General features: G+C 33.3%; 4 protein-coding genes across 12 annotated transcripts; 2 read left to right on the forward strand and 2 right to left on the reverse strand.

Annotated features, from left to right (window-relative positions):
• Positions 1-14694: 14694 nt before the first annotated feature.
• Positions 14695-23487, forward strand: LOC137826296 (agamous-like MADS-box protein MADS1). Of its 6 annotated transcripts, none has more exons than XM_068632212.2 (9): positions 14695-15002; positions 15287-15531; positions 17590-17671; positions 18556-18617; positions 18698-18797; positions 18974-19015; positions 19552-19593; positions 19688-19845; positions 23193-23487. In XM_068632212.2, exons 2-9 carry the CDS (start codon positions 15302-15304, stop codon positions 23194-23196), a joined length of 720 nt encoding a protein of 239 aa, XP_068488313.1. In that variant the 5' UTR covers positions 14695-15002; positions 15287-15301; the 3' UTR covers positions 23197-23487. The 6 variants fall into 6 exon arrangements, with proteins under 6 accessions (XP_068488313.1, XP_068488309.1, XP_068488315.1 ...); XM_068632208.2 differs by having other exon boundaries at positions 14864-15002; positions 23232-23487; XM_068632213.2 differs by having other exon boundaries at positions 14904-15225.
• An 11660-nt stretch (positions 23488-35147) lies between these two features.
• LOC137826352 (putative galacturonosyltransferase 15) lies at positions 35148-40292 on the reverse strand. Of its 3 annotated transcripts, none has more exons than XR_016515222.1 (6): positions 39811-40292; positions 39016-39059; positions 37923-38072; positions 36814-37395; positions 36259-36512; positions 35148-35623 (listed from the first exon to the last, which is right to left on the reverse strand). XR_016515222.1 is itself a non-coding variant. In XM_068632287.2 (6 exons), the coding sequence occupies exons 1-6, from the start codon at positions 40025-40027 to the stop codon at positions 35324-35326; spliced, it is 1542 nt and encodes a 513-aa protein (XP_068488388.2). In that variant the 5' UTR covers positions 40028-40292; the 3' UTR covers positions 35148-35323. The 3 variants fall into 3 exon arrangements, 2 of the variants coding, with proteins under 2 accessions (XP_068488388.2, XP_068488387.2); XM_068632287.2 differs by having other exon boundaries at positions 36259-36507; XM_068632286.2 differs by having other exon boundaries at positions 36259-36561.
• A 9215-nt stretch (positions 40293-49507) lies between these two features.
• Positions 49508-51157, forward strand: LOC137824003 (secretion-regulating guanine nucleotide exchange factor). 2 transcript variants are annotated; one of them, XM_068629413.2, is made up of 2 exons: positions 49508-49661; positions 49804-51014. In XM_068629413.2, exon 2 carries the CDS (start codon positions 49805-49807, stop codon positions 50858-50860), a length of 1056 nt encoding a protein of 351 aa, XP_068485514.2. In that variant the 5' UTR covers positions 49508-49661; position 49804; the 3' UTR covers positions 50861-51014. The 2 variants fall into 2 exon arrangements, with proteins under 2 accessions (XP_068485514.2, XP_068485511.2); XM_068629410.2 differs by having other exon boundaries at positions 49545-49665; positions 49804-51157.
• A 1785-nt stretch (positions 51158-52942) lies between these two features.
• LOC137824002 (uncharacterized) lies at positions 52943-55288 on the reverse strand. Its single transcript, XM_068629409.2, has 3 exons — positions 54634-55288; positions 53578-54439; positions 52943-53488 (listed from the first exon to the last, which is right to left on the reverse strand). Exons 1-3 carry the CDS (start codon positions 54812-54814, stop codon positions 53158-53160), a joined length of 1374 nt encoding a protein of 457 aa, XP_068485510.2. The 5' UTR covers positions 54815-55288; the 3' UTR covers positions 52943-53157.
• Between the last annotated feature and the right edge of the window lie 16801 nt (positions 55289-72089).

Raw genomic sequence — 72089 nt, forward strand, 5'->3', positions numbered from 1 at the left:
TTCTATCTTCATATTTAGGCATGCTTTTAGAAGGTCCTCCCACTTGAGGCTTACCAAGTCTGCTACTATTTTTCAAACTCTCCACTACTTTTGCTTTCTCCACTAGAGCAGGGAAATCTCTAATAGACATAGGAATCACCACTTCTTTAAGTTCTTGCTTCAACCCAAACTCAAATTTTCTACATCTCCAAGCCTCAGTCATGGTCTGGGTGTAGAATCTAGCTAGGTGTTTGAACTTAGTAGCATATTCAGAGACCGAAAGATTTCCTTGTTCCAACTGCATGAATTCAATTTCTTTTGCATATCTGACACTATCAGGAAAATACTCCTCCAGGAATCTTACTTTGAAGTTCTCCCAAGTGGTATCTTCTCCTTTGTCTTCCATCATTTGCTTCATGCCTATCCACTAAAACTCAGCTTCTTCAATAAGCATATAGATGGCATAAGATAACTTTCTCTCTTTAGGGCATTGAGTAGCTTCAAAGATTCTTTCTATGTCTCTCACTCACTGGTCTGCTCCATCTGGATTTACTTTGCCATTAAATTTGGGTGGATTTTGTCTCAGAAAATCCTCCAGACTAAAAGTATGGGGTTGTTGATAAAGATGAGATGCTTCAACTGCTAATCTTGTAGTTTCTAATTGATGAAGGGCGGCTTGATGTTGTTGTGCCATAGTAGCACTCTGTTGTTGCAAGGCTGTTGCCATCATCTCTATTGCCAGAGCTAAGTTGGACATATCTATTGGTGGAGGAGGAGTATGTGGTCTACGTGCCATCTACTAAGCACATAAATAATTGGGTTAGAAACTACTAAAATTTCCAACTACATCTTTAAGACAAATTAACTTCAAAGAAATAATCATACGAAACAGGTAAAAACCAATCAAAACTTATCTCTAAAATGTACTCTAGCTACTTAGAATTAAGATAGAAAATAATCTTGATCAAGTCATGAGTGTGCACCCTCACCACTCTATCAAGATTCTTTTCATTCTTAATACTTTCATCTTTATTCATAACAATTAACTTGACTCAAAAACAAACAAGATTTCAAGAAAACAACTTTGTCAAACATCTTATTAGAAACTTTTAACTAAGTTTTGAGGCTAGACTTAACAAAAATCTACACGCAGGAGAAACAGAATAAACCCACTACCCTCAGGTTATCCTAAGGATGAACCGCTCTGATACCATTAAATGTAACACCCAATAATTTACATATAACTATTACAATAAAAGTTCTACCAGTTTCTATACAAACTTGGAGTTTCTCAAAACATTCCTAATACATGATTAAGATTTATAGAAATACAAATATTTACATATCCACAACTCAAAATAAGACTCTGAAACCTCTAAGGCTCTCTTGCACCTGTATGGTCATCTGCTCGTGTACATAGTAAAGTCATCGCAGTTCAAACACAACAAGAAAAGTAAGGGTAAGCTAGTGAAAATAGAATTTTATAATATACACACTTAAATCCAAAGAGAAAACCAAATTACATGATCAATTTCTCAAATTATACACTTTTCTTCAAATCTCAACAATAAAACAATCACATGGATCTACACATCCAGAATATTCAACAAACAACATCTTCTGGAAGACCCGTATTAAGTAAGTCCTACCAGAGACTAACACCTGATCCAAAGATTACCAGCGAATCCAACATAAAGGATCAGGGTGAGTTCAATACAACCCAAGTCGTGCATCTCATATGTCACGGTGTGCATGAACTCCCTCATCAGCTTCTCACCACCTGATATCTTAGTCTATGTGACTTAGATCATCAGTGAAGCTCGGAGATCTCTGTTACCACATAGGCATCAATACTTAATACACAGCAAACATCAGTCCATACATTATCCCAAATGTATGAATTCAATTCCATACCATTCTGTCATACAATATCATTCAAAAAGTTATCCACAATATGCAAACGTCTATTTAACATAAAAAAATAACACTTTAATACTAAATCATCAAAACCTAATATTTCCACAAATTTAAATAATATAAACAAACAACCCAATATATATAACACATAACATCCCTACAAGAAAAATTGAATATTGGGACCACGTCCCTTCCGCATTCAGATCTTCTATCCTAAGGTGCTATTAAAAATTAAATTTAGCTTCCCATACCTCAATTGCTTGCTTTCCAAGCAACTTTTAGAATTTTATTCCCCACAGTTTGGATAAGCTTCAAGATTTACGGGCCTAATGCAAGTTATCCAAACAGAACAAAAAATCAGTATATAGTAGAATAAGTTGAGAGGATTAAACTTCTCAACTGACCCCACCAAGATTGATGATTAAATCCTAAGGAAAAACAGAGAACAAAGGATATTTAGAGTAAAAATGAACTTACTTTGTTTAAAAATCTGATTGGGTAGAAATGTTCCTTAACTCCTCAGCTACAGCGTGGTATGATCAGATTCTAAAATAGATGAAGTTTGGGAGAGAAAATTAGGAGAGAGGGAGAGAAGAGAATATGGAGAGAGAGAGAGAAAGAAGAGAAATCAAAGAAAAAGGGTATTGTGGTGGGAAGAATGTTTCTGTTGGTTTTTTAAAAAAAGGCACGCTGTTACATTGGCTCTTATGCGGGGCGGGACAGAGAATCTAGCCTGCATTCTTACGCAGGACAGGCCAAGTGTCGGGCGGGTCGAACCACTTTGCCATCCCTAGCGATGGTCTCCGATCGATTGATTCTTTCACCCAGATGAATGAGGGGGGGGGGGGGGGATCTGCAAAGGCACTCCGACGATCAAGTTAGTTCGAATACAATATGCATGTGAATTGAGAGTGAAAAATTACCTTTGATGTTGGATCTAGTTTGATATTTATACATTTTGGATGGGTCCCAACTGTCATGGGTTTGCTCATGGGTCTAAAAGAGGGTCCAATCATGTCTTAATCATGTTTTACGACTAAAATGGTGTAATTATTGTTAACAATGGATTTATGGGTTGTTCTCAGCCATTCAGTCATTTCGGCCTACTTGACAACACATTTACCCCAGGCTTAAGTGGAGCGATTGCCATGTTGGCCTACTCGACTAGTCGGTAGTACATTTGCCCCCAGGCTCAAGAGCGATTGCCATGTCGGCCTACTCGTCTAGTCGATAGTACATTTGTCCCCCAGGCTCGAGTGGACCAATTGCCATGTCGACCTACTCGTCTAGCCGATAGTACATTTGTTCCCCAGGCTCGAGTGGACCAATTGCCATGTCGGCCTACTCGGCTAGTCGGCAGTACACCTCTCGTTACTTCTTAAATGAAGTTATCCTCAAACTTGCCTTTCCAACCCTCAAAAGATCATACTTCCTTAAAATCTCTCCACCAAAATGAATTCGACCTATTATTCCTTTGATTCCTTAAATCCCTCCAACCTTCATACTTTGATTTCAACGCCTCTTTCCACAAATCCTTCTTGTCAGAGCCCAAACTCCATATCAACTTTCCTAATAAAGCAATATTGAACAGTCTATCTCTAACATTCTTAGCCTTCCCTCTTCATTCGGCTCACAAACCTTTTCCACGAAGCCCACACTATTTTCCTACCTTTTGAGCTCCAACCCCATAAGTAGTTCCTCTATAGCTTCACAATGTTTGTCGCCGCCATAGCTGACATTCTATATAATGACATATAAAACAGGGGAAGAGAGGATAACACTAATTTTATCAAACATAATCTTCCTGCCATGGAGATAAACTTACATTTCCATTTGTCTAGTCTGTTCCTCACTCTTTCCACCACCCCCTCCCAAAATTTGCTCTTTTTGTGACATCCCCCTACAAGCATACCCAGATACTTAAACAGAGTTTTCATCACCTCACAGTTCAAGATAGTCACGAAGCACTGTAGCGAATGAAAGTTGTTCTCCACCCCTCTAATGCTCCTCTTTTGAAAATTTACCTTCAAACATGATGCTAATTTGAAGCAATTTAGGATAACCTTAATAACAAACACATTTTGAATGTTTTCTTTGCAGAGAAATAAAGTATCATATGCGTACTGAAGCATGTTCACCTTTTTCAACTTATCTCCAATCTCCAAACTCTCTAACAACTCTTTCTCAATTGCCTTCCTTACTACCTCAGCTAAACCTTCAGCCATGATGAGGAATAAAAACGACGTTAAAGGATCTCCTTGTCTCAATCCCTACTTTGTTTTGAATTCCTGAGTCGGTTTCCCATTTACTAACACAGACACCGATGAAGATTCTAGACAAGCTCTAATCCATCCAATCCCTTTCCCGTAGAAACATAACCTTTCCTACATGTAATAAATAAACTCCCAAATAACTGAGTCATACGCTTTTTCATAATCAACCTTGAAGAAAATGTAACTACTTTTTCTCCTTTTCACTTCATTGGCCACGAGGACACTATCCATTAACCCACATGCCCTCCAAGAACACAGATTTCCTAACGTCAATAACTTTATGCAAAACATTCTTCAACCTCAAGGACATGATCTTAGACACAATTTTGTACAAAAAAACGACCAGAGAAATTGATCTAAATTCATTCAGATGTTGTGGATTGTCGACTTTAGGTACCAACGAAATAAAAAGAAGCGTTCACCCCCCTTGGACATCTTCCACTTTCCTCAAAATCTTGCACCGCCCTTAGGATATTTGTCTTAATCTCTTCCCAACAAAACTTTATAAACCAAAGTTGAAACCATCAGGTCCTAGACTTTACCACTTCACAACACCACACTACATCTTTAATTTCCTCTTTAGATATACTTCCTACCAACATGACATTGTCTTCATCTGTGATCCTGTTGAAAACTGCATCATCTATCCTGCACGTTGATAAACATCTTTGCTAAACTTGACTTTAAAAAAATCTCTAACATTTTCCTTCACCATACCCTGCTCTTCGTACAAGTGGCCATTATCCCTTAACCCACGAATACCATTTCTTGCTCTTCTCCAACTAATTACTGAATGAAAATATTTTGTATTCAAGTCCTCCTACTTCAACCATCTCTGATGAGCCTTCGGCTGCAATAAAGCTTCTTGACAATGATTGTTTCTTCTATGCTCTGCTAATAACAACTTCCTCTCCTCTCTCCCTTCCTCACCAAGCTCACTGTCATCATCCTTTGAATCTAGTTCTTGAATTTTCTTCTGAAGATCTTCCCCCAAGTGATAAATATTGTTGAACACCTCTCTATTCCAAACTTTTAAATCGAATTTCAACTTCTTCAGCTTTTCTTTAAATACTAAAATCCCACTGCCTTGCACCTCATAGCTTCCCCAGTTATTACAAACAAAGTCTTTAAAACTACTGTCATTTTGCTAGATATCCAGACTCCTTAACAGTTTCAAACCCCAATTCATGATAACATTTTTTAACACCAAAGCATAAGACACCGATCTGCCTAAGATGAATTGTTTGCTATTATGCCACTTTTCCAGCCGTTCCCGCAACACTAAGATCTGATGTATTTTGCTCTTGATTAACTCATTTGGTTTATACCACGTAAACTTTCTTAGCGTAATCGGATTATCAATCAAGTATGTGTTTTCAATAAAATCATTGAACCATCTCACCTCCCTACTATAATTTGCGTCATTACCCACGTTCCTCCTCTCACCTGACCTCCTAATAGAATTAAAATCCACAATCACACACCAAGCCTTAGAGATTTACGCCCTTCTCCTCTCTCAAACTTCCTCCCAAAGAGATCTCTTCTCCCTAAGAGACCCAGAGTTATACATATTAACAATAGTGATATGAAAGCCACTTCTATCATTCACTCCCCTTTAATAATGTTGTAGTTATCCCCATTACTTACATTGATAAGATGGAAGCAACTTCATCATGATCACCCCTCCAGCATTATTTTCAGCTCCATTCTTGACCCATTCAACATCGTTAGAACCCCACATTTTAAAAGTACTTTCCTTTCCCAACTCCTTACACTTTGTCTCATGTAAGCACACCAAAACCACATGTTCTTTCTTAATCCGATCTTCCAAGTATTTTCTTTTAATGTTTCCCCCCACTTCCCTTATGTTCATACTAATTAACTTCATCATTAAAAAAGTTGTTCTCCATCCTACTTGTGCTCACCCTCCTATTCGCAATATTGTCCCTAATGTCCATAGCTGGAAGACAGGCAACTATAACATCGTCTTCTCCCGCAAAAGTAAAACCAAGTTCCTTTCCAATGTTCCAAATTCTAATGGCTTCTAAGGGATCATTTTTCATCCAAAAAAGTCTATTACATTTTCTAACAACACTATCAAATATATAGTTGTTAAGATTATGTGAATCTAACCTTAACTCTCGCTGTTGAAATATAGATTTGTTGGATGAAAAGGCCCCGACATGCTTCTCCCTCCCACACCTCTTCTTAATATGTCGCCCTCTCCCATGTAATCGCTTTCTTCTCCGTAAGAAGAAGTTCTAACCACGCTCTAAAATCAACCTTTTGCTCACTCCCTTCTCTGAAAAATCCTCATCGCCATTGCACCTCAATGATTCCTTGTTTTCTGCTAAGGAGCCCGAGCGCACCTAGTTATGGCTGCACCTATGTGTTGGTTATAAGGTTTCATCTAACACACCAACGTCCTCGTGCGACACCAAATCGGTCTTGCCTTCTCCTCCATAAAGGCCAATTACCGAATGGTGCCACCTTTCCCACCGTCTCTCTACCTCCTCCCATCTCCCTAATTTGCTCTCCTCGCATGTAAAAGCACCGCTCATCCCCTCTCCCATGGAACAATAAAAGTACTTATGAAGACCGAAAGAAACCTACTTAAACTTTTAACTATGAAGATTTTAATTTTCTTAGAAAGTGTAAAAGTAAGAAGGATTAAGTTCCACAAATGTGAAAACAATCTTCCACATAAAAAGAATCCTTTTAATATTTTAATCTTGAAAAGTGAATGCCTCAAATGGTTTCTTTTGTCTTTACTTTTATGGATTCAATAATTCCACACTCTTGACATGCAATTTTTTTTACTTCACTTTCAAATTTTCACAAAGAGAAAGGGATTCAATTCATATGATCACTTGAATTCTTTGTTTGGAACTAAATCAACTACCACTTAAACAATTTCTATTTGCTTTTAGTTCTTCACAGTTAAAAGCAAAATAAGTAGAATGGATGTAAAGACTCCTAAAACACTAAGAACATAAGACTCAAGCAAAAGAGGTAAGGGAAGAAGAAAATTTGACACAAAATAATTCAAAAGAAGGATTTAAAGTGCTTAATGAATAAAAAGACGGAATTGAAATTGCTTGAAGATGAAAGCAATAATTGAAATGTGCTAAAAATTAAAGGAAAAAATCAACTCTAAAGCATGCTTTGAATACCACATGATGTGAGTTGATTTTAGATTGCACATTTTATGAGTTTCACTTTTGTTTAAGCTTTTTGAGATTAGCAATTATGGTGAGAAACTCAAAGATGATTCCCACTGGACACGAACTTAACCAAGTGGTTAAGTAAGTGTGAAAATTCACTTCTAGAAGGCAAAGAGAAAACAAAATTATATGATGTTAATGATGAATAGGTGCGAAATTAAAGAGCATATAAGGGAAAGAAAGAAGATCAAAACCGAATAGAAAAAGATGAACACAAGAACATAAAGGAATGGAAAAATAAAAAGATGAAAGGAAAGAAAAGCTTAGGATGATGAAGGTGTGGTCACGCCACCTAGAGGGGGAGGAGACTCCAAGATGAATGGTGAAGAGTCGCCACTTAAAGTGTAAAGCACTTAAGATAAGACCCAAATTCTAGGAGACTCAGCTCACTAAACCGATAGAGTTTCTTTACTTTCAAAATTCAATGTGTTTTACAAGAGGGGAGACATCCTATTTATAGATATGAGTGCCTTAGAGAGGAAGATAGGAAGGGTAGGAGTGTAAATGACTACAAGCTTCTAGAAACTAGGTCAAATGTGAGCACATGGGGGAGTCTTCTAGAATCTAGGTCAAAGGTGAGCATATGAGTGACTTTCTAGAAGCTAGGTTAAGGTGGCTTTGGCACAAGTCCAATTTACTAAGTACACTCTATTCTAGCTTATTATTTGAACCCTTAAAGTGAGCCAAATTTATTTACATAAACTTGTCTTGTGAAAAGACTAGAAAGAAGAACATATGATATTTTGGTTTATGTCTGGTTCTTCTTCTACTGAAACTCTCTTGAAATTTAGTGGGATCTAATCTTGTATTCTGAGATGAATGATCTAATTGTAAAATATTTGTTGTGTCCTTCGTCATCTGCTTATCGAAGTGATTTATATTATTTGACAATTTTAAAATTGAATTTAGAGATTTTAGAACATGATTATGGGAGCAACAACAATTTAAAAAAAATTGAAAAAAAATTTAGGATGCAGTAAGGATTTAGAGAACTGAAAAGCAACAAATATAAAATTGATTTTAAGGATTAAGTGTCTCTCTTTAACTTAGTTCTCTTTAACTTAGAAAAAATAACAATTTTCTACTTTATTTTTTCTAAGTTAATCTATATCAAGTGTCGGCTTACCCGTCATATTAATTGCTTCTCCAAAAGTGACACTACGATATTTTTTTATTTTTTTTTATACTAAGTTGATAAATGTGCAAAACGTTTTTTTAATTATTATTTATCTTACATTCGTTACACTCACCTAAACTCATATTTTTTAATCATACCATAAGTATTGTGTCCCTTCTTCTACGTTAAATAATAATTATTTTTCATTATAAATATGGTATGAATTTGAGGTGCATTCTCTGTCAATGTTAAATTCTATATTTTTTTCTTCTTATTCAAATAGGGTTTGTTGAGTCGACATGTGTTGATTTTCAAGCTCACACTATTATTTATAGTAATTAATGTATTTATAGTAATTAATGTTTAAAGATAATTGTTATTTTGTATTTGCTGAATTATTTTGAATTAAAAAAATAGATCATGAAATAAAACTATTGCAATAAAAAAAATTGTTTGTCACCTCAAATTTATAGTTCTATAAATTCATCAAATATAAAATGCATTATTTATAAATAATTTATAAATGCACAATTTATAGTAAGTGTATACAAGAAAACATGATATTAACTACCTAAGTTTATGTTGGTAAAGAGTGGACGTGAGTTGTGTCGGTTAAACCCACACAAATTCAACGCAAAAAAGATGTTGTGGGCCAACCGATGCATGAAGGATGCGAAAAGAAAGTGAAAAAAATAATAATTTTGCATCGGTTAGACCAACACATGGAACATAAATAATTTGAACTATGCGTCGGTCATACACTACAAGAAAATCATGAAATAGAAACCAATTTCTAGAAACCAAAATAATTAGTTGCAATAGTAACTAAATTAGAGACCATTTTAGAAACTAAAAAGAAATTTGGTTTCTAAATTAGTTTCTATTATTGTTAAATAGTTTCTAAATTGGTATCTAATTAGCAACCAAGGTTTTAGAGACCAAATTTAGAAACTAAATAATTGGTATCTAAAATCTTAGTTGCTAATTAGATACCAATTTAGAAACTATTTAACAATAATAGAAAATAATATAAACTAATTTAGAAACCAATCTTTTTTTTAGTTTCTAAAATGGTCTCTATTTTAGTTTCTATTGTAACTAATTATTTTGGTCTCTAAAAATTAGTTTCTATTTCATGATTTTCTTGTAGTGATAGTTGATGCTATATGTCCAAAAAAATTTATTTAATGTGTTGGTTAGGCCGACATATAGACATCACCTTTTGATTTTTTTTATTATGTGTATAGAATAAATTCTTTTAAATTTATTAAATTCATAATATTTTAATAAATATATTAGTTTTGAATAATTTATTTTAAAGTGAATTTTAAACTTTAATATAAGTAATTAAATTAAAGTTATTTAGTTGATTAAAGTATTTAATATTAAAAATATTTGAAAAAATTATTTGAAAAAGTTAAGAAATAATTGAAAAAAATAGAAAAATAATAATTGAGTAAAGAAAAAAATACTTATATAAAATATAAAATATGTATAAGTTTCGGGATATAAGTTTGATATGAAGTAATTAATGTAAAATTTAATGGATTTATTTAAAAATAAAGAAGCAATTAAGAAAAGAAAAAATTAGAGTAAAACCTTTGACAGGTAACTTTAAGAAAATATGAGTCTCATAATATTTGTAATGATAAAGGAACAATTTATTTTCAAATCGAGATTTCCCTGGATTTCCATTGTGGTTCAAAAGAGTTGACTTCTCATAAATGAAACATAATGTCATTTTAAAAATTTATCCACAAAGTATATAATACAAACATTAAAATTGAGTGTGAGTGAGTAATTAATTCTTAATTGTTAGATTACTACATAGATTTAGCTTCTTTTATTATTGTATGTCATTAACCTCTATTAAGCAACAATCTTGATTGCATGAATAATATGTTTTTGACAAGTAGTGATTTTACTATGCTTAGTTCTTAAATATGTCATTATAGGAAATTTAGACTACTTAGCTTTTTTTTTTTTTCAAATTTCAAGAAGAAATAAATCAGCATATGTTTTGATCTTAGTTAATTAATATTCAATCAATGAACACTTATAAACAATTTTATATATTTTTCCAAAGCATTTCTATATCATACTCTCAATCAAGCTGTCTTTCTAAAAAAATGTCTTTCTAAAAAAGAATAAATGAAGAAGAATCAATTTATCTCTCAACAATAACAAATTTAACATTAAATGTTCTTAAACATTGAATATTTTTCCAATACAATATTTAGTTTATTTTTTTGTTGTTGTGTGAATTAAATTATTTTGTTTAAATTTCTATTTTAATTTATTGAGATTTAATTAATTGTTCAAAATATTATGAAAATGGTGAATTAAATATCCATTAAATTTAGTTGATTTATTTATTTGGAAATAATTTATAAAAATATAAATTTATGTGTAATATTTATTAATTATATTTGTAATGAAATTTTAAGTTAAAAATTAAACCACAAAATTGTAGATTTGCGTTAGTTTAGCCGACGTAAATTTGGAGTCTTTTTTTATTTTGCGTCGGTCACGACCGATACAAAGTAGGTTCCCATTTTTGTGTCGGGCAAGACCGATGCAAAATCTTTAATATATAGCGAAATTTCGTTCTCCCGCATCACTTTCTCCCAAATTAAAAACTTAGACCTATTTTTTCTCTCTTCTCTCACTTCACTAACGAGCCCCAAGCCCCAGCCTCCGCCCCTCACTACCTCGGCCCCGATGAGTTCTGTCCTATTGCCTCCGTCGTTCCTCTGCCTCCGCCCCCACTGCATTTCTCGGCCCTTCCTGCACCTCACTCTCTTCGTCGCCATAGTGCCTCCGCCTCTGCTCTCACTGCCTTCGTCGTCGCAGTCCTGTCATTGGTCTTCTCTGCATTCTTCTCTTTGTTTATTTTTTATGAAATTTGTTGTTAAGTTTTTTTCTTCTTCATACCGCTGCACCCGTCGCACTTCCAGCTTCAGCTCCAACTTCCATTTTCTCTTCTACTTAATTTGCGAAAGATAATTTAAAAAATTTCAAAATTTGTTTTTGATGTTTTGATTCATTATTTTTTTTTTGTTTATGTTGATTATGGTTTTATCTGAATGGTGAATGATTTATTTTATGTTGCGTATGATTTTATATGAATGGTGAATGGTTTATTTTATCATGTTTATGTTGTTTGTGATTTTTTCTTAATGGTGAATGGTTTTGCTGAAGAAAAGAAATACAGGAGAAATGATTTTTTTTTTCTAGTTTCTAATTTGACCCACACAAGATTTTTTTTAACATAGTTTGCATCGAATAGGCTTACACAAAGTCCAATTTTAATTTTAATTTTATTTCTTTTGCATTGGCGGACCGATGATATTTCGTCGCTTTTTACTTTCAGCTTAACAGGTGATATTTGTGTCTGTTTTACATTGACTTGGTTTGTGCAATTTGTGTCGCTTTTGCTGACCGACACAAAATGGACTTTGCTTCCACACTTTTCTCATTAGCTTCATGGCTGACGCAAATCCAATATTTTTTGTCCGTTTTTCAGTTGTTTTTTTTTTCCGTATTTTATTATAAAAAAAATAATTTTTCTTATATCATATTTTGTGTGAAAACTTGGTTATGTCATAAAACTTTCCCTCAAATTAAATCCTATAAGCAGAAGTTGTAATTTATAACTTTCCATTAACACTGGTTAATAATTTTTAATATCATATCATTACTGCAAAATATTAAAAAAACCTGGTTGACTACTTTTTAGTATATAAGTTTTTCTTAATTATATATTTTTCACTTATAAAATTCGAACTTATATAGCTTACTTAAAAGTGTGTGTGTATATATAATATGGGGTGTTTCAGCTTACATACATCTTTCGTGTGAGAACATGATACATTATATAGTTCTGTGACGTAAAGCTTGTGCTCTAGATTTAGGTCCACATCTATATTACTACAAGGTTTAATCAATTACTTAGTTTATGTTAAGTTTGAAGTTTCAAAAGTTAAAATATTTCTATAATTAAATTATATACAAAAGTCATATTTATATTCTTATTCGAATAAGTTTGTTAAAAAGTTATTTTAAGATACTTAATTTCATTTAGTTATACAAAAATATTAATTTTTGCCATACAAATAAAAAAATGTATACACGAAGAAATAATAATAATAATAATAATAATAATAATAATAATAATATTGATATTCTAAAGATAAAGGTGATAATCATTTCAAACTGCATTCTTATATTTGAATTTAACAAAAACATAATAAAGAGGCTACTAAAGCGTAAAGATAAGCATGTTAAGAATTGACACTATTTCTATAAAACATTTATCAACTTTATTTTCCCTCAACATGCTTTTACTAATTTTAATTTTAAATTCAATAGTTTTTTTTAATTAATTCAACTCAACACTTGCTTATTTCGTAATTACAATTAATTCCTAATAAAATAAATACAAATTAATTCAACAAAAGTAGATGCAATGTTTAACAATATACGTGTCATAAGGATGTGAGGTCACACCGTTGTGGTCCAAATGTTTTAACACCTAATCTAATTCAAACCAAGGTCTAAAGAGGTAACTTAACAATTAACCAAGTCATTGAAAATATTAAAATTAGCAATGGACTTTTGTAATGGAAAAAATTGTAAAAACGTTGAAAAAAGTTCCATTTTATAATGAAATTTTTAATAGATGCTGTGATAACTATTTTCTACACCAAAGGATTCCGTTAAAAATAAACTGTAGAATTAATAAATAAACATTCTTAATTAATTTTGTAACTAGATAATATTTATAATTTTTTTTTCGTCATAAAATCCATCACAAAATTTAAAATATTTATTAATATAATAAAATGTGTAACTAAATGTATAAATATATTAGAATTTTTTTATATTTTATAATATTTTATGTGTAATTAATAATAATAAAATTTAGTTTGCGCCTAAATAAAAAAAATTCTTACAAAATTAGATGAAATTTTTTCAATAAATGGAGAAAAAACTCTTATCAGTTAAACAAGTTTTGACAAATTTTTGTTAAAAGATATAATTTCATTTATATCAACTGAAAAACACATACTTCAATTATTAAATAATATTATTATTTTTTTATTTAGTAATAATTGAAATATTTGATTCAGACTAAAAATAAATAAATTTAAATTACCTTATCTAAATAAAAATTTTAAAAAATAAATTAATTTGAATTGAGAGTAATTTGTGATATTTGAAATTATGATTTTTTTTCAGCCAGACTTAATTAATATAATATCATAAATTAAGAAAAAAAAAATCTCTTACTCAATATAGAAATGTTTTGAAATATAAATATTTTCAATTAATATGATCTAATTTAAATCGGAAACTATCTCCAAATGTAGTATTAATATAAATATATTTATTATACATTTTTTTATCAACAATAAAAAATCAATAAATAAAAATATTTAAGGGATAGTCCATTTTTTTATACATATTTATTATACATAAGCGTTATATAATATACTTATTCGATGTAAATATAGTACGAATTTTGGATTCATTCAGCTTGAATAATTTAAACGTGTGTTAGAAATACTGTATATATATATATAAATATATATGATTTTAGATAAATATTTATACATTTAGTTACACATTAATAATCTATTTCTTGATATAAAGTTAATTTTAAGTTCAGAAAGCTTTAAATAACTTATTAAAATATGTTTTGTTTGTCATTTTGGATTTGATTTTCATATATCTAATGTGATTGCAACATAGTTATTGCTGAAATTTTGCAACATGTTAGTTCATTTTGTTTTCTAAAATAAAGTTAAAAGTCACCATAACTTTTGAACCCAAAAAGATTATATAAGAGTGTTTCAACTGATAATGAATTCCTTAACTAAAATGAAAGATGTGAATACATAATGTTATTGAACCTAATTAGGAAAAAATGAATGTGAAAACATAAGGTGTCCTAAACTGAAACAATGCTAGGGTTGAAGGAGGAGAGAAAGAGAGTGGGTTGGAGGGAACAAACAAGTGTAGATTCTATGAGGATAAAATGCCAAAACTCAAAATCCAAGAACCAATAACCTGAAGCTAAAGGGTTCCAAGTTTTTGAGTGCAAACTTACGTTCACGTCCCTCTCATGGGCATTGAATGAAACCCCACCTTATAACAAAGTCACTTTCAAAAAGACACTTTCATTGTCCCTCTTCACCTTTTTCCCATACACACATGAAGAAATATGAACGGTTAATACATTGGTGAATCCCAGGCCAAGCCCTTCTCTTCTCAACCTTCCTTTTTTCTTTTATTCTCCAAACATCACACATAACACACTCACCAAATTATTATTTTCAGACTGTAAATGAGTTGGAGGGTCTATTTTCACTCCATAAATACCTGTTTCGTAGGCCAACCCACTTCCATATTTTGCATCCTTTTTCTCTTCACTCTTCCCTTGTACCATAACACCAAACCACTACAAATACTGTTCTTCTCTTTGCATAGGTACAACACCTACCTACCTTCCTATCTAGACGCACACCCCTTGTTTCTTTCCCTTCTGTCTTTGATTATTATATATCTTCATCTTAGGGACAACAAACCTTAATATTACATATAGTTTCTGTGATTACATGTTCAGTACAAATCGTCAAGCTTGATGACCATTTTTTTCGAAACTTCTTTGGCTATCCTGAATAATTTCATCCATCCTTGAAGTGACCCAAAAGTAAATATCTACTTTTGGTGTTTTGTTTTTTCTTTTGTAACTAAAAGTTTCTAGTGGGTAGGTTGCAGGCAGAGATATGGAGTTTCCGAACGAAGCAATATCAGAAGGGTGTTCTCAGAAGAAAAGTGGAAGAGGGAAAATAGAGATCAAGCGGATCGAGAACACCACCAATCGGCAAGTTACCTTCTGCAAACGTCGCAACGGGTTGCTCAAGAAGGCTTATGAATTGTCTGTTCTCTGTGATGCTGAAGTTGCTCTTGTTGTCTTCTCAAGCCGTGGACGCCTTTATGAGTATGCCAACAACAGGTTCATTTCTTTCCAACATTCAACGCACTCACTCTCATTTCATATCTTAACAATCTTTACACAACTATATTTTAAAACATCAACTCATATTTATGGGGTTCTTAAGGCCTTCTTCTTCTTATGCTTATTTTCTTTTCCTTTTCTGGTGTTACCTCTCTCTCTCTCTATATATATATATATGTGTATTATATAATATAAACAAACTTCTGTACTTAGAAGTTCAATTTTGAAGTTGTATATATGAGAAATTTATATTAAAGGAGATTAATTCCTTAGACAAGTGTCAATTTTCAGAAATTACTCTCGAAGTCTTCCCTGAGATATCTATCATTCTGTCTAGATCTTGTACTCGTTGCTCTTTCACACGTCTTCCCAGTTTAGAAGGGTGCAGATCTGTTTAAGCGATAGAAATATAGACATTAGAGTGAAACTATATAAAGTATCATATATATGTGTGTGTACGTGTGTATCAGATGAAGAGAAAGCTTTATTTAGGGTTACAAAGATTTGCAGGTGAGGGATCTTAGCTTCCTTGTGTATGTTCTCATTCAATCACCATGCTGTGATAAGCTTTACCGATCTCTCTCTCTCTCTCTCTCTCTCTCTCTCTCACTTTCATTCTTTATCTCTCTTAATTTCTCTCTCTACTTGTCAACCATCAAATCTTAAAAGGATCTACTGCACAAAGCTGTCACGCACTCAATGAACCCTTCTTGTTTCTTGCTTGACTCTTCCTTAATACTAGTACTACTTCCACTTATTTGTCAATATATGGTGATATAACACAAGCACCTCACCCAATTGGGAGCTAGGTTTTAGACTTTTCACTCTTTAGTCACACCTCAATCACTTCAATTCCTTTTTATATGAAAGAAGTTCAATTCTTAATTACAAGATTACATTACATGGTTGTGCAAAAACTGCAAATCCAGGTTATCTTCCAACTAAATAACCTTTTGGGAGGAGGGAAAGAGGCTTTTTAAAAAGAGATCACTTATATATATGATATATAATACATATCTGGTGTTATAGCATCTTTTTTTTTTCTTTAACATCTTTAATTATAATACAATTTTTGGTAAAACAGTTTCTCTTTATGGATACCTTTTTTTTATTTGAATACCATGAGTTTACAAGAAGAAATCAAATAAGATATTAGGGTCTCCATTGCAACACACATGAAGTGTTTTTTTCACAGGATTGGTGACGTTTTTCAATATCTTTAAAAGTCTGAATAAAGTTTTCATCATGAATTGTTTGTAGACAAAGTAAATGAATTTAAAGTAATAAGTATATCTAGAGTTTCGTGGATGTCAGAATTTGTTTCCCATTTTAGTAAATTTTGTCCTTTACATAAATGGAGGAAAGTATACTCTGGTTAGGGTTTCCCACCAATATGGTGATATTATCAATGTCCATAACTAGTCGTGGATCAGCAAGAGTATTGTCTACCGTTTTCCATCTTCATCTCCATTGATCTTTTATTTATAATTATCAAGCTTATTTAGAAAACTGTAAAATCTTTGAAAAAGAATTTTCTTTTTGATAAAAAAAAAAATCTGAAAGAGGTTCTACATCACAGTGATTAGAGACTATTCTGATTTCTTTACCCTAAGTAGCTAAAAGTAACGTTATGATAACAGATTCTAAGAATGGCTAAAGGCTAATCACTTCTCTCTTTCCCATATTTTGATTGCTTTCATCTTTTTGTGGAATAAAGATTCGCATTCATCACGTCAATTTTATACCCAACTCTTTCCATTATGAGTTTTGGACACTTCAATTAAAGGGAAAGGTAAACTTACACCCACTCATGCAACCGTCTCTTCCTGCATATACCGTATTATCTAACTATGGTTACACGAGTAACCAGTTTCTGTTTGAACTTTATTGGGATATTTTACGCAGTGTTTAATGGGATATCTTAAGATTACACCTTTTTAACTCAGACCTATGTCACCTAAAGTTAATGTCAAAGAAGACGAGTTCATGGTTTACCTGTAAAACACAGATTAACAAATCAAATTTTTGTGTTTCTATTTGTTGTATTGTTTGCAGTGTTAGAGGAACTATCGATAGGTACAAGAAAGCATCTGCTGCTTCCTCAAATGCAGAATCTGTGTCTGAAGCTAATACACAGGTAAATTTAATCAGTAAGTAAATCAAAGAAAAGTTAGAAAATGCTCTCTCTGTGGATATATATATATATATATATATATATATATATATATTTAATTAAAACTAAAACCAATTTAGAAACAAAATAGCTCAACTCAGTATTTTCTTGTTTCACAAAAAATTGTTTCAAAAAAAAAATCATGAAATAGAAAATAAGTTTAGAGACAAAAAAAATAATTAGTTGTTATAGTGACTAAATTAAAGATAATTTTAAAGACTAAATTTTTTTTTCGTTTCTAAATTAGTTTATATTATTGTTAAATAGTTTCTAAATTGGTATCCAATTAACTACCAAATTTAGAATCTAAATAATTGGTAGTTAAAATCTTGGTAGTTAACTAAATACCAATTTAGAAACTATTTAACAATAATATAAATTAATTTAGAAATCAAAAAAAATTTTAGTCTCTAAAATAGTCTCTAATTTAGTCACAATAGCAACTAATTATTTTTTATTTATAAAACTGATTTCTATTTCATGATTTTCTTGTTGTGTTTCCTATCATGCGTTCTTCTAGCAGCAAACATGATTTGAGTTTGAATTTGGGATTTTTTTGTTTGTAAATAATGTAGTCTTTGTTCCAAAAAAATCTGTTTGAGTTTGGTGAGTTAATTCCCATCATCTTGAATGATAAATTCACCGTGTTACGTTTTTCTTGATTTACCTTATCTCCATCGTGTTTTTCTCAACATATAATTTAATTATCACAAGAAGAAAATGATATTAACTACTAAGTGTTCTAGTTAAATTATGTAATTTTTTCCTATCACTAAATTGTTATATACTTATACTGTAATCTGTTCACAAAGGTTACCTAACTACACTACACTATTTATCAATATCAGTTTTATCAGCAAGAATCATCCAAGTTAAAAAGACAAATCAGAGACATTCAAAATCTAAACAGGTGAGTGGCTTTTCTTGAAGTATTTGGCAACATCTCTCTCATGAAAAGATCACCGGAATTTCTTGCTTAATTAATTCCAGGCACATCCTTGGTGAAGCTCTTAGTTCTCTAAGTCTAAAGGAATTAAAGAATCTTGAGAGTAGATTGGAGAAAGGTTTGAGCAGAGTTAGATCCAGAAAGGTACAATATGAAAATGAAGTATCTTATAATGAGTTAATTAGTCAAAAAACTATAGCAGCTGATAAAGATAATTTGAGTTAGTATCTTGAATAAAATTATTTTCCTTCAAGTTAGAATTCTCTGTATATATTCCTTTCAACTGACCTATACACACCAATGCAATCAACTTCTTTCAGCATGAGACATTGTTTGCGGATATCGAGTTCATGCAAAAGCGGGTACGTACTCATCATTCCTTCAATTCAACCTATTCATTTCTACTTTACTTGCTTATTACACATGCATAGTTTTTTCTTTTATCAACCAAAAATAAATAAATAGAATAGAGATATTTCAGAAAGTGTAACTAGAATAGTTTTTCTCTAAACTCCTTACTCAAAACATATAAAAACTGATAGTGGCAAAGAGCTCTTATAAAACTCCACCGCAAAAATACCACCTAGTAATTTCTTACATATTTCATGTATACTAGATGTTCAAGACACCAATTAAAATACGAACAACACCATCTCTTCAACTTAACCATTGTGAAAATTTCAATATCTATCGCATATGGAGAAAATGCATATATCATAAAGTTTCACAATATTGAACATGATTGTGTAATTCTTGTACTTATTCAAATAGGACCAAGAATATGAAACTAAAGCAGAATAAACCCATCAAATAATTAACTTCAAATGCAAACTCTTCCAAAATTATGCCTGATATTTCTATGATCGATCTTTTCTAAGATATGCATGAAAAAACGCAGGAAATGGAGCTGCAAAACCACAATAATTTTCTGCGAGCTAAGGTTTCTTCATTCTCCAAGACTGTCTCTCTATATATAATGTGTTTGTTCTAAATAGTTAACTGAGAATATATGGTTGGTGTGATGATTGGTGCAGATAGCTGAACACGAGAGAGAACAACAACAACATATGACAGGAAGTGTGTGCGAGTCCTTACCACCTTCACAATCATATGACAGGAATTTCTTCCCTGTAAATCTCATAGATTCCAGTCATCAATACTCACGTCAAGACCAGACTGCTCTTCAACTTGTGTAAGCACATTCATCTTCATCCATTCCACTATGTTTATTAATCACGAGTTAATTGGCTTTTAATGCCGTTTAGTTCACTGTGAGTGAGAGTACATATTAATTATGGGTAATATCTAACAAGTTCATCAAAATTTCGTTATGATAGATTTTAAATACCTCTGATACCATATTAAAAAAAACAATAAATAATTCTCTGTTTGTTATGTTTTTTCTATTAAATCAGAAAAGAGAGTCAAAATATATATAAATAGTACATCTCTTCTAGTTCTAACTTTTTTTTTATCAACAATAATGAATAAATAAATATGAAACATTTCATGGGTGAACCAATCCTTATACAACTTACCAAAAACAACCAGCTAATAGAAAACCAACTAAAGAATTCTAAAGCCTACCAAACTACTCTACCAAGATTCCTTGAAACCATACACGTACAAGCTAAAACCAAAACTAAATCGAGCGTAGGCAAACCAAAGGTTCAAGACACCAATCCTAATAAGAAAAACAAGCAGATGAGATTTTAGATGTGATCCAAAACCAAATTTTCAATTGAGTCAAAGAAAAAGCCTCTTAATGATTCATTACTCCACCTTTAAAGACAACCTTGTTCCTAACATGCCAGATTTCACTAACCATCGCAATCCAGACATTCCCGAAGACTAAATTGACATAATTAGGTGCATTACTCAAGTTAAACAGTAGAAAATGGGAATGAGGATTAAAAGAATCAACTGACTTCAACCCTAACCACGTGTAACAGAGACTCCACACTAACCAAGCGAAACGACAACCAAAAAATAGATGAAGAAAATTCTCCTCTTTCCCCGTACAAGCTGCAAATGATATCTTCAACCATAATCTCACGTCTGGCCAAATTTACTTTGGTTGCGATCTTGTTTTCCAACACCCTCCTAGCAACAAGATGAGCTGAAGGCAAAACTTTAATCCTCCAAAAAGCCTTAAAGAAATGTTGATGCTCCCCTTCAGAATCTCCTTTTAGGAAAGCATAAGCTGACTTAACCGAAAACTTGCGACATCTTTCCAGGTTGTATCAACTTTATCTGAATCAAGCACACATTCTTGCAGCACTTCCAAAAGTTGATCGACCTGGTTCTTTTCCCAGACAAAAAGACTCCTTCTCCAAACCAAATTTCACTTCCACCCATTGTTAACCCCCACAATTATCCAACAAAGCTTCTTTAGAAACACTAAGCGGAAAAGCCTTGGAAATTTTCTCTTTAAGGCTTCATTATCCACCCATTTGTCCTCCCAGAACTTAATAGATTGCCCATTTCCAACTTCCCAAACAAAATGGTCTTTAAAACTCCTGCCCAATCCTCCAACTTCTAAATTGCCTTCAAATCTCTTCACCAGAGGGAATCTTTGTTGTTTGACCCATCCTTCAAGTTTCATCAACCTCTATATTTAGACTCTAAACCTTTTTCCACAAACCACCATTTTAGGTCTAACTTAAGAGAGAGAATGTAAAGAATCAATAAGGACTAAAATCGTAAAAGTAAAAATAAAGGTTAAACACTTGTACAAAATAGAAACAACTAAGAATTAGAAGAGACAAAATTAATATTAACTTTATTTTAGAAGCATTATATCCATATCTTTTGATAGATCAAGATGGAATTTAACAAAACAAGCTACACTACTAGAAAATCATTAAATAGAAACTAGTTTTAGAGATAACAAAATAATTAGTTGCTATATTGACTAATTTAGAGACTAAAAAACGGTTGGTATATAAAATGGTTTCCATTATTAATAAAGTTTATAAAATAGTTTCTAAATTGGTAACTAAATTAGTTACCAAGACTTTAATTACTAGTATTTTAGATTCTAAATTAGTCTCTAGAATACTCATGAAGACTAATTTAGAATATAGAGTAATTAGTAGTTAAAATTTTGTTAGCAAATTTAGAAACTACTTTATAATCTTTTATTAATAATAGAAACTACTTTAGATATCGAACATTTTTGTAGTTTAAAAAATGATATCTAATTTAATCAATATAATAACTAATTATTTTGATCTTTAAAATCACTTTCTATTTAAAGATTTTTTTTGTGTAACTAGTCATTAGACATCAGTCTAAAATTAATAGTTAGTTATCATTAACTTTTTACGTGAAAACTAATTTTAATTAATAAAAAATAAAAATAAAAATTTTCATATCTTTTCATTGTTATGGTGCTTAAGAAGAAACTTATTCAAATATATCTTAATTTCCTAGTCTTTTTTTTCAGAGAGAATTTTATTTATTTTTTATTGATAAAAACATTATTTCTCTATTAGATTTTGTGTTTTATTTCATATGAATTAATTAGCGCCATATTAAAATTTGTATGAAGGTGTAAAAAACTTGAGTGTATATATATTGTTTGTCTAAAAATATTTGCCAGGTTTAAGTTAGGGATAAAGTGAACATTGTTGATTAAAAAATTATAGTTCAAATTATGATATCTTTAGGCATGACTACCTCTTATATACTTTTTAATTTGATTTCAATCCCCCAAAACTTCTTTTATAATATTTTTCTCCTAGTCCAACTGTATAAGGCAATTGTGACTTTGTCTTCAATTTTCAACCTAATGAACTTGTAAGTTATTCATTTATTTACCCCTTTTATCCTACTTTTCAATACTTTTTTTTGGTTATTTAAGCTTCCATCCCCCATCCCCCGAAATAAAAGAAATTTTCATATACAAAATAATGATATAGTATATATATTTTCTTACTAAATAAAAAAATAAAATTAAGAGTGCTTCAATTCTTATACAAGAGAAAACAAATCTTGTAAACAAAAACTGCATCCAAAAGTAGAATAAAACAAAAACAACTATGGATAATAATGGATGACTATCAATAAGCCTCCCATAAACAAACCAGAAAAAATCAAACTTGAACCTATTTAAAACTAAATGACAATGTAAATAACATCAAAATTGTGATCATCTCCTCCATCATTTTTTGTTGTTTTAAAACTAGTTTATGATATAAGATCTTTGCTCATTTTAAATTTATCCCTACTGAATTTTTATTTGATGTGAAATCTTTAACCCACTTATTTTACTCGATAAAAAAACATTTAAAACATAAAATTATTGATTTATACTTTCAATCTTCCACACACTTCTTTTACAATATAGAGTGAACATTTAAAACATGAAATTAGATATTGTGATGTTTCACAATTAACGAACTATTATAACTATTATATAGTTCATGATTTTGAAACTATTATATATAGTTTATGGTTTTGAAAGATGACTGTCTATGGCAACATTGAAGGAACATTTTGATATGTTTCTGACTTGATTTTCACCTTTGGATGCAGCTGATAACCCTATGTTTTGGTCCATCTGAATATGGTTAGGTTGCAAGTGGTGGTGTGGGATACGTATCCCTAAGTTTCCTGAAGAGTGCCCTTCCAATTTCCTCTGCTAAACTTCTTCCAATGGAAAGCATAAGAAATTAAAGCTAGAATCTGCATTTAGTATGTTATATATATGATATTGTTTCTCTATCTTCCAATATGTATAATTTCTATAATATTCACTCATACCATATTAATTTGTGTTGTATCTTTGGTTGGCTCTACTATATAGTATAAAATGCCTCTGTTTGGAGAAGTATAACTTAATGAAAATATTTGTGGAGTCCACATAACTCATCAAATATTACGTGAAATGTAAACAAAAAATAATAATTAATGATGTAAGCAAAAATTTTAGACTGTGGAAACTTGTTTCTTTTTCCAAAACTAATTTTCGTAAATTGTAGGAGAAGTAGGGATGTGAAGGAGTAAGGGAAGAGAAATATTACTTGTTTAATTTGTACAACTAAAAAAGAGAAAGAGAGATAAATTTGGATGTAATAAATAATGTGGTGTCAAAAATATACACACAAGATTGACCTTGTTGTGTATTAGATTTCTTTATTAGATTATTTATAAATATAAAAAGCAAAAATAGAAATAAGGAGTGAAGGGAGTGTAAATAGAATGGGCTGGGATGAAATTGAAACGTTGGTATCATGTATTGGGCCGTGTTTGTGCCCAATGTTTTAACAAACCCAAAACTCTTAAACGCAAAACACTAACTAAATAAAGGCAATTGCTCCCTGCACCATATCAATTTGGATGTGCACCCAACAAAGTTTTTAAAATCCCATTCTGCCCTTGTTTTCTTTGTTCTGAAAAAAGGTGCAGGGCTGAGGTGTAGAGGAGGTGTTGTTGGTGTGGTGGTGGAGGAATCATTTCACTCTTAATTTCGGCTCACCTTCTGCGAAGTGTCCCCTTCTCCGATGACTTCGTTTGTTGTCGCTGGGGTGCCTCAACGTTGCTTTCGCCGCGGTGTCTGTAAGGTTTCGCTGTTGGCTTAGCCACAAGAACAATAAAGATGCTTGGACTGCTCTTCGTTTAAGTCTGTAAGCTTCCGCGCTGCCTCAGTAACCAAAGAAGAATAAAGGGTGTTTGGCGGTTGCTTGAGATTGAGTACATATTTTACCAAAATCCTAATTTTTATTTCATTAAAGATATTTTTAATTTTTTTTCACTTATACATATTAGGTACAGTTGGAAATGATCTAGAAGTTTAGGGTCTATAAAATTCCAAGTGACATATCATCCATTCACAAAGTTGTATAATGGTTGTTGAAGAAAAAAACAATAAAGGTTGAGAAAATGTTGGGTTATTATAATATCAATTTTTATTTATTTTTAGTTAAAAATTTATATTATATTTAAAGTTTAATTATCTTCTGTGCATAGAAATATATTACTTTTTTTCTCTTTTAATCTACATTACTTTTTTTTCATTTTTCATTTTTCATTTTTTTGTTTTTCTTTTTTTAGTCCATGTTTGTTTTTGTTTTAATCCATTTTTTATGATAAAAAATATATTTCAACACCTTTAAAAAAATATCATTTTACAACTCGCTTAAATAATATAATAATATATATTAATATCTTAAGTTAAAAAAATAATAAAAAATTAATATATATATATATATATATATATATATATATATATTGAATGTGTTGGTTGTTTTGTATTAACAGATATAAAAATATTGTTTCACTATCATAATGTAAAATAATACTTTTTAATAATTTGGCATTGATGTGTCCCCCGTGTTATCATGCTATTAATTTTATGGATGTGATTCTAAACAATAATAAGAATAAGGAAAAAACGAAATTACAGGGGATAAAAACTTAACTAACTCTACTTTTGAGGCATAAGAAAGGTTTTGTCAATCACCTTTATTTATAACAAAATATTAATTGAATAAAAAGTGTAAATAAGCTACTTAACCACTAAAATAATATATTCAACTTAATAAAGTTGATCTTTAGTTTAATGGGCCTTGTATTGGATTTCGTTTACTATTTGTGACCTGTTTTGCTTTTTCTCTTTATTGCTTTATATATACACCTCCGCTTTTGCTTTCTGTAGCACAATAACTCACTTTACAAAATATACTCTCATTTGTGCATTTTGCCTTCTCTGATTATGATTGATTCTTTATCCTTTTCTCTATTCTGTCTCTTGCTTGAGATTAGGGTTTCTTTGTCTTCTTGCTTCTTGCTTCTCATTATCACCTGTTTTAGGCTTCCTCTCTTTGCACCGTCGATCGTATTAAAACTATTATGAACATGATCGACATAATTACCTCAAAAATATACAATAATCTCTTTACTAATTATAGAATAAGAGAGAGAGTATTGGAGAGAGAAGAGAGAGAAGGAAGAGAGAGAAAGATAAATCTGAGTATATTATTATGAGAGCAAGAGATGAGTATATATAACCCTGAGTTACGTAATTACAGAGTAAAAGGGTAATATCATAACTGATGTACTAACAGCCCCCCTTAAATTAATGGTTGTTTTTGTCTAACACCATTAATTTACGTGAGAAGGCAGTGAAGGTGGTGGCAGTTAAGGGTTTTGTGAAAATATCTGCTATTTGAAAAGTTGCAGGAACAAGGAGGAGCTGCAGTTGCCTTTGTTGAAGAGCATCTCTAACAAAGTAAAGATCTAGTTCGAAATGTTTAGTTTTGGAGTGCATGATAGGATTGGAAGCAAACAGAACTGCACCAAGGTTGTCCGTTCGAATGGTGGGAGTGGTAGGAGGAAGATGAATCTCTGTTAGTAAATTCTGAATCCATTTGAGTTCAGCAAGCGCTGCAGCAATGCTGCGATATTCTGCTTCTGTAGAACTCCGAGAAACAACCTTTTCTTTCTTTGACAGCCAAGCAATGGGGTTAGAACCAAAATAGATCACAAGTCCTGAAGTGGATTTCCGGTCATCCAGATCAGAACCCCAATCAGCGTCTGCAAAGGCATTGAGAGAGAGATGAGAGGAACGGCGAAGCTGAAGACCATGTGTAGAAGTGCCTGCCAGATAGCGTAAAATGCGTTTGACAGCCTTCCAGTGATGATGTTGAGGGTTATGCATGAATTGACAAACCCGATTGACACTATAAGCGAGCTCTGGACGAGTGATGAGCAGATATTGTAGAGACCCAACCACAAAGTGATACAAAGAAGGATCATCAAACGCGGTGGTAGCATCCTTGGTGAGACGAGAGGTAGACAACATTGGCGTTGGTTGCGGTTTCGAAGAACCCATATTAGCTTTGTTAAGCAGATCATGAATATATTTTGTTTGGGAAAGGTGTAAACCGCCATCCGATGTCCAATTAGCTTCAACTCCCAGAAAGTAATGAAGGCGACCTATGTTCTTTAAGCCAAAGTGTTTACTAAGTTTCGTGATGAGAGATTAAATAGCAGTTGTAGAATTCCCTGTGATGAGAATATCATCAACGTAGATGAGCACAAATAAGATAATATCATTTTTAAAGTGAATAAACAGAGAGGTATCACTTATGGTTGAACTGAAACCAAGAGAGCATAGAGTGGTACTTAGCTTGTGAAACCACGATCGCGGTGCCTGCTTTAGACCGTATATAGCTTTGTTGAGTTTACAAATTGTGTTGGAATTTCCAATGACAAAGCCTGGCGGTTGAACCACATAGACCGATTCTTCCAGATCCCCATATAAAAACGCATTATTTATATCAATTTGATTTACAAACCAGTTACGTTGTAAAGCTAAGGTAAGAATGAGACGAATAGTAACAGGTTTAATAACAAGGCTGAAGGTTTCAAAATAATCCAAACCTGGTTGTTGATGGAACCCTTTGGCAACAAGACGGGATTTGTACCTTTGGAAAGAGCCATCAACGTTGTATTTGATTTTAAAAATCCATTTGCATCCTATGGGTGTAACTCCAGGAGGAAGAGGCGTGAGAACCCATGTGTGATTGTGGTGTAAAGCAGTGAGTTCTTCTTGCATGGCAGAGAACCATTCAGCACGAAGAAGAGCATCCTTTGTGGACTTGGGTAAACCAGAAACAGTGGGTGCAACAAACGTGCGAGGTTTAAAAACACCAGCCTTAGCACGAGTAATCATACGATGGGTGTTTTGTGGTTCAGCGGTGCGAGGGAGAAGAACAGGGGATGAAGATGGGCTAATCGGTGGTGAAGGCACAGCAGAAGAGGTATCACCTTGATGGGGAGGAGGGTCGGAGGAGACGGTAGAACGATCAATACTTGTGGGCGGAGGCGTAGGCTGCGGAACAGCTGGGAACACCGCTAGGGTAGTTGTAGAAGAGGAATGGCTCATATGATTTGAAGAAACAGAAATGAATGGGTTAGGAGAAAGAGCATAGGGACAAACCTGTTCATCAAAGATAACATGACGAGAAATGTATATACGACCCGTGGGTGATAAGCAAATATAACCTCTGTGATTTGGTGCATACTCAAGGAACACATAAAGAAGAACGTAAATTCATTTTATGCTTATTATATGGCCTAAGCAGCGGATAACAGGCACATCCAAAAATTTTATATATAGAATAATCGGGTTTCTTATTAAACATAAGTTGATATGGACTTGAGTTGTGTAAGACAGAAGTAGGTAGCACATTTATAATAGAAACAACAGCAGTAAAAGCATATCCCCAAAAAGACATAGGTAAGGACGAACTAGCAAGCAAAGTTAAACCAATATCAACTATGTACCTGTGTTTGCGCTCTATAGATCCATTTTGTTGATGCGTATGAGAACAAGTTAAAGGATGTGTGATACCATGAGTGGAGAGAAAATTTTTAAAACACAAGAATTCCTTTGCATTATCTGTTTGAATGCTTAAGAGAGAAAATCCAGTTTGTTTTTCTGCAAATAATTTGAAAGATTGGAGAACAGAGAGAGCTTGTGCTTTGCTGTGTATTAAGTAAAACCATACATATTTAGTGTAAGCATCCACAAAGGCAATGTAATAACAAGCACCATTAGTAGCAGGGGTAGAAGAAGGACCCCAAATATCAATGAAAACAAGTTGAAGGGGTTTGGAATATACAGTTTGAGAAGTATGAAAGGGTTGTTGATGTGATTTTCCAATTACACATGCAGTACAAAATTCCCGAGTAGCAGTATATGGGATATTACAATGTTTCATGATTTGATGAATCACTTTAGGTTGAGCATGGCCAAAACGGGAATGCCAAATGTTGTAAGTAGAGGAAGAAACAGCAGAAACATAAGCAGAATAGGAAGTATTGTGAACAAGATTGGTGAAGACATAGAGACCATCCTTAAGCTTGCCTTGAAGGAGTATCTCGTTTGTTCCCTGACGTTTGACAAAGCACATGTCAGGGTAAAACTCAAAAAATACACAGTTGTCACGAGCAAACTGAGAAACACTTAAGAGATTCTTGGAAATAGAGGGAACATGCAGCAAGTTGGTTAAAGAGAATGTATTATGTGTAGATAAGTCAGTGTAAGTGGCAGTACCAATGGAATGGATGGGTAACTTTGAACCATTACCTATAGAGACTTTTTCAGAACCTGTGTAGGGTGTTTTAGTTGAGAGATTAGTGCTTTGAGCAGTGAGGTGATGAGAGAAGATGGGTCAAACCTGTGCCAACAGTGTAGAGCGGAATGCCCATATTTCCCGCAGATTTGATATTGCACTCTTATCGCGGAGGTAGTGGGAGGTGTCTTGTGATAGTTTTTGAAGGGTGGAAAACGTTGTTTGGAATAGAAGCGTTGTTTACTATTACCAGAAGTAGCATGAGACGGAAAATGCTTTTTACGAGAGGAATAAGATTGATGAATGTTGGCGGGAGCAGCGGAAACATTGGCCTGCAGAAGATGATCAACAGAGTGTTTGGCTTTCTCAATACGACTCTCTTGAGCCAGAAGAAGCACTTCTATATCATCCACCGTATAGGGATCAAGGCGAGATGTAACGGAAGTGACGAAAGGGTCGTATTCATCGGACAACCCATCAAGAATAGCTTCAATATGATCCTCTGTGGAGATTGGGCATCCAACTGCAGCAAGATTGTCAACGGTTTTCTTGATATCAAGGAGAAAGGTGGAAATAGACCTATCTTTCTTGGGGTTACGTAAATGTTGTTTGTGTTTCTTGATCTGTGCTCTGGTTTGAGAGGCATAGTGGGTTTGAAGTTTGCTCCATACCTGATGTGATGAATCCAAGCCCACCATTTGTGTGAGAATGCTAGCTGTCATGGAAGCCAATAACCATGCAAGAACAGACTGATCCTGACGCTCATATGTAAGATATTTGGGGTTGACAGACTTAGGAGAGGCATCATCAGCAACAATGAGGCGTGACGGCATGCAAGACCCATCCAAGAAAGGTAGAAGATCCATGCTACTTAAGGTTGCAGTGACTTGTTGCCGCCAAATCAAGAAATTATCAGCATCGAGTTTTATCGGAATAGGAGTGTGAAAAATATAGGGCACAACAGGCTCTGTTTTGGAAGAAAAATTTTCAGAAAGAGATGATGATGAAGTCATGATGCTCTGTATACCATATAGAATAAGAGAGAGAGAGAGTATTGGAGAGAGAAGAGAGAGAAGGAAGAGAGAGAAAGATAAATCTGAGTATATTATTATGAGAGCAAGAGATGGGTATATATAACCCTGAGTTACGTAAATACAGAGTAAAAGGGTAATATCATAACTGATGTACTAACACTAATCACTTGATTTAAATCAAAGGCACAAGCAGAAAGAGAAATATATACTTTATTAATTTCTCCAATTTTTCTTTTTAATCAACATTAATTTCTCCAATACATTAATTTCTACAATATATCACGCTAAATGATATTACAAAACTTTATAAACTTATCTTATGTAGTTTTACCTTTTATTTCTTATTTTTTATTTTAATTTTTTCATGCTTAACATTTGTTGTTAATCTTATTGTTGGGCTTCTTCTTGGGTCCTATTTTTCTTTGTGTAACCCTTTTACTCTTGGTCTTGTTCTTTTAGCCCATGCCTTCTTGTGTGTCTTTTCTTTTTCCTTTATATTACATTTCATGTACCTTTTTCATACAGCAATAATAATAATACAATATTTCTTTCTACTTTACTCTTCCATTTTTTCTGCACTTTGTCCCCGTGTTCTTCACGTTCGTTTTTCTCTTTTCTTACTCACCACTGCTTGCTTGTATTCTCTTGGTGCCGCTGCATTCTGAAATTTCTTTCTCTTAATTGTTTTCTTGCCCTAATTTCTTTATGTATTTTTCTTTAGATATGGCGGAAGGAGATTCGGAGCAACAAACACAGTTCGATCAACAAAGTCAATCGGTGAATAGTTTTCTTTACCTACATCCTAATGAAAATCCCGTTGTCCCCTTGGTGTCACTGGTGCTCGACTCTACAAAATATCATTCTTGGAGCAGATCAGTGGTGACAGTGCTGAGTGCAAAGAACAAAGTGGAGTTCATTCTTGGTTCACATCCCTGCCCAGCCAAGAACGATCCAACGTATTCGGCTTGACAAAGGTGTAACAACATGGTTGTTTCTTGGTTAGTGCATTTTGTCTCTACTCCTATTAGACAAAGTATAATATGGATGGATATGGCCATAGATGTCTGAATCGATTTAAAAACTAGATGTTCCTTGGGAGATCTTTTTAGAATTTCTGATTTGCATTCTGAAGTAGTCTATTTAAATCAAGGAGATTTGTCAATTACAAGATATTTTACTAAACTTAGAATCATTTGGGATGAGCTAGACAATTTCAGACCTAATCCTGTGTGTATCTGTCAAACAAAATGTACTTGTTTTGTTGCTTCAATTATTAGTCAAAGAAAATGTGAGGATCAAGCTATGCAATTCTTGTGTGGGTTAAATGAACAGTATCATAACATCAAGTCTCATGTCCTTTTAACGGAAACTATACCACCAATTCCCAAGATTTTTTCTTTGGTGACTCAGCAAGAACGTCAACTGGCTAACAACTTCTCTGTAATCAATATTAATAGTGTTAATTCCAATCAAAATAATGTTCCTGGTGTTTGTACCTTTTGTGGAAAAAATGGCCACACTAAGAATGTGTGTCGGTTTTCCTGGACAAGATAATAGGACTTATAAAAATAATAGAAAAACGTGTACTCACTGTGGTAAAAATGGTCATACGGTTGACACTTATTACAAAAAGCATGGATACCCTCCTGAGTACAAATTCTATAATGGTAAAACTGGTCAAATTAATAATGTTGTTACTATTGATGAAGTTGTTTCTGAGCATTCTCAAAAGAAACAGGAAAATAGAGATTTTCACCTCATTGGACCAAGTGAGATCCTTCACTGCTAATCTCACACACAAAGCAACAGACCAATCTCCCACACGTAACATTTATGCTTCCAATAGTATAAAGAAAACTGGAAATTATTGGATTTTAGATTCAGGAGCAACAGATCATGTTTGCACCTTTTTATTTGCTTTTAATACGTACAAAAGTATAACACCTGTTCAAATTAGTTTACCAAATGGCCAAAATGTTTTTGCTAAAAATTATGGCACTATTGTTTTTAATCTCAAATTCTACCTTACTGATGTCCTATATATTCCCCAATTTTCTTTTAATTTGATTTCCACCTCTAAATTGTGTTCTAATCTTAACTGCAATTTAATTTTTTCATCCATAAACTGTGTGATATAGGACACTCAAACCAAAGAGAGGATTGGTTTAGTTGATGCTAGAGTTGGGTTGTATGTTTTTGAACATTCTACTATTAGAAATACTGTTGCACCTCATATTGTTCCTGCTTTACATTGTACTGTTAAGGACATAAATTTGTGGCATCATAGAATGGGACATGTTTCAAATGAAAGATTGATGGTTTTGAGCACTAAATACCCTTATATTTTTGCTAAGAAGCTTGATGTTTGTGATACTTGTCATCTTGCTAAACAGAAAAGACTTCCTTTTACTTTAAGCAGTTCTTGTTCTTCAAAATCTTTTGAGTTGATTCACATGGATATTTGGGGTCCGTGTTTTGTTATTTCTATGCAAGGTTTCCATTATTTTTTAACTATTATGGATGATTTCTCTCGCTTTACATGGACCATTTTTTTGCACAATAAATCTAAAGTTCGTAATCATATAGTCAGTTTTGTTGCTTATATTGAAAACAACTTTAAAACTACTATTCAAACTATTAGAACTGATAATGGTGCTGAATTTGCTATGAAAGATTTTTTTTCTGCTAAAGGTATAGTTCATCAAACCACCTGTGTTGAAACCTGAACAAAATGGCATTGTTGAACGCAAACATCAACATCTTTTAAATGTGACTCGTGCCTTACTTTTTCAAGCCCATTTACCTCCCTTGTTTTGGAACTTTGTTGTACAACATGCAACTTTCTTAATTAACTGTACTCCTACTCCCCTTTTACAAAAATTTTCTCCTTATGAAAAACTAAATGGTAATCTTTGTGATCTTTCAAAAACGTGTTTTTGGATGTTTATGCTACTCTAACACTCTCACTTCACATAGAAAGAAATTAGATGCACGTTCTGTTCATGGTGTTTTCCTTGGTTTCCAGCATCACACCAAAGGTTATATTTTTCTCAATCTTAAAAATCACAAAATTGAGGTTTCAAGACATGTTATTTTTCATGAAACTAATTTTCCATATCAATTGACTACTGATGTTCAACAGAGTCCAAATATTTTGTGTCTTTACCTCTGCCTCCCAATTATGATTCAAAATGTGATCTCTCTTTTTCTACTATACGGTTGAAACTATTGCGACCACCAATGTTGAAAATGTTGTTGATACTCCCCCTCGGCATTCAACAAGATCAAGGAGACCTCCAGCTTATTTAGAAGATTTTCAAATTGATTTGCCAGTTGTACACAATGTAAGTTCTAATTATCCCCTTAGTAATTATGTTTCTTACCATGCTTTATCACGTAGTTTTAAGCATACGATTCTTTCTATTTCATCCCATATGGAGCCACGCAACTATAATGAAGCCTCCCAACAAACCTGCTGGCAGCTAGCAATGAAAGCTGAATTAGATGCTCTTGACACCAATAAAACATGGCAAATTACTTTCCTTCCACCTGGTAAGAAGACTATTGGTTGTAGATGGATTTATAAAATTAAATACAAATCATATAGAACTGTAGACCATTACAAGGCACGTTTGGTTGCCAAAGGTTACACTCAGTTGGAAGGTCTTGATTTCTTGGATACATTTGCACCAGTTGCAAAATTAACTACTCTTCGTCTCCTTCTTGCTCTTGCTGTTGCCTATAACTGGTCTCTTACACAATTGGATGTTAATAATGCATTCCTACATGGAGACTTGCATGAAGAGGTTTACATGCAACCTCCCCCTGGGCTTCTTCTTCCTAACAACAATGTTTGTAAACTTCAGCGGTCTCTTTATGGCCTTAAGCAAGCTGGAAGACAATGATATGAAAAGCTGTCAACTTTCTTAATTTCACAAAACTAAACTTTATCTTCAGCTGATCATTCTTTATTCTTAAAACGTCATGACACTAACATTACTATTATTCTTGTTTATGTGGATGATATTGTGCTTACTAGGAATGATCGTGCTAAGATTCTTAATATAACCAACATGCTGGACCAAACCTTTAAGATCAAGAATTTGGGCGATCTCACCTACTTTTTAGGCCTCGAGGTAGCCCGCAACAGTTCCGAAATTCATCTTAGTCAAAGAAAATACACTATCGATCTTCTTCATAAAACGAGTATACAAGATTGTGCACATATGCCTACACCTATGCCTACTTTACTCTTCCATTTTTTTCTGCACTTTGACCCCGTGTTCTTCATGTTTGTTTTTCTCTTTTCTTACTCACCACCGCTCGCTTGTATTCTCTTGTTGTCATTGCATTCTTCCTCATCACGTTTCGGAAATCATAATCGTATTATTTGTAATATTTTTAATGGTTTCTTTCTATATTATTCATTATAACGGGTTGTAGAATTCATATTGTGTAGAGGTTGATTAATTATTGTTTTGGATAAAGATGACAGTTTACTACGAAGAGCAATAATATATTGACACCTTGCTTCATTATACAATTTCTAATTGATGATATAAAAAAAAATATTTTTGTCATTTCATATAAAAATTGAAATTTTAGGCAAAGAAGAAAGGTTGTATACTGGAGCAACATTGTCAATGTATCATTTTAAGCCTAACTCAACCCTATAAAACTAACTCATTTGATTTGGTTTGCATCCACTTATATACAATGAAATATTCGCATCACTAGTCGATGTGGGATCTCCAACAATAAGATACTAAGATTACTCTCAATATTACTTAAGACAACAATTTTTAAATCAACTGGCCTCGTTATGTAATTATATAATGACAATTCAAACCGTGATCAAATTTGTTTGCAGCATCCCATAGACAATGGTTTAAAAATATACATCTGCTTTTAACCATCGCTAAAGTGACTTGGTGTACTGGTTAATAATCGGATTTAAAGATACTATATTTTATATTGATTGAATTTACATACAGAATGCATAAAAAAGAAGAAGTAATAATTACCTATGTAGAAAAGGTTTTGTTTTAATAATGTGTAAGGAACCCTTGATGTAAACTTAAACCAAGTAAAGAATCTTAAAATCCAAATTTAACAAGATACAAATGCTATCTAGTAAGACGATTAATATCATCATTTTCAAAAACAAAATAATTTACTAGACTATTACATTACATACTTATATGATCACCATTCTTAAATGCAGCTACTGCAATAGCTTCTGACAGGGTATTGTATATATAGTTTCATCTATGTGCTATATATATATATGTATGTGGATGATGATATATGAATGAATGCATGTTACAGAGACTGAAGCAAAACCTTCTTCTCTCTTATTCCATGCATAGGGTATAAATCATTAGAAATTTTCATCGTGAGACTTTTTTTCAGATTTTTTTCGAAGTTTTTTTTTTGTAAATTTTGTAAAATTACACAAAATATTTGTAAAAAAAAAAGTCCCACAACTATGAAAAGTTCTAATAATGATAATTTGTTCTATCTCAACATCAACTTTGGATCTGTAATTTCTTCACTCTATAATGCTACATTTCCTAATAAACTTATGGGAGAAATTTACATATCTATTCCATAAAGTTCGAACCTCAGGTAAACCAATTTCGAGCCACGGCTTTGCTGGGCCATTGAAATGAACAACTGCAGCACCTTCCACTCTCTCTAAGCTATTGCTGGTTTCTTCTTCTGATCGATGCTGATAACCCAAATCAGTGACGAGCCATAAAGAATCTATGGGCTGCACTTCACCCTCAAAAGCTATCAAAGCAGGTGCAAGAACTCCAGGATTCCAGAATGTCAACCCAGACTTCACGTTCTGTAATCAAATCAGAGAGATAACATGTGATCACAAAATTAACATAACTAAACAGCACCCTTCATCAATGAATATCCAGAGCACAATATTTCTTTCTCTCTCTCTCTCAATCATAAAATCTTAATATTCTTATTGCTTGATCTAATAAAAAACTTATCAACATTTCAAATAGCTCGATCTTGTTCATTAAGAATGAAGCACTCCTAAGAAGGAAAAATGTTAGGTTGAAAAACATTATTTGCTAGCTCCATTTTGATGCATGTTAAAACTCGACAAGACACGTTTTATATAAAGGAATACATGAACGCCTCATACAATAAACACTTCATTTTGTTTATTTTCATTTTTCTTCTTATCACTAGTCTCTTCTGTGATTTCTTTCTTTCTCTCATAATGTGTAATATCAATAATGATAGAACTCCATCAAAACGAAACAACTATTTCTCAATCAGTTATATTAATATTTTAATTATATTTTTTTTTAAAAATTAAACTATTAAACATATTACTATTAAAATAAAGTTGTCAAATAATTTTTTTTTATGGATTATGAAAGTATTATTCCAAGAATATGTACTTAAAACATTTTGCTTGTATGCACACAGTGGCTTTTGTCCACACAACATTTTACTTACAAGTTTCAACCAGTAATGATAATTCTTAGTAATATCTGATCTCCTCCAAGCTTCAAGGTCAAATATATTCACGCCAAACAGCCATGCACATTTATCACTATCAAAGTTGGATGATATGATAGGATGTGAAAAGTTCAACAAGTTCACGTATTTGTTTCCTGGGCAGCAGCTGTTCTCACACCATGACTTGAACACGGAACCACTGACTTTGCCATTAAGATCTAATTCCCACAAAAAAGATATGTCCTTCTGTACTACAATATCATCATCCACCAATACAACCTTGTTTAGATTTGGAAACAGCTGTGATGGTCCACAAAATTCACATTATAAAACAATCATGAATAATCAATGACTTTGTCTTGTTTTATCACTAAAATCACAGGAATGGTTTTAAATTAGTGATCTCGTAGCATTCCTTAATAATATATTGCAGATATTGTGGTGGAAGAGGCCACAAAAACGTTGAAAATCGCTTGCTGACACCATTTTCAAAATCCTTGATGTTAGGGCTAGCTAAAAAAAGTAAGAAAGAAGAGAAAACTAATTAGTTACCTGAGGGATATAGAGACGGAGATGATTCAACAAGGAAAGGCTGCTGGGCTTTAAAGCTTCTAAATATCTGTTATCCTCTTCATCATGCTCAAGCTCCTTCTCTTTGTAGTTGTTGTAGTAGTGCTTCCAAATTAAATCATTAGTTTCCAGCATCTCTATGACACCATCATTCACTTCTTTAGACCAATCACAGTGGTGTAACCCCCTGACCTCAACAACTGCTGAATTAATTGAGTTGATGGCAAACCAAGTGTGCATGGGAGTATAAGTTTTCTTGTCGGTAACAACGTGAAAGACTAATCTTCCAGGGTTGGCAGAATTTTCAACTGTGGAGGCTACAACAACTGAAGCTGCAAGGACGTTGTCTGTTAGGAGAACGATGTGGTGAAGGGTAGGGTCAACAAGGCGAGAGACATGTAGAGGAGAAGGTAGACGAGATCTGGCCATGGCATTTACCACGTATTCTTCGGCCAACTTCAGACAAAGACAATGCAAACCTTTGGGAACTCCGTGTGAAGCTATATGCCAATTAAGTGACTCCTTCTTTCTAGCTGATTGCACCTCACGTTCCATCTGTGATAGCTACATACATATCAACATAGTTAAGGACATTACTCTAAGTGTTTTCAGTTAAATTAGTAAGTTATTTGTATAGTTTTTCCTATTTCTAAAGCTTTCTATCAAGCATACTCATTAGAATATGATTCCGTTTCCCAAATATAATATGACCTAGCATAGCTCAAATGGATTTTTCCAATCATAGTAAACAACATTGTCCTCAACACAACAGCAGTACAGTAGAAGCTGCATGGAAGTTCACAATTGAAGGAAGAACCACATATAGAATAACAATTAAGAAATATGTAAGAGCTAAAGACAATTTCTAAACACTAATTTTTGTCTTAGTTTCCAGTTTACATACCTGATCCCTAAGGCTTAACACATATTAGATATATCGAAAATTTTCCAAAGAACTATCAACTTAATGTTTATATTATTTAAGTCCTTTGCAAACTAGCTTCTTGTGGATCAATAAATTATGGAATAGTGTATTGGAATGGTACGTAATTATCTTAAGAAGAACTAGCTAAAACAAAGTCGATATTTACCGTGGCTTTGGTCTTGAAAGCAAATGCCTTAAGGTCTTGTTTGGACGCCAACACTTTGATAAGCTCGTTAAATGACATTGTTCCTCCTTCATTTGCATTATTATCATCATTTGCCTCTATTAGTGCTCTGGTCAGCTCTTCTCTCAGTTTCTTCATGCATATATACACACACAGTATCATCGTAAAAATGGGAATGAAAGTCACGCTAACGTAAAATATGAGATTGATTTTCTCATTACTCATTATTTTTCTATACATCTTTCTTTTTACCATAATAGATTATAAACTTCACTTAATTAAAACACATTATAAATAAAATTATTCCTATTCTTTTTTTTTTTTGTAAAGCTCATAAACTCTTGGTTACTCAATTAAACATATTCTATAACTACATGGTTTAGAATTTATAAATCCCTATTGTCCCATCATTCCAAATAAAAGCTAAATTTCAGCACGTGCAATTTGAAAATAATCGGTTTACTTCCATGTTTAACAAAATTTCAATTTCAGCATAATTTTGAAATATTATCATCAAAATACATCTCTGAATCTTTTTCACCAATTTTATGAAATTTTATTGATATTTTGTATCAAACAATGGATTACACTTGTTGTCACACCTTTCTCTCTTCTAATATTTTATCTTGCCGTATTAATTTACTTTAGTCTCATCCCTTTGAACACCCGCATGCCTATGGCGGAGATTCTGAATTCTGTTATCTCTTTCACCTCCTCGCTTATAGTGTTTGTATTAAAATTCAATACTAACAATACTCTTCCTTTAATATAACTAGACTTCAAAATAACAAATATTTCACATAGTTAATTATATATGTATCTATATTAATAAAATAACATAGCAAAAGTAATTATTCCAATATTATTCAAATCATATTAGAAATTATCGATGATTGCACACAAAATATACTTTGTAAAAATAAACCATAAAATATTAATTTCAACATTATACAAATCACCTTAAAACGAATTAATGATAATAATAATAATTTATTAAAATAGGTTATTCAAACAATAAGTAAAAGCTGGTTATTAAGCTCAATCAGAAAGGAATAAAAATATAGATTGGCTCTACCAGATTGGCGTCAGCTCCGCCGAAAAATGTCGATCCCACGCAATCTGCAACAATTATAATGCTTCACTCATTAGCATCAACTTTTTCACTTTAATGGTTTTATCATTAATTATATAAGGATTCGATTTTATTTTTTGTTGAAAGATAGAAAAAAGAGGGAAAAGGGATGCTGAAAATTGTAAGCATCAACTTCACAAATCCGTTTTATATAAACTGATAAAAATAAATGCGTAATATGATACATTTACAAATTAGATTGTAATTTAAATCTTTAAACATCAAATGTTTTCAAAATATGTAATTCCTAAAATATCATCATTAAGAATCAAAATATCTTTTTCTTTAGTTTATCTTTTTAAATTGCAAATGTTGTTACAATAAGTCCAGTTAGTTGATCTTTTTTATCTAAATAAATTGAAACAAAAAATGTTAATGCATGTGTTTAAAAGCTGGAATTATAGAAATCATATTTAATGCATTAAAAATATGCCTTTTATCAAACAATTCAATTTTTAAAAAAGTTTGTAATTATTTAACAGAATTTTAAAAATGGTAAAAAAAAGAGCATTATGTTTGACGAAGAAGAAGAGAAAACAAAATAGTAAGTTTTTGTGTTTATGATTTTGAAAAATAAGTTGAAAGAAGAGGCCTGCTGGTACGTTGTTACAGATTGGGTGGTACTTTTATCAACACTCAAATTCATATGTACTTTACTTGTCCCACCCAACTAGGAAAACGGTTACCGTAAAAACAAAATAAATATAAATATATTTTAAAATTACAAGCGAAATTTACCTAAGGTGGAGCACGCCGCAGAAGATTCCACCACCAAAACTGCTACTCTCACAAAGCCAATCAGCAACACGATTCCTAGAGCCACCACCGTCCGGTTGGAAATCCGGCGACCGGTGACGGTGTCGGCAGGAGCAGTTGTCTTTGCGGATGATTTTGCGGCGGATTTGGATGCAGCAACAACTCTTTTTTTCTCCTTCGCAGATACATAGAACTTCATCTTCCGAAATCCATTCGCCTCTACCTAACTTTTTTCTCTTCCTTGAGTTCCTCCAACATCAAATCCGTACCAGATCTGAGCCACTTACACTCACAAGGAGATGCGCCTGTTGCATTCGCATGAGTCCACGGTTTCGATCGCTTTTTCTCTGAATTGAATCGAATCGAATCGAAATGAGGTTGAGTTTTTAGGACGACAAGAGAATAGTTATAGTTGCAGAGAGAGAAAGCTGGTGGAAAATGCGAAAACCAAAGTCGCGGGAAATGATTATATTGCAGAGACAAGTTGGTATTTGAGGGATTTGCAAACTCATTTTTCGCCACTGCTTTTCTCCATATTTACTCTTTTGACACTTTCACCGACACCTCTATCACGTGCTGTGGCCACCAATTCTTTTCTTTCACATCTTCCTAATACCACTATTTTCATTTTCCATATTTCTGAATTAATAAATATGATACAACATTTTTTTTATTATATTCTTCTTTTAATACTCCATGTTATTTTCAAACTTTTAAATGTAATGCGTAATTATAGTATGATGTCAAAAACACTATTCACTAACTTGAATTAAATTTAGCCATTTTAAATTGATTTGTAAGTATTCAATAAAAAAATCAATATTTTGATTTTGATTATAATTTATTCTTCTACAATCTTTATTAAAATTTCCAAATGATTTAGCAAGTTAAATGTTAATTAAAATAAACTTTTAACGGTATATTTTGGAAATCTAAGGTTTTAATGTACCACTTTAACTTGTTTGTTATTTTCGAAACTAATGTTGAGGTCGGTGATTCTATCTCAAAGCTCCACGTGTTGTTCAAATCTTTTCAATGCTGATTTCTGCTCCTCTGAACTATGTGAGCAAACTGTAATAACACGCATGATGTTCTCAGATAAAGGTAGAAAATCATCACAAGCAAAATTTTAATTTAAGGGCTAAATATTTTAATTTTATTTTAGAGTGAAATAAGTAATATTATTAGTTATTAATAAAAAGACTAATACGGTCAATATAATGTAGACATATAAATAAATTATGAAGGTTTTAAACTACTAAATTTATTGTTTTCATAACATAAACCTGTTTTAGAGAAACTAGCCAGATCTATATCCAGAAAATAATATATATATATATATATATATATTATTAATATTAAACAACTTTTCAAATTTCTGACATGTAAAGAAATATTTTGAATCTATCAATTAAATTTGCTAATTGATTGTGACGAGTTCTACAATGTGGCCTGGGTTTTTATCAATGTTCTAGTAATTAACAGTTGAGTTTTGGATGGAGATATAAGAAAGGTGTAGAAACATATCTGAACTGAATCAAGATTTTAAATACTAGTCGTTTAAGTCTTAATGGTTTTATTATGATTAAATTAGTAATAGTTAAGTAAAAAAAACTCAAAAGTAGAATACTATTTATAATTTGTAATGTTTAAAAATAAATTTACGACAAAATTCATAAATGATAGCTCAATATACATAATATTAAAAACTCAATATATAATTAAATCAAATATTTTATAATACTTAAATTTAATAACACATAATAACATTTATTAGCTGATATAATTAATATAATTATCTTTCATATCATAGGAATAGAATTATATGCATCATAATAAATCATTTTAAATCTTCGCAAAATGGATTTATAAGGTTATGATTCTTCCTACTTATATATTATAAATTGGTCTATTATGTAATTAATGTAGGATTTTCAGCTCACTTTCTTCGAATGCATCTACATGTTATGTGTGAAACTAAATATTCACTTGTTGATTTTGTATGTTTGAATTAGGTTGAATTTCATCTTACAAGTTTATCCTAACGAGATTTGATGTGACTATTAATCGCCTACTATCAGATATTTATCATACCACTTTGAATATCTAGACTCATAGGAATTGTAGACGTGGGGAGAATTGTTAAAGATTTTACATAGACTATTGTTCTTACAATTTTTAGAGACCGAATTTCCCCTATCGAATGACTCTTGCCTTCTCTTCAACTCCGACCGTTATTCTTGGATGTCCAAAAGGGTGGGGTACTTGCAAAGATACTTCGACGCTAAAGTTAAATGAGGTCAATTTAAGTGGTCTAGGTCAGAGCTCAAATATCATTACCTTTCACCATGAGGGTCATCTCTTATTTATACTATTCTATTAGGTCTGATCCTGTCAGAATGATTAAGGCAGACCCAATGAACACTTAAATACGCTTTATAACCCCTAATCGGGATTAACGCTCATAACCTGTAATTTGACGTGGATATTGCTTTTCGCCGAGAGGCCGCCATGTTGTTTGGGTAACCGGCCACTCGGACTTCCGATTTTCATTAGATATAAGTTTTGATGAACACTTTGAAGAATTCCAGTAGAACTTTATCGTCATGGCAAAGTCGTGCACTCTCCATTTGTCTCCAACTTGCTGAACAATGTTGATAGAAGATCAAGCGTATGACTCTTGCCAGTTTCAAGTAGAACACTAGTTTTAACTAGGTAGAAGCTTTGTTGATGAGGAACACTTTGAAGAATTTCAGTAAGGCTTTATCGCCATGACAAAGTCGTGCACTCTCCATTTGTCTCCAACTTGCTGAACAATGTTGATTGAAGACCAGACACCTGACTCTCACCATTTTATGGCAGAACATTTGTCTCTCAGGCTTAAGCTTATGCAGGGAAGCGAAAAGTCGTAACAATTGATATTCTCATCAATTCTTTTAACGGCTTGGTCGAGTGTTGGGCGTTGTGCCACGTTACTGAGCATTACGACTTGGTTGTAAGGCAGGGTGTCCTATCTATATTATCGACGATCTGACTACTTGGTCCTTGGTAGAACACGCGAAAGGACTAGGGAGATTCATCTTCTTTGTAGACCTGTCAGGCTTATCGAATGTCGCCTACATTCTTTTGTTTGAATTGTCGTTTGTGAATGGTGGCATCATTTACTCATGATTTCATGTGTGGTTGACGTGTCACGTCAGTTCATGAACAGTCAGTAGATCTGAGTCATTCCTCTTGATTAGATTGAACACCCCATATTTAAATGACGTTTGGCCTTCTCCCCCCCTCCCATTTTTAGCGCTATAAATAGCGAGGAGGTGGTCCCTCCATTTGCTTATTCTCCTCTCTCACTTCTCCCCCTCTCCGATTAACTTCAAAGCTAGAAACATAGGTAACCAATGTCTTCTTCCTTCTCTAACAGTTTTACACTTCTATCTCTTATTTGTTCTATTGTTTCATGTTCTCGAGTTCTTTATTCATGGCCAACGTCATAGTTATCGGGTCCACAGTCGGTTCTTCATTCTGCCTGTTGTTTCCATCATACTTCGGGTGGTTACCATGCGATTTTTCGATAGGTTTTTCTTTTAGCCACACGGTGGGCGCCAAAATGTTCTTACAACTTTTTCGAGACCGAATGTCCCCTATCGAATGGCTCATGTCTTCTCTTTAACTCCGAACGTTCTTCTTGGACGTCTGAGAGGGTAGGATACCTTTCTCCATGAGGATCCCCTTTTATTTATACTACTCTATTGGGCCTTATCATGTCAGAAAGATTAAGGGAGACCCAATGAACACTTAACTACACTTTATAATCCCTAATCGAGATTAACACTCTTAACTTGTAATTTGACGTGAATACTGCTTTTCGCCAAGAGGTCTCCAGGTCGTTTGGGTAACCGACCACTCGGACTTCCGGTTTCCACGACATAAGTTTTGATGAACACTTTGAAGAATTACAGTATGGCTTTATCGCCATGACAGAGTCGTGCGCTCTCCATTTGTCTCCAACTTACTGAACAATGATGATTGAAGACCAGACGTCTGACTCTCGCCAGTTTCTGGCAGAACACTGGTTAACTAGGTAGAAGCTTTGTTGATGAGGAACACTTTGGAAAATTCCAGTAGAGCTTTATCGCCATAACAAAGTCGTGCACTCTCCATCTGTCTCCAACTTACTGAGCAATATTGATTGAAGACCAGACGTCTGACTCTCGTTAGTTTCTGCCATAACAACTATAAACCAGACTAATTTATAGCATATAAATGAAAACAATTTCCATCTTAGAAACTGATTTTATAAGGTTAGGTTAAACTTAAATTTACCCTTATTAAATGTTTAATTTTAAGAGAATCATATAGATAAGTTTGTTTTGGTAAACACACGTACAAAACAATTTTAACCTATTTGTGCAGTTTTAGATAAACTGGTTGTGACAGTTTTTTTGTTTTAAAACAGGTTTTCGTTCGTAAATGAACTGGTTTGATAATCAGTTTCTAGTTGAACAGTATAATCAAACTATTTTGTTTAATTTATAATAATAATAATAATAATAATATTAATGTACCTGTATGGATATTGGGGACTGAGTAATGTTGGTCCACGTCGATACAAGGTGTCTGCTTCAGTCTTAGTTGTCCTGTCCTTCGAGTTTCCTTCTTCCTCGTGCGCCTCGGTCGGCCGGTGGGGGTACCTGCGATTGTGCTCCGACGCTCAAGTTAGTAATCTCTCTCAGTGAGAATCCTTGATAATCCGAAAAACATACCTTTCTCTCTTTCTTTCTCTTCTTTTGTATGTCCCCTTGGGCTTGGGCCCTCCGGGTCGTTAGTGGTTCGCGACCTGTTTTGTGGTCCTTGGATCGTGGGTCGTGTTAGATGGTTTCCTGGGATCTAGGGGGTGTTCCCGAAAATCCAGGGAGTGCTCACGTGTGTTTGTTGCTCGGTGGGAATTGTAACCGTTTGTCCCACGTGTAACCACATTCTTTGCTTAATTAGATAATTTACTTCGAACCACGTGGTCGTCCGGTGCCGACCGGTACAATTAATAATAATAATAATAATAATAATAATAATAATAATAATAATAATAATAATAATAATAATAATAATAATAATAAAAGGTGATTATTTCGTTTTGTTAAAACATTTTTAAAATTATCCTTTAATGTATTATAATCAAACCCACATTTCCAAACACCTTTTTCGTACACAAATAAATTAAATAAATTAAATTAAACAAGATACTTTATATAATTAGTGTTCCTCTATACTAACAAACTCAAACTCAGATCAATTAGTAGTCAAAATTTACTTAACCATATATTCAGAAATCAAACTGCATACTACCAATCAATAAAAGAACTAAATTATATAGTTTAGGAATTTTTCTACATAGTTAGAAAAAACACCTGTATTTATTCATTCTAATTATTATTTATAAACAGTAATAATGTGTGTACTGATACGATCGAGTGACTCAGTGAGTCGGCCAGGAACTCAACCACTCGACCACATTGAGAAGGTTACGCACCAATCCATGACGACGAGTCATGGATTGACCAAGTTAGTAGGGTTAATCCATAATTAAGAGTTGTTTAGGGCAACTCTAAACATGAACCAACCCCCTAATCCGGCCCACCAACGAAGACCCATTAAGGTAATATAAATAGCACAAATTCCAAGAACCAAGTACGTCATTATCTACAGTACTCTGACACTCGAGTGCCGACATCCTGACTGACTTGAGCGTTGGAGTGTCTTCTGCAGGTATCATCTCAGCCTGTGAGACCAGACGACCGAGAAGAGAAAGGCGAAACAGGAAGTTAGCGGTGACTGTGATCGACCGAAGGAAGTAAAAGAACAATCGTTCTTTAGACCTCAATACCCGTTCGAGAACCATGTGTAATTAAAATTATTAAATTTTTAATTCAATAAATATTGAAATTCAACATATAAGTAGTCTTGTCAAAATGGTCCTGATCCAATTGATCAACCTATGTGGCTTATGATTCAGGTTAGACTTCAAAAACAGTAACCTTAATAAAAAAAATATATATTTTAGCTGATATTCATATAGAATAAGGTTGGGTTTATTCAGAGACAAATGAATCTCCTTTTCTATTTATTTTAATTTAGTGTTTAGAGTTATGTATTGTTTTAACCAGGATAGTTAATTTTATAAAAATATTATGAATATATGAGAAATGTTAATATGAGAGATATTAGTATAATTGTTTCAAGTAATAATAAAACCAATATACATTATACTGTTATATAATGTATTTTATTGTTAAATATTAAATTTTAGACTTTTAATAATGATATATGATGATTTTTTTATAGAAAAATTAATCTGACAAAATATATTTCGATAATTGTTAAAATAAATATAAGGTGGAGTTAGAGAAAAAAAGTATATGTTAATTTAAATCATAGAATAAACTATACCATCAATTTTCGAGAGTGACAGCAGCTCGTGCGTGGTAACATATTATGGTTGGTGACCTGATAAACCCAACAAATACTCGCTATGATAGGCTTGGAAATGGCTCCGATACCATGTTACGAAATGAACTTTAAGCCTAACTCAACCTCATAAAACCGGCTCATGAGGTGGAGGTTTGTACCCACTTATATACAATGAAAGACTCTAATCTCTAGTCGATGTGAGATCTCCAACATTGTCATCATGTCTAAATTTTATTCACTCAGAGTCGGTTTTCATCACTTATCTGCATATATTTGAATGATTGACATGTAAATGTGAGGACGTACAAAAGGATTGCCTCTAGGCATAAACTGAAAAATCTCAATTTTTGATGGAAGTGGATTGACAGAACAACTCTCAGAACTTTTGTAAGTTACATGTAAACATATAAACTTCGAGGAAAGAAACAATGTAATTGTTATGTACATAATAGAAATAGATTAATATAACTTTTTTATATGGATAAAAGTTTTTTATATGGATTGGAGTAACCCAATACTTTTATTTATATATTTTTTTATTGTTGATTAAAAACAAAACTGTACCATCAAATGTTTTTACATAATCTAAAGAATGAAACTAAACTAATAAATTAAGGTGTAGGAAGGAAGATATGACACCATTATGCAACTAGAGTAATGTCTATGATTATATGGGAGCATGTAATAACATGTATAGAAGAATTTCATTTGTGGGATTGGGTAAGACTTGTAAGGGTAGTTAATTATACGACTTGAAGCACCCTTTACATACTTTACTTTAATTTAAATTTATTTTTTATTGATAAAAAAAATGAATGGAACCGCTTATTTTTACCACACCTTATGTAATTATCATAATATTGACATGAGTTATTAATAATTTGTATGTGAAATCTCAAGAACTTGTTGTTCAACGTTAACTTAGAAAAAAATAGTGAGTGTAGGTTAGATCTTAGATCTTAGTTGCTAAACTGGGGTTTTATCCCAACAAAAAAAAATGATTACTAATAATGCTGTGTTCAGCTAATTGTTGAAAAAACGTATAGTTCTAAAACATATGGTAAATGATAGTGATTGTATACCTAAATATTCTGATAGTGCTGCAAAATCAAACCAACTAAAAGTGCATTTGGTATTATATGAAAAGAAGAGGAAGAAAAGAAGAAGAAGAAATTACATGACTGAATTCGTGTAAAAAATAGAGAAGAAAAGTTATTATTTAAGTAGTTAAGTAAAAACAAGAGACACTGATATGTTAAGTAGTTGAAGCAGTTACAGTTACAGTTAGTGACATGATAGGCTAAGCATAGATGCAATATCTTTGTCAAATTGCTTATATCATACTTCAATTGGCTGCTTGATTAAGCACCTTTTAAGTATCTTATTAATTAATTAATTTAAATAATTTAATGGCTTCATATCCTAGTAAATACACATTAAAAATGTTAGTTTCATTTAATTGTAGCTTAATTTGTATATTTATTATTTAAATTACAACCTTATTGTTTGTTTACATATTTCAAATAATATAATAGAAAACTGTAATATTTGAAAGAATATATTTTCATTTAAATTATAATAAATTAATTTTAATATTTTATATATGATATAAACCAAAAAAATGTAAAGATTGTGATGAATCAACCCATGTGGTCTTGTTGAAATGGGAAACTAGTTAAAGAACAAAGTAGTATATATAATTATAATTGTAAGGAACAATAGAAAATCACATGATTAAGCATATTGAAAACAAAAATTGAGTTTGCTTTATAGTTTTTGAAAAAAAGAAAGATATGAAAAGGAGGAACGTGATGGAGAAGAAAAAGTCAAAAGCCAAAATTTGTGGAGCAAAACATGCACATGATTCAGCTTTTTTTTTCTCTTCGGTCACTTACCGGTGGGCCCACTGCTGTTTCTTCTCTAGGCTTCTTCTTTCTGCACCCATACCTTTTTCTTCGTACACCCCACAATTTTCTAAATCTTGAAACTGACCTTGACTTTTTATTTGAAAAAGAACATCGTAGTTACCTGAAATCAGGATTTGGGAGTATACTACGGATTCATCAATCCAAAACTGAATCATTTTTTTTTCTGGATGAGGGGGTGTTTCGGAAGCAAATTTTGCATAAATTATTAATTTCCAGATTGCTGAATCTGAAAACCTAATTCTGTTACGGATTGGAAGATCCGAAATGCTATTTTTTGAATTATAGATTTCTAAATCTAGAATGTATATTTTAAATTACGGATCGGTGGATCCGAAATTTTTACCGGAAGTGCCAATCTGAAATTTTTTCAGATTCCATAATCCAGACAGTTCAAGTGCATTTTAGGGTTTTTAAAAAATAATAGGGCCAATTTGGTCTTGACATAACATTTTGAAGGTGCATGAAGAAAAATGTAGGGGTGCAGGAAGAAGCTTCCCCTTCTCAATTCCACTAGCCCAATACAAATCTGAAAGGTGCAAGCTGGGCCCAAGATGCCAAGTTAAGCCCAATAACTATTTCATATTAGCATATTCTAATAAATTTTGTGTATAAAATCGTAGTTTCACAGGTAGGTATATTGGTAATAAATACATGTTTTACTTGTTGGAATGCAAGTTTCCTTAGTTTAGAAGAATTTCTTTTACATTGATAATAACACGACTAAAAAACTGTACAAATTACAGTACTATATATGCATTTATAAAAAAATTATAAATTCTACCTTGTAAATAAAGAAATTTCAACTATATTTGAAGTGAAAAGTTATGTTTTACTGTTCTCATTTTAAATAATAAAAACAGCATTAGATAGTTTCTATTTTTTTCAGCTCACTGAAAAAATATTTGCAATTTTTGTATAAAAGCAAACATTTTAAATATTTAAGTTCTGTATTATAATTTAAAATATTATTAAAAATAAAATAAAAAATAATAATCTGTGTTCTTGTGTATTGTTATAGATGAGAATAACTGCAAAGGCATCACTGTTCCTTTATAAACTGAAACTACAAAAAAAATCAGTTCATTTTTAGGAACAGTAACAGTTTTTTAACTTTCCTAGTCACCTTTAGATCTTGTGGACAACTCCGATCTTGCCACGTTTCTCTCACGTTAATTTTTGTTTTTTTTATTCACTCTGTCACTTCACAGATGTGGATCCACTGTTGTTAGAAGATAAGTGCAGGGTATATGCAGTTAAATCTCTTACCGTCAATTTTTTATTTAATTTTTCTATATATATATTGTATTTAATTTTAACGACTCTGAGTGCAAAAAATTTACTGACACAACATTTCAACGATTCACCTAATGAATTCTCGTTGCGCCTGGAGATTCAAAACTTGCAGCGTATAGATTTTGGAGTTTCGCTTCATGATTCCATGTGAGTATGTTTTCAACACCGTAGTCTGATTTTGAATTATGCAATTGATTTTGAATCGACCCTTCACGGTTTTTCAAGCTTCTCTCAATTAATTTTTGTAAAATTTTGATCTTTCCACCCTTTCTGCCAACCCTTCTTGCAGCATGTTGAAGCGTGGATACAAACCAAAGCCATGGAGTGGCGCTCACAATTGCCGGGTCTCTGTTTTTCTCATGTTTCTTACATTGATGGTAGTGTTAGTGATTTTCTTTGTAGTATTTCATAATGATAGTGATGGTGCTAATCCCAGTTTAGCTTATGAACGTCCTAAACAAAAATGGAATAGCTTTGACTTGTTAGTGCATTTGCTTCCCACAAAAGAATTCCGGAATGGAACTGATTTGATATGGCAAGTGCCAGAATCACCTAAAGGTGTTCTCTTTCTGGCTCATGGATGCAATGGCAGGGCCGTCAACTTTTGGGATAAGTCCCCTGAATGCCCTGATTGCATTGGTTTACCTGAAGAAAGATTGCTTGTACTCCATGGTCTTGCCCAAGGTTTTGCTGTTATTACTATTTCAAGTGCTCAGAGATGTTGGACTTTTGGTAAAGAGGTGTTGGTTGTTAAAGACATTATAGAATGGTGGATTGGTAGAAGGAAGCTTGAGAAGCTTCCTCTTGTGGCTTTGGGTGCTTCTTCTGGAGGGTATTTTGTGTCGGTGCTTGCCACCGCTATGAAGTTTAGTAGTACCGTGCTCATGATTGCGGAGGGGTTGTTTGAGCAAATTGATCTTAATGGGGACTACCCACCTACCCTTTTTGTTCACATGCCCAAAGATCTTTACAGGCAGCAGAAAATAGATGAGTATGTAGAGGTTCTAAAGGATAAAGGGATTGATGTTGGTGTTGTTGAATGTATGGAATTCCCGTTGTCACCCAATACTTTAGCTGATAGAATTCCAGGGCTTGATCTGGCTCTTTCTATAAAGCTATTCGAGTTATTTCAGGAAAAGGGCTTTATTAATCAAAATGGTTATATGAAGAAAGATGGGCGAAAAATCAAATGGAAGAAGGCTCTTGAGGAGAAGAAAACTCTTCTGCTGGATAATAATCTAGTCTCTCATATCCAAGAGGAGCTAAACCTTGCATTTGCTTACCATGAGATGACTAGCTTGCACTCTGACCAAATTTTTAAATGGTTTGAATCTCACATGAGCTGATCAAAACTTTCCTGCATTGAAATCACTTGTACTTAACGGACCTATCCTTCTTCTCATTTTTTCTGAAATTCAATCAGAGATCCATTGACTTCATGTAAAAACTGCTACAGTGTTTTCTTATCAGATACCAAGTCTCAAGGGCTGAAATTTCTAAGTTGGGTGTGACTGTGAGAATTTATCATGTAAAAGGTATGACTCTGAACCTTTGCACCAATACCCTTTGTGCTTTAGCAAGCTGTATGCTAAATGTTATCCTAGATTTGGTTAAAATTGAAATATTTCTACCATTTGGCTTGAGATTTGAAGCACTAATCCTGGGTTAATCTTTGAAATTTGAATACTCTAGTGGGGTTGCGTTTTAAATTACTCTATTTTAATGTGGCTGTCAAATTATGAGCTTGACCCTGCAAGCTTGACTACTAGACTAATTTGTCCTGTGATCTAAACCCAAGTTCACATCTATACCTGGAGAAAAATGTGGAAATATTTGTACGATAAATTTTAATGTGAAAGGCTAACATAATGTTTAATAAGAAAGGAAATTAATTTAATTGAAACAAATTTTGCACGAGGGCTTATAATTTTTTCGAATGATGAGTAGTTGAAAGAAGAAAAACTATACGAGATGGTAAAGGATGGCATTATTTGGAATTTGGATGTTTAGAAAGGACACCCAAAAGGAATGGAATCAGGGAGAATCCTTTCACTCCTCTCTATTCCCTCCCTTTTTACCCTCCAAGTTGACAAGGAGGGGGAGAGGATGGAACAAGTTATAAAATTATCTTTCGCTATATAAATTCTAAGGTATAAGATTTTTGAAATAAGGGAGCATGGGGACAATACACATGTCATTCTGGTAATTCTTTTCACTTCCTCAGGAACTCTAAATTGAAACTTTTTATTTTGTCATGATCTAGTGCTGTTGTTGTCCCTGCAAGGGGAGGTTCTATTCTAAGCACAGGAATACTCTTGAAAACGGCAGTTATGTCAAATTTGTAGTTATATGCGTTCTTATCATCCTTGTTGTTTGTCATCTTACGCATTCAACAGCTTTTGGGACTTCAAAGTTACATGCACATTGGTATTTTTAAAGTTGAAAGTTTTTGAGTTCAATCGGATAAACTAATATAAATGTTTTTTGAAACACACAAAATCCAAATTTTTCTTCGACTCTTTTTTTGCTCCCCGTCCCCTAAAATTTATCTAATTAGTATAATTAATTTAGATAGAATTTTGAATTAAAGAAACTCAGAAAAGGATTCATGATTTTTTTATATTCCTTACCATCAACACAAGTAAATATATATAAAAGCAATTTTCCATTCTAGTTACGAAGTACTCTAAAGTAGTGGAGGTCTTTTAAGATCTCAGTTATTATCTTTATCAATATTTGGTAAGTTGCAGATGCTATTTTGGGTTTTGCTTGTTTGTTTGTGTTTTAAAAATATAATGAATCTTTTTACATTACACTGGGAAGACTACCCTCCTTTTATAGTCTTTACCTACCAATGTAATTGTTGTGGACCATTTCCACAGCCTTGTACACTTCCCATTGAGGTACTTAAAAGGCATTAATTAGAGCCCACATGGCGCCTTAATCCTTCCTCTGCCACTATAACTCATCATTCCCAATTCACATAGGGGCACCATTGCTAGCATCTTGGACCATCTGTTGTCTTTGTTTTTATGTTTATTGGCAACAAAACCGTTCCCTTGCACTTCACTAGGAAACAATTCTAGACAAATTCATACTTTATACTGTGGACCTTGCTCAAGTTTGTAAGACTCCCCAAATCGTTCTTAAAACTTGAATGCAATTCATGCTGCATGAAGAATCAACATTTCTAGTCTAGGCCTAGTTCTAGATTAAACTTTATGAATAATCAATTTCTTTTTTATAGATTATGCATGTTCCTATTGCTGGACCTTCATTGATGAGAAGGTGATGCACCCCTTTAGTGGTGAAAGTTCTGTGCAGTACCTAAAACAATCCTCAGTTTTTATTTGATGAATCATGTCGCAGTTCTGATTTTGTCTTCCGTTTTAGCCGAGTTGATGAGATTGTTATATAATGAAAATAACTTAATAAGAACTTAACATTTTATCATATATAATGAAAAGAAGTAACAATATATTAATTTTATTACAAAATAAGAAACCTTATAGGCTAACATGAACTTGAAAAGTAAAACGATATCCATCTTACACATGATAAGAACCTAAATAACACACTCTTAGAAGTCTTGGATATTATATTCTTAACAAAATAAAGTGACACACAAGCCAAATTAACTGTATCATGCTCGAGGCTTCATTCGCCCCTCATTGGCCATCCTGAAGAGGTTGGCTTGTGCAGCTGCATCCTTATTTGAGCGAAGAGATGCTACAAAACTGTCTCTGACTTGCTGGGTTGTATAAGGGAACCTATTGTTCACCAAGGAGTTGAGAAAGGAAGCTGTCCCTTCTCTGTAGAGTGCTCCTAGTCCATCAGTTCTAGTGTTGGAAAGTGCTTGTGGCAAGCTGAGACTGGCACCAAAACTTGGCACGTTAGAGACACCAAATACATGGCCTAAGGTTCCCCACCAGCCTAGCAATCCCCAGATGATTCCTGGGTGAGTACTCCAGTAGCTGCAATTTAAAGGACAATCCATTGGTTACTTAACAGTGTCTGTATCTCATATGATAGTTTACAGTGCAGTGTAATGAAGGAAACTTACTTGCATGTACCAGTGAAAGGAGTTGGGGAAGGAAGGTAAGGGGGTGTGGAGGGGATAGTGGGGGTGCCTGGGTCAATTGGGGTTGAAGGTGGGCTCACAGTGATTGGGGGGCTACCACCTCCGTAAGTTGGTGGTGAGTTGTAGTACCCACCATCTCCTGAGGGAGGATTTGATGGTGTTGAAGGGGTTGACGGGGTCGTTGGGATTGAGGGTGTTGGAGTAGAGGGCTCTTGTGGTGGAGTTCCACAATTGCTACCATCAGGTGGCGATGGGGTTGGATTGTAACTTCCACCACCCTCAGGTGGTGATGGAGTTGGATCATAGCTTCCACCACCTGGGGGAGTTGATGGGGTTGGATTGTAACTTCCACCACCCTCAGGTGGTGATGGAGTTGGATCATAGGTAGGTGGTGATGGAGTTGGATCATAGCTTCCACCACCTGGGGGAGTTGATGGGGTTGGGTCATAGCTTCCACCACCAGGGGGAGTTGATGGAGTTGGATTGTAACTTCCACCACTAGGGGGAGTTGATGGGGTTGGATTGTAACTTCCACCACCATCTGAGGGTGGTGATGGAGTGGGGTCATAGCTTCCACCACCACCTGGGGGAGTTGATGGGGTTGGATTGTAACTTCCACCACCACTTGAGGGTGGTGATGGAGTTGGATCATAGCTTCCACCACCTGGGGGAGTGCATGGGGTTGGATTGGAACTTCCTCCACCTCCATGTGACGGGGATCCGTGATGTGATGGGGATCCGTGATGTGATGGGGATCCATGATGTGATGGACTTCCATGATGAGAATGATGTGTGCTTCCTTGACCACTTCCTCCAGAACCATGAGATGGAGAGCAGTATGAACCTTAAGAAGTAAAAGCAACGTATACTATTATATTAGAAAGTTAAATGTCAAATAATGAGCTTTTGATCATTCATACTTCAAATTTGAATGTAAATGGCCTACTGTAGCTATCAAGTTGAAGAGCCCATTAACAATATCTTTATATATTTTACACAAATAATGAAACAAAAAGTATTGTTCGGTTAGAGAATTACACAGAGAATTTGATAAATCTGTGGGAGGACCTCCTGTATGTGGACGTGGAGAGTTGTTGTTCTTCTGGTCCTCAATGGGGGTAGTGGAACACGTCACAGGGATGACAAGGTTCTGGGAAAGCACTCCAACTAGCAATGTGAAGATAGTGATGGAAGCAGGACTGTGTCTTTTCCTCTCCATTATCACTGACTGCTTAGAACACTCTAAGAAAGAAGAGAAGGGAAGGTGTGAGTTTGGAGAGGGGAGTGGAGTGGGAATGATATATAAAATGGTTCACAGAGTGGAGTAAATATTAGCAGGTGGAGGAGTATGAGGGTTAGTTGATGTTTTGCAGGTGCATTTACTCCATATTTACTACTACTTCATGCAATAATGCCTGAATTTTCTAAAATAGCTTTAAACGCTGGACGTGAATTCAGTTCAACACGTACCCGTATGATGTGCCCTATCTCTTAACGACAGCGTTGTTTCTTGTCGATCATGAGCTTGAGCTGGATTCTACTGAGATTACTCATTAGCTTGGTGTGTGTGTGTGTATTTGGCATATAATGGTACAAATTACATCCATGATGTGCTTACTCCAAAGGAGTTTATATTCTGAAAGCTTAGTAAGTGCACATCTTTCTTTATCTTTCAATAAATCAAACTCTTGATAGAGAAATGTACAGCAACCCATGCATTTATTGGGGCCGATGGAGACATGCTCCAGGAATGATTTTTCAATATTATGCTCATGAAAGATTTTAGGTATTTACAAAACCATGCTTGGTGTAACTTACCAATTTCCCTCGCTTTCTTTTCTTCCTTCTTCTTTATGTCTTATTTCTTGGATTTTACCTCTCTAATAGATGTATAAAGTAAGAACACAAAGATACATTTATTGTTGGTTTTTACTAAGTTAATCCAACTCAACGGTGAATATTTGATACATTTTTTCCAAAACTTTTCCTTTGAGGAGTAGTTTGTTGGATGCATAATTGACTCAAGCACTCGCGGTGATCACTGTTCACTATTCTGTGCTCCATGTCAACCACATAAATTGTAATGAATATCAGTACACTGATATTTATTAAAATTTATGTTTTTATCATTTTGCACACCCACAAAAAAATTCCCATTGAACTAAGGCAATTCAAGAATTAAAAGGGATATGTGTTAAACTACAAGTGTGAGTCATTTCGGAGTAAATGAGAATGGCAGAGAGTAGGTGAGTTTACTAAAATATGTGGGGAGAGTAGTGAATAGGAGTGCCTTTTTTCCTTCTTTTTTGCCGGTAAGATTACAAGCTGTCCTCACATTTTCATGAAAGTATTATTAATCAAGCATCCTTGATTTCCACATCACATATTTGTTTATGAATACTCTGTTTACTAATGGAGTCGTATCTTATGATATTGTGACACAGTTGTGATTCTAAAACATTCCATTTTCTTGGTATTTTGTTGGAGTGGAAATACGTGTATACAACTATTGTGTATTGCAGCTACTTAAACTAACAATGACAATGTTATGCAAGGTTTGTTTGTATCGTATGTTGAAAGTGTATATATTTGTAAACATGCAGGTACTTGCTACTTGCAGACAGGTAAAGAAAGTTTTAATACTTTCTCTAATAGAGATAACAGGAAAAGAGTTGACTCAAATGGTTGTTGATAACACAAAACATAAATGTGTAGCATATAGATCCTATGTAGTTTAAGATACAAAAGACAAAGCTGTTGTTTAGTGTGAGGAAGTAAAATGGTTATCGAAGTTGAAACTGGAAAGTCTGTCATCAATAGGGTTGTTAAGTTTTCATGGACTGTCACTGTTTTGGGAAAGCTGGTTTGCTACCTTTTTCAGATCATTCATTACCCCATGGAAGAACTAGGCATGTCTTTTAATGGTGAAAACCTTTTTTTTTTTTACTTTTAAATTATTTTTTCTACCTTCTTTTATTAATTTAATCCTTGATTATTTTTATGCAATTCATCTTCCTCTGATTGCAACTTGAAAAAATAGAATAAGTATAAAATTATTCTACCTAGCCATTTTTACGGGTTAGAAAAACGATGCATTCAAGTCCAACTCACATTATAATCCCTAGACGATGTTGCAAGCTTTTTTTTTTCAGTGTTCATGTCTTGAAAATCATAAAATTTAGATTTTGGACTCTGGAAAGAGTACCCTTTTGTTGTTTGAATTAAATATTCATGAAACATAAACCTTTTTATATAAATTTAGTATAGTAGGGTTGTAAATAGTTTGGTTTTTCCAAAGATTCAATCTAACCACTTCACCATAAATGATTTAGTTGAAAGTGAACTTGGTATTACAAAAATGATTTATTTTCATTTGTTCTTCTCAAATTACTCAATATTTTATGATTTATCTTAGTTTAGTTTATTGGCTTTGTGCATAATTTAATTAAAAAAAAAAAGAATCATAGCATTTTACAAAATGCTTTTTGCTTGAACCAAACTTATTTTGCACAAATGATGCCATTTTGTTCTCTCAAACGATTCAATTTATTATAGTTCAATTTCATTTTAAAATAATTTGATTTTTCTCTCTCACCCTCTGTAGGAGAGAATGCTTCTGTTTCGTTTTATAACAATGAGGGAATGATCTTATTTTTACTAAAGGATATGTAAGTTTGAACTTGAAAGAGACAACTTTAAAATTTTATTCATTCTTATTTTGCCAGGTTTTATGAAGTTTTGGAAAAACCCCTACGATCACCTCTACACCATTTTGCATAATTTTAATTAACATATACCTTTTAAATAAATTATGTATTAAGTTGCTAATTATATTTTAATTCAAAAAATATGAAAAATAATAATATTTCAATTAAATATAAAATTTTAATTTTGTTATGATTAATATTATGTAAATGGTTTATATGAAAATAGTTCATTTATATATCTATATGCCTATGAAAACACAAATATAAAAGAATTATATATAGGCGAATATAGTAATATTCATATTCAATCAAAATAATTATGTCAAAATCAAGATGAATTTGGAATATAAATTCAATTCTTTGTAATGTTTATGAGATATCACGATCTTCAATGGTCTGGACGAATTGACACATTATATAGTTGCCTAGAATGTTATTTTTTTTCCTTAGGCTAAAGTTCATTTCCTAAGAGATTGTAAGTAAAACTACTATTTCTCTTCTTTTTTTTTCATCTTATTAACCATCTAGTGATCACATTGTTTTTTCTTGTATTCTTATTTCGTTGTTGTGTAATTGTATTATATATGATTTGTGAAAAGATAATATTGGTGATATGTGTTAGGAAGAGGTGGTTTGAGGGCATTGAATGCAACAGTTTAAGGTGTCTGAGTGCATCACATGCTAAGAAAGTCCTCCTCCTCGACATAAACGCTGTTGCTTTCTTCTAAGTCCACAGTCTCAATCCATTGGCAATATGTTTCGGTGGTTATCATAAAGATATTGTCATAGAATCCACTAGTTTGAATGGGAGCCACCACAAGGAAGGTTCCATCACTAAGCCATTTTTTATTTTGCCTTTGCTTCTACTTTAACTACTCTCTAGTTAAATCACAATAGAGGTAATTCTTTCAAAATGTTGAGATTGATTATTGTGTTTCTATTCATTTATATATTATATATTATGAATTGTGTTTACCTTAGTCGATAGGAATCTTTAAACATCTTCCTCATGCGAAGTTGATAATTTGTGTGGAATTAAATATTTATGAATGGTCCAATAGTAATCTAATAATTCAACACAAATTTTTATTAGGATAAACTCTAAATAACATTACAAGAAAATCATTAAATAAAAACAAATTTTAGAGACAAAATATAATTAGTTGTTATATTGACCAAATTAGATACCATTTTAGAGACTAAAAGAATTATTGGTTTTTAAATTAGTTTCTATTATTGATAAATAGTTTCTAAATTGGTATCTAATTAGCTACCAAGGTTTTAACTACCAATTATTTAGATTCTAAATTTGGTAGCAAAAGACTTGGTAGCTAATTAAATACCAATTTAGAAACTATTTATCAATAATAGAAACTAATTTAGAAACCAATAATTTTTTAATCTCTAAAATGGTTTCTAATTTGGTCACTATAACAACTAATTATTTTTTTGTTTTTGAAATTGATTTCTATTTAATGATTTTCTTGTAGTGTAAGTCTAGTACTATATTAAAAATAGACTTTAAGTCTAATTCAATTTTACAAAACTAACTTGTAAAATAAGGTTCACTAGTGCAAAAAAGGTGAAAAATGACGGTTATTTTAACATTAACAAAATGACTCTTTAACCGATGTGTTTTAACACGTAGTCTATTATCTACATACATAGAAGACAACTATTTGACTGCCATGTTAATGGCATATATAAATGACGGTTCTTACGATAACCTTCATTTTTTACCTTCCCTGCACTTGCAAATACAATAAAACAACGGGTATTACCATAATCGTCATTTTATGCCCTCTTCGAGAGGTATAAACAACGGTTATAGTCTTAGCCGTTGTTTATTATGTGATTTTTTAGTTCATTCTGTTTAATGCGTTTTTTCATCTAAATTAACATGTTCAATTAAAACACAGTCAACCAGATACATAAATTCAGAGAATCAAACTATATATATTGATAAAAATATATTACAAACACTAATACATATTCTTATCTATCTATTTAATTTCTATACTATTGATTAGTTATCCTAGAGTTATAGAAATTAAGGAAATATGTGGCCCAAACATGTCTCACATAATCCATGGCAGGCAAAGGTAGTGGGTTCTCATCCATAAAGAACTGTATTACAAAATAAGGTTCACATTAATCAGTGTTAAGATACATATATGTTAAAGAATTATAAAGAATAATTTAAATATTATTATCTGCTCCAATTTGTTTTAATACCTACTCTTAGAATGATAACCATCCATTGCATAACGTAATAGCCACACTCGTAACCTCTCGGATGTATATTACATTATAATTCAATAGAAATTAAAAGTTAATATTGATAAACAACGAGAAGGGGAAGACAAAAATTACAAACCTTTAGGCTCAACCATGTCAGCTTTTGATAATTTGCACTGAGTCGACCTTTGAGTATGTTATATCCACTCCATGAACCGATTAATACAAAAAACTACGTTAGTAGACGTTTAAGTAACATATGTAATTAAGTTTATAGTGTAATTACACATCAATTATATTCTTCATATGTGTGGATAACTTCTTATGTGGGGAACAAAACCACACAGGAGTCTTATCAACCATGGATAAGACAAGTAATTGCCAATGACCCCTATATCATCCATGAAAAGAGTTAGTAAATATTTAAAACATGAAATAGTTATAATTAACAACTTATAATTGAACTTACTCATTAATATAAAGGCAAAGATAAATTTGTTTTCCCTCTGTACTCAGAGTGTTAGTGATGTATGACTGGGTTTCAAATTTCTTTGCTCCAATTGGATTAATATAATAGGGATCCAAGAATTCATAGACAACTTGATTCCCGTCAATAATAGAAACTCTAGACAAATACCCACAAGTTATTAGTTAAAGTATAATCAATAATAATTTAACATAAAGTAAATTGAAATATAGGTAAAGATACTTACATCATAAAAAAATGAATTATATTTATATTGAGCTCTTGGTTTCCAGTTGCAAATTCTAACAAATTTGACATGTATATGTACAATGGCATGTTAGTGTTTCTTCCAAAAAAAGTATCATCCCACGGAATCTCCCATAGAGTCTTGACCAATCTCTTTAGCAGCTACTGTTAAGAAAGTTATAGGATTGTAAATGGGAACCTGATCATGCTTCTTTTTTGGACTTGGTTTCCAATGAGGTTTCTACAAAATAAAGAACATTTGTATTAAATTAGATGTAATACATAAATATAAATTAATATAATGAAATGAAATTATTACTGGAGGTTCTGATATAATTCGAACAAGGTGTCTGGGTCAGGCTATGAATGTCTGAAATGTCTCGACCACAATGGTTACCTCATTGTAGGTAGTGGAACACAAGCATCAACTACTTGTATTTTTTCCACCGTTACCTTCACCACATCAAGAAAGAAAGAAACGTTATGTAAGGTAGTGACCTCTTGATAGACTTTTCCAATGGCCACCACCTTGCCCTTTATCAGTAACTCACACCGGTTTATCTGGTCAATGACATCCCCCCTAACATTGTAGGAGTTGCACAACTCCCCTTTGTGCTCTTGGGAGCAGGACTAACAAACGGCTCAACACAAAACTGTTGCGATATGTTAGAATATATGGCCTTAAACGAGAGGGGAGGTGAATTGTTTAAAGGGGGTTTTCGAAAACTTTTTAAGCTAGAACAAAATCCTTTGTATGAAACTCAATCAGAAATTCAGTTAGCCAAGATATAAAGCACAAAACAGCAAAGCACCAGAAAAACAATCGGTTGTTTCTTCGAAACAATTGTTGTTTATACCAGCAAAGCAATAACAACTGAATTTAAATGAGTTTAAGGGAAGAAAGAGATACACAAATAGTTTATACTGGTTCACTCTTAAACCAAGAGCTACATCCAGTCCCTAGAATCCATTGGGCAATCCACTAACCAATCAAATACAGATTACACACAAAACCACCAAAGAAGTGACCTTGAACCCTTCAAGAAACACTCTTCCTTTGGCACAACACACACCAAGAATGTTGATCTTGACAACCTCAAGAGCACACAACACTCCTTGGCTTACAACACCAGAAATTACAAAGTATTCAGAACGAATTACACTTGTTTACAAAACAAACTGAAATCAATACAGATGTAATCCTATTCCACTCTCTCTTGAGAAAACCAAAGTGTAAAAATGAATGTTCAAAACTTGAAAGCAATCTCTCACAACTGAAAAACTCAAATATGTTTTTCTTGTTTGTTATAAAACATAAACAAACTATTTATAGCTTTCAAAGATTGGTCAAAGCATTTAATACAGAAGCGTATTCAGTTGAAAATCATTTAAAGCACACTCAACTAACAAAAAAGAATTTTGTTAGGATTTTCAAACAAACAATCGATTGAAAGCACGAAACAATCGATTGTTTTGGTTTCACAGCAAGTCAACCAACCAAAACAGTTTTCAGCGTTTTCAAAAACACCTAAGAGTAAAACAATCGGTTGTTTCTGTTAGAATATATGGCCTTAAACGAGAGGGGGGTGAGTTGTTTAAGAAAGATTTTTGTAAACTTTTAGCCTTAGAATGAAAATTCTTCAAAAGAACCTTGATTAAGGATTCAGTTTTTCAAAACAAACAGCAAAAGCACAAAGCTGGAAAAACAATCGGTTGTTTTAGCGAAACAATCGGTTGTTTATACCAGTTTCAAAATGAAAAAACTGAATTTAAAGAGATAGGGATAGAGAAATTGTACACAGTTGTTTATACTGGTTCACTCCAAATCCAGAGCTACATCCAGTCTTCTCTGAAACCCTGAGGATATCCACTAAGCAATCACCACTTGATCACTTACACAACAACCAAGAGAATGACCTTGAACACCTCAAGAAACACACTCTCCTTGGCCAACACTAAGATTGCTGATCTTGAACACCTCAAGAACACACAGCCAATCTCAGAAAAACACAGAAACGAATTGTTCAACAGATTACAAAGATTACACTTGTTACATATGAATATCTGAAATCAATACAACTAGAATCCTATTCCAGCACCTTGATCAATCACAAACTCTTAAGCAATCTCAGCACTTTGAAAGCTCTTTAGAAAAATTTTGTCAAAAGATCTTCTTAATTCTCAAATTTGTTTTTCTTAATATATTCAAAGATGTAGTTTGTTATCAAATCTTAACAAACTCTTAAATTGCATTAAAAGATTGGTAAAAGCATTTAATGACTGGAGCGTATTCAGTTAAAGCATTTAAAGCTCAGTCAAACACAACACAGTTTTTCTGTTATGGTTCCAAAACAAACAATCGGTTGTTTCCTCGAATCAATCGGTTATTTTGGTACTTAACAGTTTCAACCATTTAAAAACAGTTTTCAATCTTTCTCAAAACACCTAAGTATAAACAATCGGTTGTTTCGACAAAACAATCTGTTGTTTCAACTTAGTTTGAAAAACATTTTACTTTCATAAAGATTAAGATGCTAATATTGCTTGAGATTTAATACAAGGGTGGCTTACAACATATAAACTACCCATAACAAAGCTTAAACCAGCACAACAACAACAAGCAAAGCAGAGGCTTCAACATCCTTCAAAGGATTCGGATTCTTCAAAACATTGAACATCACAAGGTTCAACAATCTCCCCCTATTTGATGAAGACAAATCCCTGGTGCTTGTGTTGTACCTGATTAAATCTGAAGCAGTTCCTGCAGAAAAAACATTTATACTATCCAAAGCTTCTTACAGTAGCTAGTTAGATTTTAATTCATTTAAAGAATATAACATGATAAACAATCGGTTGTTTACACGAAACAATCGGTTGTTTCTATCAGCAGCAGCAAAAAACACTTTTATATCAGAGTTTTTAACATTTTGTGCAATATCAGACAGAGATATACAAGAACCAATAATACTCCCTCTATTTGTCTTAACAAATAGACTTTAACATGGACCACAAACAGATTTAAGAGAGATTATTAAGATCAAGAATACCTAACTCATTTCTTAAGAAGAAAAACCTCTCTTTTGGTAATGGTTTTGTGAAGATGTCAGCTAGCTGCAGTTTGGTCTCCACAAACTTCACTTCACAGTTCCCATTTTGCACATGATCTCTGATGAAATGATGTCTTATTTCAATATGTTTGGTCCTTGAGTGCTGAATCTGATTTTTGGTAAGATTGATTGCACTTGTGTTATCACACATCAAGGGAACTTTGCTGATTTGTAAACCAAAATCTGCAAGTTGTTGCTTGAGCCATAAAATCTGTGCACAACAGCTACCAGCAGCTATATATTCAGCCTCAGCAGTAGAGAGAGCAACACATGCTTGCTTCTTACTATGCCATGAGATTAGGCTTGAGCCAAGAAGGTGACAAGTGCCACTTGTGCTTTTTCTATCTAGCTTGCAACCTACAAAGTCAGAATCTGAATAACCAATTAAATGTATTTGAGAGTGAGAATGATACCATAGTCCTACAGATGATGTTCCTTTGAGATATTTCAGAATTCTTTTTACAGTTTTGAAGTGTGACTCTTTAGGATTTGCTTGATATCTTGCACATAGACACACCGCAAACATGATGTCCGGCCTACTAGCTGTTAGATAAAGCAAAGATCCAATCAAACCTCTGTATTTTGTTTGATCTATACTCTTTCCAGCAGCATCCGCATCCATGTAGCAGCTTGATGGCATTTGAGTGCTTGCTTCTTTGCAATTCTCCATTTCAAACTTCTTGAGAATCTCCTTGCAATACTTTGATTGACTTAAGAAAATCTCATCCTTTGTTTGTTTAAACTGCAATCCAAGAAAGAAAGATAGTTCTCCCATCATAGACATTTCAAACTCACCTTTCATTGCAGCCACAAATTCTTCACACAATCTATCTTGTGTAGCATCAAAGATGATGTCATCAACATAGATTTGCACAAGAATTATTTCTGCATTTGACTTCTTGATGAAGAGAGTCTTGTCTACCATTCCTCTTTCATAACCATGAGATAGCAGAAAGTTGCTAAGCCTCTCATACCACTGCCTTGGAGCTTGTTTCAGTCCATACAAAGCTTTCTTCAACTTGAAGACATGGTTAGGATACTTGTGATCTTCAAAACCCGGTGGTTGATCTACATAGACTTCCTCATTGATGTAGTCATTCAAGAAGGCACTCTTTACATCCATTTGGAAGAGTTTAAAACCACTCATACAAGCAAAGGCCAGCAGCAACCTCACATCCTCCAATCTAGCCACAGGAGCAAAGGTTTCACCATAGTCTATGCCCTCTTCTTGATTGTAGCCTTTAGCAACTAACCTTGCTTTGTTCCTAGTAATCACTCCATCCTCATCTAGCTTGTTCCTGAAAACCCATTTCGAACCAATAATATTCATTTCATTAGTTTTAGGGACAAGAAACTATACCTCATTCCTTTCAAATTGATTTAGCTCTTCATGCATAGCTTCAACCCACTTCTCATCCTCGAGAGCTTCCTCAATTGACTTTGGTTCAATTTGAGAGACAAAAGCTGTGTGCCTGCAGTAGTTTGAGATGGAGCTACGTGTGGAGACACCTTCCTTTATCTGCCCTATGATGTTATCCACTGACAGATCTCTAGGAATCCTCCACTCTTTGGGCAGCTCACTCTATTGCAGAATTTCAATCGGTTGTTTCTACGAATCAACCGATTGTTTTTCTGCACAGATTTCCAGCTTCTCCAAACTGATGCTCTGTTCATCTTCCTCAACACTGATCTTTGGGATCTGACTGATTTTGCGATCTACCTCATCAAAGACAACGTGAACTGATTCTTCTACAGTCATCAACCTTTTGTTGTAGACTCTATATGCATGGCTTGTGAGTGAATAACCAATGAAAATACCAAGGTCAGCTTTTTCATCAAACTTTCCCAAGCTTTCCTTTCCATTGTTGAGAACAAAACAGCTACAGCCAAAGACTTTGAGGTGACTGATGTTGGGCTTCCTTTCATTGAAAAGTTCATATGGAGTTTTCTTCAAAATGGGCCTTATAAGTACCCTATTCATCACATAACAAGAGGTACTCACTGCATCTGCCCAAAAATACTTAGGAAGTGATGATTCACTAAGCATTATTCTAGCAAGCTCTTCAAGAGATCTATTCTTCCTCTCTACAACTCCATTTTGCTATGGTGTTCTTGGTGCAAAGAAATTGTGCAGAATCCCCAACTTCTCACAGAACTTGACAGACTTCCCATTCTGAAATTCTCCTCCATGGTCCCTCCTTATAGATCCTATGTTGCTGTTCTTTGTGTTTTGTAGTCTTCTTGCTAGCTTTTTGAATGCAGCAAAGGCATCACTCTTTGATTCCAAGAACAAGGTCCAAGTGTACCTAGAGAAATCATCAACAATAACAAGAGCATAATAATTTCCACCAAGACTCATAGTTCTAGAGGGTCCAAAGAGATCCATGTGAAGGAGTTCAAGAGGTCTCAAGGAAGAGACAACATTTTTGGTTTTAAAAGAACTTTTCACTTGTTTCCCTTTTTGGCATGCTTCACAAATGTGATCCCTCTCAAACTTGAGTTTTGGCAGCCCAATCACAAGATCTTTTGATATTAGCTTGTTCAAATGATTCATGTGAATATGAGCAATTCTTCTATGCCAAAGCCAAGATTCATCTTGCTTGGATAGAAGACATCCAATTGAACATGGTGAAGAGATATCTAGAAGATACACATTATTAACTCTCTTACCTACCAACATTACCTCTTTGGTGTTGGGTAGACAGATTTCACATGTGTTTGTCTTGAACATCACTTGATATCCCTTGTCACAAAGTTGGCTAATGCTCAGCAGATTATGCTTTAGGCCTTCAACAAAGAGCACATCATGAATCACCAAGATGCTCTCATCTCCTATGGATCCTCTTCCAAGAATTCTTCCTTTGTTGTTATCTCCATAGGTGACATGACCCTCTTGCTTGAAGGATATTCTCAAGAACTTTGATTTGTCCCCTGTCATATGCTTGGAGCATCCACTGTCCAAGTACCAAAGTTGCTTGCTCTCCTCCAAGATTTCCTACAAAAGAGATTTTCAAGTACAAAGGTTTGGTCCCCTTATGAATGTGGGTCCATCTGGTTTATACTCATCAACAAAAGCTTTATTTCCCTTGGGAATCCACTTCATAAGCCCTTTAGGAACAACATGTTTTCTGATTTTACAGAATCGCACAGAATGGCCTCTTTTCATGCAATAGAAGCATGTAACAATCGGTTGTTTCGATGATCCAATCGATTGTTTTTCTGGCATTTTCGAAAATGATTTTGAAAATCTATCTTGTTTGTTTTGTGGATTAAAACCCAATCCAGATTTTCCAAAAACACAATTTTGAGATGCTAGCACACTCTCAAAGTTTGATTGGCCTTTAGAAAGCTTATCCACTGTTTTAACAAGATAATGGACCTTCTTTTCAAGATTTTCGCAATTTTCGCAAACTAGAGTATCACACTTGCAAGAGGAATTTTTGTAAATGATTTCCAGATTTTCAAAATCTGTTTTTGAATGTTCTAAATCCTCTTCCAGTGCCTTTACTCTGTTTTCAAGCCAGCTATTCTTTTCTTTTAACCGATTCAAGAGAGCCAATCGGTTGGCTTTTTCATGCGTTTCTTGAAAGGCTTGAAGTAATTGACCATAATTTTCAGAGTTTGAAGAGTTTGATGAACTTACACTACTTGAGTCATCCTCTTTTCTGGCCATGAAGCAAAGATTGAGGCTTTTATTATTTTGCCTTCTCTTTCTTCTCGCTTTACTTTTTGTCATTGCTTCCTTTGGTTCATGAGCAGCCTTGAGTGTCTCCCACATTTCCTTAGTAGTTTTGCACTTTGATATCCTGAAAAATTCATTAGTATCTAGTGCAGAAGCTATAATGTTTTGAGCAGACCTATCAAGCTGAGCCATCTTACATTCATCATTTGTCCATTTGGACAAAGGTTTTGCAATGAAAGACTTATCCTTTTTGAACTTTGGAATGTAAAGACCATTCTCAATTGAGTCCCAAATTCTTTGATCAATAGATTCAATAAAGATTTTCATTCTTGCTTCCCAAAATTTATAATTCAATCCACAGAATAAAGGTGGTTTGTAGATTGAAGCACCCTCCTCAAAAGATAGTTTTCCAGCCATAGAAAAAGAATTTTAGATCAACTTGAATAACTTTCAAGAACCAAGTTCTTGATGCCAATTGTTAGAATATATGGCCTTAAACGAGAGGGGAGGGTGAATTGTTTAAGAAAGATTTTTGTAAACTTTTAGCCTTAGAATGAAAATTCTTCAAAAGAACCTTGATTAAGGATTCAGTTTTTCAAAACAAACAGCAAAAGCACAAAGCTGGAAAAACAATCGGTTGTTTTAGCGAAATAATTGGTTGTTTATACCAGTTTCAAAATGAAAAAACTGAATTTAAAGAGATAGGGATAGAGAAATTGCACACAGTTGTTTATACTGGTTCACTCCAAATCCAGAGCTACATCCAGTCTTCTCTGAAACCCTGAGGATATCCACTAAGCAATCACCACTTGATCACTTACACAACAACCAAGAGAATGACCTTGAACACCTCAAGAAACACACTCTCCTTGGCCAACACTAAGATTGCTGATCTTGAACACCTCAAGAACACACAGCCAATCTCAGAAAAACACAGAAACGAATTGTTCAACAGATTACAAAGATTACACTTGTTACATATGAATATCTGAAATCAATACAACTAGAATCCTATTCCAGCACCTTGATCAATCACAAACTCTTAAGCAATCTCAGCACTTTGAAAGCTCTTTAGAAAAATTTTGTCAAAAGATCTTCTTAATTCTCAAATTTGTTTTTCTTAATATATTCAAAGATGTAGTTTGTTATCAAATCTTAACAAACTCTTAAATTGCATTAAAAGATTGGTAAAAACATTTAATGACTGGAGCGTATTCAGTTAAAGCATTTAAAGCTCAGTCAAACACAAAACAGTTTTTCTGTTATGGTTCCAAAACAAACAATCGGTTGTTTTGGTACTTAACAATTTCAACCATTTAAAAACAGTTTTCAATCTTTCTCAAAACACCTAAGTATAAACAATTGGTTGTTTCGACAAAACAATCGGTTGTTTCAACTTAGTTTGAAAAACATTTTACTTTCATAAAGATTCAGATGCTAATTGTTTGAGATTTAATACAAGGGTGGATTACAACATATAAACTACCCCAGAACAAAGCTTAAACCAGCACAACAACAACAAGCAAAGCAGAGGCTTCAACATCCTTCAAAGGATTTGGATTCTTCAAAACATTGAACATCACAAGGTTCAACAGTTTCGACAAAACAACATGTTGTTTTTCACTTAGTTTGAAAAACACTTTAATCTTAAAAGATTTAAAAACATTTTAGCTTTAGATTCAACAAAGAGTGGATTACACAGATAAACTACCCAGATCCTATCCTAAACACAACAACAACTTCAGCCTTGCATCAAACACTTGGATTTGGATTCTTCAAAGCCTTTGATTACTCTTGATTCAACAATAGAAACTCTTGTTGCAACTTACAATTTTGCTCCTTAAACTCTAGCCTCACACGCTCAGTCTCCTTTCTCATCTCCTCCATTAAGTCTTGACGTATCTTACTCGTCATTTCTGCTTTGGTCTCTGAGGCGAGGATGAGGATGAATGTCGTGGTGAAACTCCGAAATAATGTTTAACTCCAACCCCTTTTGCAACTGTACGTACACAACCAGGGTCCTCAGGTCGTCCAACTGCTTCAACTAGGATATCTTGACGATTTTGAGGTACAAAATTACCCTGCGAGCTTTGCTCAACCAAGGAATCCTGCAAAAGACCAAAATCATATAAGTTTTTAATATAATTAATGATTTAAAATAAATACAAAAGAGGGTAAAAATAAATTATAATTTTTTTGGGACTATTTATGATTGCTCATAACTATGTGTACCCGACTTTTTAATTCAAGTCATCTTCCATTTTTCGTGGCAGGAAGATGGTGATGGAGGTTCACTGACCCCTGTATCAATCTCAGAAGCAGTCCCCGCTCTTGATTGCTCCTTTTCCATCATCAATGATTGTTCAAACTGATTATACCCTGAACGAGACATTAGGTGCGGGGTCACATTCTTTATTGTTATGTCTTGAGCTTTCTTTCGACGATCCTGTCATAAATGAAATATACAAAGTGAATAAAAATAATATTAAGTAATTAATGTTATGATCCACAAATAAAATAGTTAAGTAACTTCACTTACCAATCACGCTTCAGATTCACAGCTTTGAACAAAAAGATGTCATGTCTTCTCATCAATATTAGTGCACTTTAAACAAAGATTTTAGCCTTTATAACGTCCAAAAACATAATTCGTCATCAGCTGTGACTTAAATTGACGAAATTTAATGGCGATATTAGATATAATCTTTGATCTCAACGGTTCCACGTTAGGGATCTCAAAATGCATCTGCTAAAAAATATCATGAAATTAAAATTGATCAATTAATATTAAAAAAAATATGATAACAATAATAATATATACATTACAAGGACATCCTCCCAAAGCATGTTCTAGTTGACCTCAGACACATCATCCCATGAATTTATCAATATGGAGAGCCTCTCATGAGCAACGACTCAAATATAGCTGTTAAAAGTGTCATTAGGACCAAAAGCCACTTCGGTGTTGACGTCAATGTTGAGAGGTGTCTTCTCACCACTGGCACGACTCAATGAGAGATGCCTCAGTCTCTGTGGATCTTCTGGAAGGGGGTAGAAGAAATCAGAGTTTGATCGTCAGCCATATCTGTGTTAAAAAATTAGGTAACAAACATTAGTTAAATTGCATCGAAAGAAAATGATATAAAATAAATACATAAAATTCTAAATTTGTATTATCAAAAACATTTCTAAATTTGTACATTGGGTTGAATGTTCATACGTAAATTCCATCAATGTGGTCTTTACGGGTTGTATGTACATCATTAACTACATTGTCATATTTATTTATTATCATTGGTGTGAATGAATGAGGGTCACCATTTTCAATATCATCAATTGTCTTCCCTTGTTTTTTCCCGTGTAAAATGACATACCAATGTTCTGACGTAGAATCTTTGACGTAGAAAACCTGAGATGCTTGTTGAACCATTATAAATGGCTCATCCCGATAACCTATCTTTTGAAAATCCACTAATGTAAATCCTGATTCATCAATTTTAATCTTACTCTTATTATCAACCCATTTTCACTTGAAAATTGGAACATAAAACTTAGTATAGTCAACCTCCCATATCTATTCTATAATACCATAGTATGTCATTGAGGAGTTGTATCTTTTGAAGTGGAAAACTACATTGACTCAACTTAGAGAGTAACACCACAATTTTGAACTGTACTCTTTTCATCCATAGACTTCGTGTAAAATATACAATTGTTCACTTCGTAACCTGTACAAGAAATGACATCAAACTTCAATTCAGCAACCAACTAGGTCAAGGTCCCCAATGTCGTTTAAGCCTTTAAGACCTCATCTTTAAACCAAGGCATGAAAGTTGTTCTATCATGTTCCATTAAGACCCATTTCTCTGGTTGTCTTGGGTTATTTACCTTCACAATGGCCTTATGAGCATCTATGTAAAGTATAACCTCATCTATGTTATTCAATATATACAAATGTGTTTGCAAGACTTCTGATCGAGATTTTCTTACCACATGTACACCATGTAAACATTTACTTATAGAACGCTTGTGGGGCCATGAGTTGGCTGGAAAACCTATTGGATTTGATTTTGACATGTACTCTGAACAAAGTTCAATACTTTCTTCAGTTATGTACCTTTCAATCATTGAAACTTCTGGGCGATAATGATTTTTGACATACTCTTTCAAAATTTTCATATACCACTCAACAGGATACATCCATCTTAAGTACACTTATCCACACAATCTAGATGAACCATGACGTCAAAAAAGGATGGAAGAAAAAACATCTCTAATTCACACAAGATAACAACAATTTCATCTTCAAGTTCATCAAACTTTACTATATCAATGACTTTACAACAGATGAGAGTGAAGAATGAGCACAAACAGGTTATGGTATGTCTAATATTTTTTGGTAAGATCCCACGAATAACTACCGACTACAACTATTGCATCAAGATGTGACAATCATGAGACTTCAACCCAATTAGCTTCAAATCTTGCATTGACATTAGGCTCTTCACATTTGAGAAATGTCCTTGTGACACTTTAACACCCTTTAGACATTAACAAAAACATATTTTTTCATCTTTTGACATGGTGTAACAGGTTGGGGTCAAATATGTACGCTTACCCATTTGTATTGGTGTCAACTCGTCTCATATGTTCATTTCAATCAAATCTAAACGAGCATTTAAACCATCCTTCATCTTTTCGTTAATGTTAAGAAGTGTACCAATTAAACTATCACAAACATTCTTTTTAACATGCATTACATCTATACAATGTGTGACTTCTAACCTCGACCAATACAGAAGATCAAAGAAGATTGATTTTTTCTTCCATATGTTTGTCACAAATGACTTCTTTTTTTAGTTACCAAAGGCGTGGTTTATGTTATTTACCTTTTTGTAAACCTCAACAACAGTTAATGGAGTTGGTGGACTACCAGTCTCTCGATGTTCATTAAAGGCTTTTTTTCAACCTCCGGTAAGGAGATGACTTCTAAGAAACCTCTGATGCCAAAGATATACTTTCTTCCTTCCATGTTTCAATTTTTGAGA

This window comes from Phaseolus vulgaris, chromosome 8, assembly GCF_051622355.1.
Source record: "Phaseolus vulgaris cultivar YP4 chromosome 8, ASM5162235v1, whole genome shotgun sequence".
Taxonomy (NCBI): Eukaryota; Viridiplantae; Streptophyta; class Magnoliopsida; order Fabales; family Fabaceae; genus Phaseolus; species Phaseolus vulgaris.

Excerpts from the sequence above, each read along its gene's own strand:
- LOC137826352 (XM_068632286.2), bottom strand. The coding sequence starts at position 40,027 with ATGAAGTTCTATGTATCTGCGAAGGAGAAAAAAAGAGTTGTTGCTGCA. Across the intron at positions 39,060-39,810 it reads TGCGGCGTGCTCCACCTTAG|ATTGCGTGGGATCGACATTT; the intron begins GTAAATTTCGCT and ends TAATTGTTGCAG. Across the intron at positions 37,396-37,922 it reads CTTTCAAGACCAAAGCCACG|CTATCACAGATGGAACGTGA; the intron begins GTAAATATCGAC and ends ATATGTATGTAG.
- LOC137826296 (XM_068632208.2), top strand. The coding sequence starts at position 15,302 with ATGGAGTTTCCGAACGAAGCAATATCAGAAGGGTGTTCTCAGAAGAAA. Across the intron at positions 17,672-18,555 it reads TGTCTGAAGCTAATACACAG|TTTTATCAGCAAGAATCATC; the intron begins GTAAATTTAATC and ends TATCAATATCAG. Across the intron at positions 19,594-19,687 it reads ATAATTTTCTGCGAGCTAAG|ATAGCTGAACACGAGAGAGA; the intron begins GTTTCTTCATTC and ends TGATTGGTGCAG.
- LOC137824002 (XM_068629409.2), bottom strand. The coding sequence starts at position 54,814 with ATGGAGAGGAAAAGACACAGTCCTGCTTCCATCACTATCTTCACATTG. Across the intron at positions 54,440-54,633 it reads AGATTTATCAAATTCTCTGT|GTTCATACTGCTCTCCATCT; the intron begins GTAATTCTCTAA and ends TTACTTCTTAAG. Across the intron at positions 53,489-53,577 it reads CCTTTCACTGGTACATGCAA|CTACTGGAGTACTCACCCAG; the intron begins GTAAGTTTCCTT and ends TTTAAATTGCAG.